Below are 60,948 nucleotides of genomic sequence, written 5' to 3' on the forward strand. Positions count from 1 at the left end.
TGTAAAATTCCATCACATCCATTTATTTACTGTGGGGAGCTGGGCACAGATATGTGGGTGTGTGCCACAGTGCTCCAGTCGTGGTCAGAGGACACTCAATTCAGGAGTCAGATCTTTCCTTCCACAGTGGGATCCAGTCACCAAACTCTAGTTCAGGGCTTCCCCTGGGAGCTAGAAGTACAGTCTCCCGTGATTGAACCATAGGCAGCAAGCGCTCCGGATCGCTGGCGGCTATAAGGAAAGCCTGCCTTAGACCATGGACAGTAGAACTGTGCTGAGAGGGGCAGCCAGGGTGGTGGGTGTTCAGCGGCCTATTGGCCACTAGGGCATGTTTCAAAGTCTGCCCCAGGAGCACGTTGTTCTGACCTTGGTCTTTTCATTCTGCCTAGTGTAGATCTGAGAAAGGAAATCACTCTAGTTTAGGTCTGGAGTGGAACTCAAGATGCCATCTCTATGCTTGATAGAGCAAACAGGGAGTTTTCCTTCAGTTCCAAACATCATTGTTGTCAGTGTCCAACAAGGTGAAATAATGTGTTTTAAAATGTGTAATATGAAGTTATCAAGGGTGGGTTTTTATTGTTTTATTTTATATGTATGTGTATCACATGTCTGGCTGGTACTAAAGAGCTCAGGAGAGGGTGTTGGCTTCCCTGGAACTAGAATTTCAGATGGTTGTAAGACACTGTGTGGGTGCTGAGAAAAGAACATGTGTCCTCTACAAGAGCAACAAGCATGCTTAACCGCTGAACGATCTTTCCAGCTTCCTGCCTGAGGTTTTTTTTTCCTTTAATTAAAATATTTATTTTTCTCTGAGTGCAAAAAAAGGTAATTTTTTTCATTGTGTGCCTTCAGCTTTTTCTGATGAATTTACATAAATTGCATCAGTAAGCACCTCTCCTGAATAGACATTAAACACTGTTATGCTCCTAATAGACTATTTTGACATCAATTTGCATCTAGTCATTTCTTTCCTCATGCCCAGAGTCAAATCTTGCTCATAATGAGGTGATGTTATACTCAGTTTGTCATGGAGGATTGTGTATTGATGTAGGCAATATTAGACACTGAGCAGTAAGTTTCCCAGTTTATATAATATTCTCTTAATGCTTCTTGAAGACTAACTAGCTTTATTAGGTGGCAGTGTGATGATTCTGACATTTCCATTATTAAAATATTGATTACAAAACATCAATTGGAATACTAGCGATGATGCTTGGTGTACAACCATTTCCAAAATCAAACCCAAAAAGCCCTGTGTTTAAACACCCAGATATTCCAAGTTGCCTGGCACATCAGCATTTTTATGTTTCCCTTCACTGACTGTGGTAATGTGCACCTCCTCTTGCGGTGTTCTGAAACACTGACCTTGTGAGCATCAATCCCAAAAAGGGGTTGATTGGAAAGGCCTCAGCTTTACGTAGTTATCAACGTGGAGACCTTTGCTTCTTTCTAACCCTGAACGTGCCACCTGTCAGGGTTCTCCTTTGGTAATGAAGTCAGGTGGAAGTGTAGCCTTCACGTGCTTTGCAGCAACTGGCTCCACAGATGTCACAGCACTCAGGGAGCAAGGTACTCAACTGACAGTGCACCACTACCCGGTCACTTGAGAGGAATCTGCTAGTGCCCTCATTCTTCCGTCCTTCACCTTTTCCTGAAGAAGATGGCAAGAAAACTGGGGCCTACTAATGTGAGACTTTGATTGATATTTAATTAGTTCAGCTAGCATGTATTTATGAATGCCTACTGTATACCAGGTACCATGCTAAGCTCTAGGACAGCAGTTCTCGAAGGAGTTACAACCCCTTTGGAGGGTTGACAAACCCTTTCACAGGGCTCACCTAAGGCCATTGGAAATATCAAACATTTACACCAAAATCGGTAACAGTAGCAAAATTACAGTTATGAAGTAGCAGTGAAGGTAATTTTATGTTTGGGGTCACCACATGAGGGACTGTCATAAAGAGTTGCTGCATTAGGAAAATTGAGAACCACGGATTCTAGTGAGACAGTGGTGAAATACTCATTTTTACAGCACTATCATGTAGATATTATTAATCTACATATTACAAATAAAATGTTTAAGGCTGGGGATATAGCTCTGTCAGTACAGTGCTTGCCTGCTATGCCTCCCCTGTGTACAATCCAGTGCCGCACATAAAACCAGATGTGTGGCATATGCCTTTAGTCCCAGCTCTTGGGAAGTGAAGTCAGAAAAATCAGAAGTTCAAGGTCATCTTTGGCTATACAGTGAGTTCCATGTTACTCTGGGCTACATAAGACCCTATCTCAAGAACAATAAAACAAAACAAAATAGCTCTATGTCAATCAAAAAAATTATTTTTGGTTTTTTGAGACAGGGTCTCTCTGTGTAACTCTGGCTGTCCTGGACTCACTTTGTAGACCAGACTGGCCTCTAACTAAAAAAGATCCACCTGCCTTTTCCTCCCAAAAGCTATGATTAAAGGCATGCACCTCCACAACTGGCTGGTCAAATATTTTTAAAGTCCACATACAATATAAAAAATGTAGCCCTCTAACTATATGTTCAAACATCGGAAGTCTAGTGAGTATGCCCTTTTCTGAGCTGGGAGAAAACTTGAATTTATTGCCCATAAAATTTTGACAGAGTTGCCGGGTGTGGTGGCACACGCCTTTAATCCCAGCATTTGGGAGGCAGAGGCAGGCAGATCGCTGTGAGTTCCAGACCAGCCTGGTTTACAAAGTGAGTCCAGGAAGTGGGTCAGAGGAAAGGAAATCCTATTGAGACTTTAGGTGAGAGTAGCATGGAAGAATGTGGAAGTAGTAGGATCCACAGGGTCCTGGAAACCTACAAGAAGAACTTTATGACAGGAGGATCTGGGTCCTGGGATCCTCCTCAAACTAAGGCACCAGCCAAGAAGAATATAGGCAGTAAATGTCAAACCCCTACCCAGACCTAGCTGATGAACAAGATATTCTCCACCGTTGAGTGGAGAGTGAGATCTGACTCTCACACGAACTCTGATGCCCCTTTTCTGACCACGTCCCCTGGATGGGGAGGTCTGGTGGCACTCAGAGGAAGGATAGCAAGTTACCAAGAAGAGACTCGATACTCTAAGAGCATATATAGGGGGAGGAGGTCTCCCTCAATCACAGACATAGGGGAGGGGAGAAGGGGGGAAGTGGGAGGGAGGGAGGAATAAGAGGATACAAGGGAAGGGCTAATAATTTAGATGTAATATGAATAAATTAATTTTAAAAAATGAAAAAAAAAAACAAAAATAAAAAAAACAAAGTGAGTTCAGGACAGCCAAGACTACCCAGAGAAACCCTTTTTCAAAAAAAAATTTTTTTTGACGGAGTCAGGCTCAGTGGAGCACACCTGTAATCCTAGCACTTGAGAAGCAGAGGCAGGCAGATTTCTGAGTTCTAGGCCATCCTGATCTACAGAGCAAGTCCCAGTGTAGCCAGGGCTACACAGAGAAAGCCTGTCTCAAAAAACAAAAGATAAAACATGCAACAATAATCTGACAATAGTTATCCTTCATTTTTTTATTGTTATTATATGGATTTGGATCTTGACCACCTTGGGGAGGGGGTGGGGGAGTCAAAGATAATAAGTTAAAAAATGATAAAAAGTAAAAAAGAAAAAACTGACAAAGAATTTGGATAGAAACATCCTCAGAGAAGAAACACAAACGGCCACTACACAGCTGAAAAGATGCTGGACATGGCTAGTCAGCAGAGAAGTAAAAATGTCACCATTGTGACATGGTACTTGACATACAGTAGGATTCCTAAAATAAATACAGAGAGGAGCAAGTGTTGGTGTGGAAGGTGAGAGCATGGAGCCTTCTTCATACACTGTTGGCCCCGAGGAAGGCGGCTTAGAAGTCGCAAGGAAGACAAACATGGAATCACTAAAGACCCTCATTCCAGTTGAAGGTATGAGAATAAAAGAACTGAAAACGGGCACTCATGTGTACAGGTGCAGGAGTGTTCACAGAACCAAGTTCACAGAAGGTGGGAACAGCTCTCTAACAGAGGATAGGACCGGCGGGCAGAGACGTGGCGTCCAAGTCTGGTAAGTATGACCTCACTGTTGTTAGGTCTTCACCGCGCATGCTCACTCAGTACCTGTGGCTGCTCCCAGCACTCCTCACCCCACCTCTCTGTGCCAGGGGCAAGGCTTCTGCTTCCCTTCCTCCAGCCTGATCCCATATAACTCAGCCATTTTGACTAAGCTGGTCCCTTGGCCTTTTGGCTGCTGGCTCCATTCTTGCTCCGCCCTCCCCTCTCCTTTATGGTCTGGTTAATCTGCGGGCCATGCTCCGCCTGGACTCTTCCCTCCGCCTGCTTTCTTCCTCGTATCTACAATAAAAATCTTTTTCATACTTGTAGCCGTGCCTCTTCCTTTTATTCCATGTTTTTATTCAGCCATAAGAAAAGAACAAGTCCCTGTATCTACAACACATGGATGAGCCTTGACAATGACGTGCCTAATAGAAGAAGCTGGCCACCGCAGGCCACATAGTGTACAATTCTATTTATCAGAGGTGTTCAGAGTGGACAATTCTGCAGGTACAGGAAGCTGGTCAATGGTTTTGCACCGCAGGGAGGAGGGGGAAATGACTGTTAATAGAATCATGATTTCTTACGGGGGTAGTGAAAATTTCAGTCCAGGGCCTTGTGCGCCAGGCAAGCACTCTGTCATGGAGGTACACCACGAGACCCCCCAGAATGTTTAATAGTAGTAATGGTTGTACAAGCCTGGATATTCTAAAATCTGTTGAATTGCATTTTATTAATCCCTAGTGTGTGAATTATACATCGCATCTTAGGGGGAAAAATACAAGGAGAATTAGGTAGTCATCCAGTAAGAACCGTAAAGACGAACCAAATGGTTTTCTTTTTCCCCCTTTTATTAAAAATAGACTCTTTTTGTGCAGACTAATCTTATGTTTTAAGTCTAAATCACTATGCTTAAAGATCTAGAAAACAGCCTTGGGTGTTCTGGATTCACTTTGTTGACCAGGCTGGCCTAGAACTCCCAGTGATCCGCCTGCCTCTGCCTCCCGAGTTTCTGGGATTAAAGGTGTGTGCCATAACCATCCGGCTGACATATGAGACTTTTAAGTGAGCCATGGAAACAATTCTTCGTGGCTGTGAACCCAAAGGAAGATTCAATTGCCTTTCTTTTCATTTATTAAAAACAAAAGGCAAGAAGAAAATCAATGCTTGAGGTTTTTTTTTTTTTAAATCACATCCATTCCTCTTTTTATTACACACAAGTAATAAATAAATGAATAATTCTATCTTTTAAAAAGTAACCAAGAACCATTGATTAGTGGCATAATCTCTGGTCCCTTCATTTCCCTAATGCTCTACACCACTCAAAAACACTAAACGAAGTAGTGATGCAAATTACTTTTCCCAAAACACAGTGGTGAATGCGTGGGGTGGCGGCCCACCCAGGGGTAAAGCTGTAACATTGTTGCTTGGTTCAGGGATGGTGCTCCACAGGATGCTCACGGTCTCACTGAGGGTGGCATTGAGGCCCAGCTTTGTCTTCAGAATCCTTTTCATCGTGGTGTGGCAGGCTGCCAGTCATTTCCAGTGAATCTGCCTCAAGAGAGGAAGCAGGTTCAGCATGCTCTGTTCAAATGCCAAGGGTTCAGAGATTGGGGGGGGGGGCTGTTTACTAAGGAGGAACAAAGAGGGGCCTGTGAGATGGTAAATGTGCTTGTTGCCAAGATGGCCTTGGGGCCTTGAGGCCTTGAGGCCTTTGTAAGACTGAGACTTCCAGAGAGATCTCTAGTCTATACCCGGAGTCCTATGTAGATGCAATACACACAGGAATTTTATTTTATTTTGTATGTATGTATGTATGTATGTATGTATGTATGTATTTTGGTTTTTCGAGACAGGGTTTCTCTGTGTTAGCCTTGGCTGTCCTGGACTCACTTTGTAGACCAGGCTGGCCTCGAACTCACAGAGATTCACCTGCCTCTGCCTCCCGAGTACTGGGATTAAAGGTGTGTGCCACCACGCCCAGCACACACAGGAATTTTATTGAGCTGACTGTCAGGGTCTGTCTACATCTTTCAAGCTGCAGACCTCGAAAAGCAGGAACAGGTGCTTTTTTTTTTTTTTAAATAACTTTTTGTGGAAGCAGAATTTAGCAGGCTAGCAGGGACGGGTTAGTACGCTTCAGAGGCAGTGGACTATTTTTAGACACAGCTGGTTGTTCTTGAGTCAAGCTGAACCCTGGGCACAGACTGAGACCTTGAGTCAAATTGGGCTTTTTATTATCTTTAAACAAAAGCTAGCTGTCCTTGGGACAAACTGGACTCCACAAGAGGGCCAAGTAGCTTTCGCTCGTGTTGTAGACACACAGTGATCAGTAATTTGATATTGGTTCCTTGGTTCAATATTGATATTGCTTCCTGGACTCTCTACCTTGGGGCCCACGTGATGAAAACAGAGAACTGACGCCTGCAAATTGTCCTTGGTCCTCCACACACATACTCACATGTTACTCTAAATAAATAAATAGGTATAAAATAAAAATTTAAGAAGATAAATAAAGAATTTATCAAATTACAAATGGCTACCCCTGGAGTTGGAGAGATGACTCAGTGGTTAAGAGCACTGAGTGGTCTTCCAGAGGACCCAGAGTTCAATTCCCAGCACCCACATGGCAGCTCACAACTGTCTGTAACTCCAAGATCTGACACCCTCACACAGACCTACATGCAGGCAAAGCATCAATGCATATTTTTTAAAAAATGTCCTATCATAGATATACAAACCAGTAGCACACGTGGCTTGCTGGAGACCGTACGTGTTGAGAACTGGGAAGGGTGGCTCAGTTAGTGAAGCATTTGCCTTGAAAGCACAAGGACCTGAGTCCAGACCCTCGGCACCCTGTTAGAAGCTTGCCATGGGGCATGTACTTGTAATCCTAGTGCTGAGAAGGCAGGTACCAGAGCATCCTTGGAGACTGTGTGCCAGATAGTCTCGATGAGCTGGTCATCTCCAGGTTCAGTGTGAGACTCTATTGCAAAAAATAAGGTGGCGAGTGATAGTGGAAGGTGCCTGATGCCAACTTCTGCCTCCACACACATGCAAACACTGAATTGCTCACATGCAAAAGAAAATAAATGCTGGGTTCTAAGACTGAAACACAGTAGTGGGGTACACATCCACAAGGCTCTGGGTTCAACTCTCTGTGTGTAGTTATGACAAATATTGGGTGCAAATTTTTTTTAGCCTTCCCCTATGGGGGAGAGCTCCAATTAGTTGTTCATTACCAAAGTGGTCAGCCCTGAAATCATGTGCGTGCCATACCAAGTGGACTCAACAAGTTGTGTCTATACATTTGTGTGTGTGTGTGTGTGTGTGTGTGTGTGTGTGTGTGTGTGTGTAACAGTAAAAATTAAGGAAAAAGAGGCCAGGAGTTTGAGAGCAATTGAGATGGAGTATGAGATGTATTGGAGGAAGAAAAGAGGATAGGAGCCGGGCGTGGTGCACGCCTCTAATCCCAGCACTCGGGAGGCAGAGGCAGGCAGATCGCTGTGAGTTCGAGGCTAACCTGGTCTACAAAGTGAGTCCAGGATGGCCAAGGCTACACAGAGAAACCCTGTTTCAAAAAACCAAAAAAAAAAAAAAAGAAGAAGAAAAGAAAAGAAAAGAGGATAGGATAAAGGGAATGATGTAATTATTATATTTTAACAATAAAAAAGAACCAAAAGCGAGCTGGGCAATGGTGGCGCACGCCTTTAATACCAGCACTTGGGAGGCAGAGGCAGGTGAATCTCTGTGAGTTCGAGGCCAGCCTGGTCTACAAAGTGAGTCCAGGACAACCAAGGCTACACAGAGAAACTCTGCCTTGAAAAACAAAAACCAAATCAAACCAAAACCAAAAACTAAAAGCACACACAAAAAGCATTTGCTGCATTTGCTGGGATGCCAAGTTATCCTGAAAAAGGCTATGCTATGCTGAGGAAACCAAGCTTTATCCATTGTGTAAAAGAGTGTCGGAGAGAGCTCTAAATTAGTAGACAGAAAGTGCACAGCAGTATTTCAGACACATGGTTTCCAAAGTCATAGTCAACTGAAGTACAGTAAGTAAAATGATGATATATTCAAATCCAGAAAGTCAGTATTAAAATTCCAAATCATTGGAGACCTAATCTTTTTTGTTTTTGGTTTTTGGTTCGTTGGTTTGTTTGTTTATTTGTTTTGGTTTTTCTAGACAGGGTCTCTCTGTGTAACCTTGGCTGTCTTAGACTTGCTTTGTAGACTAGGCTGGCCTTGAACTCACAGCGATCCACCTGCCTCTACCTCCCGAGTTCTAGGATTAAAGGCATGCGCCACCCTGCCAGGCTAGAGACCTAATCTTTTACAGCCTCAATCAACAAACGATTGGACTAAGAGTGCCAACTGGTTTGTCACATCCTCCTCCTCCCCCCTAATAAAATGCATTGGAAATAGTAAAGGGGTAGTTTATCCGTATTTTTATTTTATCTTTATTTTTAAAATTCAACCATTAGAAAAGCATAAAATGTGAAAAATAAGTCCTAACCCACACCACACCCGCACTAGAGAAAGAACCTAGTGGTTAGGAGTCTATTTCATCCTGGCGGCCTCCATGTGTTTTATCTTGGTCTTTTTGACAAGTGTATCATATTCTTCTCTCTGGATGTCTCAGAGTTTATTTAGCCAATCTCCTATGCATAGAGCTTAGAGTTAAAAATAGTACGTATGATTCTGTCCTGAGCAGTACTGCAGTGACCAGCCGAACATACATGTCTTTGTGTATTTGTACACACCATCCTGTAGAAGTAATCCCTAGAGGCAAAAAGGCAGGACTCCGAAGATGGCCTATGAATTTATGCTCCTGTAAGACTGCATGCTTATATTTTGTTTTAAGGAACATAGAAACAGTGAGGGGAAAAAGTATCATTGGGTTTGAAGAGACCTTCCCCCCAGGGACCCCAGGCCCCCCAAAGACCCCAGTTTGCTTGACTAGACCAACTCCATGACAGGCTTCAGGTTTTCACTCTGCCTAACTAGGCCAAGTTTCTCACAATTCCTAGAAAAACCACAAGTTATGCACAGCTCATGGGCAGCTACTAAGCTTGCTTTGGAAAAGCACCCAGAGTCCAGATATACTTTCTGCTGGTCAAACTGAACACAAATAGTCTGGCACATAACAACCAATCAGGGACTGACATGTCTGTTCAAATGTTATCCAATCATATACTGTAAAACCCATTTCTTTGTTTTAAACCTATAAAAAAAAAAAAAAAAAAAACCCACACATTTTCTAAGCTCTGGGCTTCCATTCTTGATCCACTGCATTGGTGAGGGAGGGAGTCACTGCCCTGGCTTGAATTAAAAACAAAACAAAACAAAAAAACAAAAACAAACTCATGCACTTATACCGGAAGTAACTCCTGAGTAGTCTTTGGGGAACTCAAGATCTGGGCACAGAAGGCTCATCTAGTCTTAGACCTCAGGACTTAATAGACAGAAAAGAAATGCATGTGTTCAAGGGGACAGATGTTCCAGCTGCCACTAGTCAGGCGGCATATCATAACGAACCTTCTTGTACACTGGCTTGATTGCTGAGATTCCCAGAAGGAAAGGAAAGAAGAGGGTGAGGTGCAAGTGCATTGCTATTATTAGTGCTGTTATTGATTATTATTGCTGTTATTATTTGTTATTACCATTATTACCACTTGTTCATCTTCCACATCAACATTTTGCCTCAGGATGAGGAAAGAACATTATTAAGAACAATACAATAGGGGTTGGAGAGACGACTCAGTGGTTAAGAGAACCCCCTGCTTTTACAGAGGTCCCAAGTTCAATTCCCAGCAACCACATATTGGCTCACAACCATCTAATGTGATCTGATGCCCTCTTCTGCAGATAAAGCACTCATATACCATAATCTTAAAAAAAAAAAAAGAATAATACAATATAGAAAACTAGATTCCTACAAGTGACAACCCATTTTCCCCACCAAGTATTAGTGTTAGATAAAGCCAATTAAATAACAAATTTGAATGGAAGTGCATATATGTTTGAAATTCATTTTTCACTAGATTGAATACAGCCTGTGTTTATGGGACACTTGTGTATTAAATAGTGAGCCAGGGTAGCTAAATAGGCAAGACATTAACAGCTAGTACCAAGGCTAACAACCACTAGCATCTTTGAACATTAACCCAGGCACTGCTAAGGTTGACAATCATCATGTCACACTATTAATTATGATGTCTTAAAGTGTGTGTCATTGCTGTCCCTATTTATGGATCCAACATGTGGTTTTTCCTGCTGAAATTCTTTAAGCATAGTTGCGAAGGCAGTTGCTTCAGAGAGCAGTTGATGGAGCTGGGCGGAGCCTTCGCAGTCGCCTGGTTTCAAGTTCACCTGCTTCCTGTGCCTTACTCCTCCCTTGGCAGGGGTGGGGGATCTAGACTGACTGTACTTACTGCTCCAGCACTGGATGTTGTGACAGTTCCACACAGCACACAAGTGAGACTCATCATGGATGTATTTGGTAAAGGAGGAGTTTTAAACCTCATGGTGAATACTTATTTCTAGATAAAACAGGCATCTGTGATCCAGCCTTGGAGGCTGGGATTCTGCTGGTGTCATGTCCTTGGGAGAGCTCAGGATGGCAGAACATGGCTTACTCTTCAAAATAAATATTGTCTAACACAGGACAGGGTCTCCAGCTGCCCCCAAGGAAAGAGAAGGAATAGGTGCTTGGCACTCATGGATCAACCATCATTATCCTTATTGATGAATAACTGTTGGACTATTGATGGATTGCATCATGCTGCTGCCAGAACAAGAGGGAAGAAAGCCCCAACATACAGGAAAAATCCAAATTACATCTGGCGGGGAAGGGAATCATGTAGGAAAAGAAGTGTGCAATCTTAGCAGACACATGCTGGGCACAGCATAAGCAATAACTTTTGAGGTTTGTAGAATAAAAAAAATGACATGGCTGAGACAGAGGAAGAAAAGAGAGAAATAGATCTGGATGCTCTCAAAGGGGGATTAGCTTTGTTCCACTTCAGTACAATGCTATATTGTGTTTGTATTGAAATATAAATTCCAAACAATGCTTTGTCTGCAACCCGGTCTGCCTGCAGTAAAGATGTCCTCCTTGAAACATACACAAGAAGTCTCAGATGGTTAGCCACTGGGCGAAGAGGATAACGAATCAGCCTTGATGCTTGAGCACAAGTAAGGGGAAAGATGGAGAGTTGGTGAGGTTTTGTGAATCAACGCCTTAAGGAAAGGATGACAGCGTCTTCTGGTGTAAACTTTGATATTTAATGCATTCATAAATTATAACTCCATTATGTCTGCTATTCTTCCTCCTTGTGAACACTCATAATTTATTAAACTCAACTCCTGGGGGGAAATGCTGAGAGCCCAACCAAACTTTTATCTGAGAAGTGAGTTCTAGAGAAAAGGGATATTTTGGAGATGAATGTATGATCTGTGGCTACTGCCCCTTTTGTGACCTTTAATTGCTTTCTGTCCAGCTGGGGAACTAATCTGGAATGTTCTCAGGGTGCTTGAGTTCTAGCCAGTCTTTCACCTAAAACAAGGTCAGCTGCATGTGAAGTCACCCTGCTCCCTCACAGCCTGCGTCTTGCTTTAATCTGCCATTTTTCTTTCCTGGAGAGCTTACTCATGCTTGTTATAATTCCTATCACCAGCCATTTCTATTCTGTAATGTACATATTCCTACCAACCAAGGTTGGCAAAGATGAGCCAATATTTTGCCAGTTGTGCTGTTTCTGATGGTAGCAAACCAAAAACAACAATCCGACTGAAGTGGTATGATTCTTTTTTTTTTTTTTTTTTGTGGTATGATTCTTTACATGCTTGTTGGCAGGTGCATTATTATGCTATGGTATTTGTAAGACAGATGGAACCATTGGTGTGAAACTTTAGGCAAAATAAAGATGTGAGAAAAAAATCACATCAATTTCTTAATGAGTTTTCTTTTTACTTTAACAGTACAGGGTTTAGGAAGTTTTGCTTTAAATATTTAAGAAAATTTGATGTGTGTGTAATATTTTCCAAAATATTTACTAACTCTTACATATGAAATAGATATTCAATGTAACGAAGAAAGAAAGGAAATGTAATGAGAGAAAAGAAATGAAAAGAGGGGCCTAGAGAGATGGCTCAGAGGTGAAGAGCATAGACTCCAGAGGTCCTGAGTTCAATTCTCAGCAACGACATGGTGGCTCACAACCATCTATAATGTGATCTGATGCCCCCTTCTGGCCTGAGCATTGTATACATAATAAATAAATAAATAAATCTAAAAAAAAAAGAAAAAGAAATGAAAGGAGAAAAAATTAACAAGGAAAAATAGGGAAAAAAAGGAAAACCAAAAATCAAGAGAAAACAGGAAAGGAGGTAAAGAAGGAAAAAAAGAGAAATGTGACAGGATTGCTTCCTACAAAGCTTGTGGGGTCACTGATGTGTCTGTGTCCATGTCAGTATCGCCGTAGCCATTTTTAAAGATTTTATTTTTAAGTGTGTGTGTGTGTGTGTGTGTGTGTGTGTGTGTGTGTATGAGCTCAGTGCCCAAGAAAAATGAAGAGTGGAGCTAGAGTTGCAGGCAATGGTCAGCCACCTTAGGAACTGAACTTTGGTTTTCTACAAGAAAGCAGCACTTGCTCTTAATCTCTAAGCCGTCTCCCCAGGCCCAATAGCCATTAAACAATTTCTTTTACGCATATGAGTGTTTTGCTTTCATGTATGTCTGTGCCGTTGAAAGCTAGAAGAAGGCATTAGATCCCTCGGAACTGAAATTGCTTATGGCTGTGAGCTGCTTTGTGGGTGGTGGGAATCTCAACCCAGGTCCTCCAGAGGAGCAGCCCGTGCTCTTAACTGCTGAGCCATCTCTAGCCCCATATCTACTACACATATCCATTTCGTTAAGTGCACATGTTTCCCAATTACACATAATATGTAGAAATAGGAATTCTAAATGCTTCTTCTTCCCCATTCATCCCCATTCACTCTTCATCTCCATTTTTAAAGACGGTCTTTACTCTTAATGTTCTTGGATGCAAAAGTAAAAACATAGTTGTGTGTGCGTGTGTGCGTGTGTGTGTGTGTGTGTGTGTGTGTGTGTGTGTGTGTGTGTGTGTATAGTGTATATTTTGTATATGGTAGATTTTCCTATTCTAATGTTTGCTGCTAAGAGATTCACTTTTTTTTTTTAAATTCTAGAAGATAATTGCTTAGCTAGGGAAGCTTTATTTCATGCCAACAAAAGGTACTAACAATGCTGAACTAATTATAGAGCCATGTGTGTAAATGCCATTATGATATCAAAGTCAAATTCTTTGCTGGAAACAGATAGCTAACTCTTCAGAAGACAATGGATGCAGGCCAGGCTCAAATTTGCGGCTCATTGAGAAAGGTCACTTAAGAGTACCTAGCTTGGGTACCAACCTTTTCAAATTTCATTTTAATACTTTGAACTCAGTTTTGCTACCAGAACCACCTTGCAATGAGCACTCAGGCTGCTGTAAGAGCTTAGACTCTGTGGAAGGCTACAAACTTTGAGCACACATGTCTGCTCTAGTGTGTAACAAAAATACTGTGTGTAGCAAGTCTAGAGTGCTTTAAAGCAACTATTAGCACTGGCATTTGCATTGGGGCTTTTCTGGTTTTTTTCCAGATTTCTTCTCTGAGAGATGGCGTCTTAGGGATCTCACCCAGCTCACAGGGTTTCACTCTTGTTGGTTCCTTGCCTGCGTGTGGCTACTTCGTGTTGTGTTCATGTATCAGAAGCAGCTAAGGATCAAGCCAAGTGGCTACGTGGTATGGAGAGCCAACCGCTGTGAAAGACGGAGCCAAGGGACAGCCTTATCTGAACAAAGGGACCGACGTAATTCCAAATGTGTTCCACACCCTTGAGGGAAAAGAGGCCCAAAATGGGAGATTGCTCAGTCTTACAACATGGCTGACACCTACTCGCACACCTAGCTTCCCTTCTCAGAGCAGAAAACGGGATATTTTGAAATGTGCACCACCCATGCTCCTGAGCACAATGGTACTTTTCATCTATTTCTGGTGACTTTTATTTTCTTTTGTTGCTGGATCCCCTACATAATTGTAAGCATCTCACAGGCAACCACAATGGCGAGCGGCGGGTGGACGCTTCCTCTGCAGATGCAGACAAAGTCTGCCTGGCTGGCACTGTTTAATTCGGCCATTAACCCACTTTTATACGCCCTTTTGAGGGGCGGGGGGGAAGATGTAGAAAAGCTCTTAAGAACTTAAACGAGAAGATGCTTTTCAGTTTCATTTCCTGACGCGAGATGTTTCTGAGAAGCAATCTGAAAGCGGTGTGCAAAAGAATCAGAAAGGCCTTCCAAAGAGCCATAAACAACCCCTGGGTCTCATTTAGAGCAAATGATACCAGCCACCTCCCCTGGCGATGAACGACCCTGCGACTCTCAAAGCAACCCAGGAAAAGTATCCTGCAAGCAGTGTTTCTGATGGAGAGGAGGAGAGAGGCATGTGGACTTTGGGACTATGCAAATCACAAGCTACCCTTTCACGCCCTCATTCCTGGGCTGTGGAAAGTCCCAGAACCCGGGAGATTCCCTACTTTGGAAGTTCAAGGTTTGCCTCCTGACCCCTCAGAACCAGTGATTGAAATAGCAATGGACTCTTCGCTGGTTTTCCACTCCCACTGGTCTTCCCATGCAGTCCATCCTTCAAACAGCTTCAGGCTAAGCCCCCTGAGGTTTCATGATTGACCTGTGCCATCTGATTTCAGGGTTCAGAACTTGCTCTTCCCTGGAGAAGGAACACTGGTCAAAAGGCTTGCCAATAGTCCTTTACTTGCAGTGTGCTCTTGCGGAAAGTGGGCAGCACAGTGGACGGAGTGCTGACATTTATTGGCTCTGCCTTGTGCATCCTACTGAAAGCTGCTGTTATTCTTACCTCCTAAGCACTCTCTTCTATTAAAGTCTGGGGACTGCCAACCTGTCAAATCCTCCCAACTGCTCCTCCCACATCAACTCTCTTCCACTGAAGTCTGGGGACCGCCCTCTCTTCCCAGCAATGCTCCTGACTGAGGTCTTTCCACACACCAATATTCTTTTCTACTGAAATCTTACCCACTGTTAGAGTTGAATCACTTCCTTTCCAAACTCGTGTTCAAGCTGTTACCACAGTGTCTGTGGGAAACAGGGTCTTTGCAGATGGTCACGTGGGAGAATGTGGCATGGCTATGCTGTTTTTCCTCCACCTCATATTGTCTGTCTGCCACCTGCATGTGGCACTGAGAGGTGGCTGGCTTTTTACGAGGAGGTGGTGGGACCTTGTGTCAGAGCCTTCAGTCACTGTGAGAGTCCAGCTAGAATCCACCCTTGTCTCCCTGGCCTTCTGGCTTTCCATGTGGTCATTTCCTGGCACTCATCTCTTTGCTGTTATGACCTCAGCAGAGCGTCTAGGGCTGACCCAATGCCAGCACCTTGCTCTTGGATACCCACAATTGTGAACTAATGAACTTTTTTTTTTTTTTTTTGGTAAGTCAGCCTGTTGCAAGCATTTCTTTATCACAACAAAAGTGAGACTAACACTGGCATCAACACACAGAGAGAAGACGATGTGACTGTATCTATGTGATAACAGCAGCAGAGACTGGACTGGTAACCTCTGAACTCTGGATCTCCCAACTCTGGCTAGTTGGGCAAATGGTGACTATTCTTCTTCTATAATGAGAGTCATATAAATTTCCGTTAACCTCTTTGTGGAAAACAATTGTACTATATCAATCTATCCATCTGTCTATCTATCACCTATCTATCACCTATCTTCTATCTATCACCTATCTATCTATCATCTATCTATCTGTCTATCTATCTATCACCTATCTTCTATCTATCACCTATCTATCATCTATCTATCCATCTATCTATCTTCTATCTATCACCTATCTATCTTCTATCTATCACCTATCTATCTATCATCTATCATCTATCTATCTATCTATCTATCTATCTATCTATCTATCTATCTATCATGGGCTGCCATATGCATGTCACAGCATGTGAGTATAGTCTCTAGTGTGGTTACTACTGTTTACTCTTTTTTGTTTTGTTTTTTGAGACAGGGTTTCTCTGTGTAGCTCTGGCTGCCCTAGACTCTCTTTGTAGGCCAGGCTGGCCTTGAACTCACAGCAATCTGCCTGCTTCTGCCTCCTTGAGTGCTGGGGTTAAAGGTGTGTGCCACCACGCCCAGCTTACTGTTTACTCTTATGAAGGAGCAAATTGAGCAAGGAAAAGTACAAAATGTACAGATTGAGGAGAAAAGGGGCACCAAGAAGTGGCATGGAGCTAAGTCTTGTGTTGAAAGATATAAACACATTAAGAAATGGAATGGGGGCGGTGACCTCAAGGGAAGATCCCATCAGGGTAAGCTTCCATCTTGTGAAAAGGGATTAAAAAACAGTTTAGGTCCAGGTCAACACTCAGGAGACCTAGGCATGCAGATCTCTGAATTCAAAGTCAGCCTGGTCTACAAGCTGCTCCAAAACAGCCAAGCTTAGGTGGGGGAAGGAAGCCATTGAAAACAGAAAGCTCATCTAAGCAACTTCCTCTCAAGTTCTGCTTAATTCATTTGCCCTCTTGGAAAATATAGAAGTCACAATATAAACCAGGCTGGCCTCAAACTCAGAAATCCACCTGCCTCTCCTGGGATTAAAGGTGTGCACCACCACCAACCAGCCTGACACTGAGGCTCTTTAACAAAGGCCTTTATGGACATTGAACAGAGGTAAGTTTTAAGGGTCTCTCAAAATGAAAGAAGTCAGCATGGTTTTCTACACAGGTCACATAAGCCACTCTCGCAACACTAGTTAAGTTGCTACAGTTATGGGCTGTGGATTTAGCTCAGCTGGCAAAGCACTTGCCTAGCATGCATACAGCCTGGGATTCTATCCCTAGCATGGCATAAATGAGAGACAGTGGCACACACCAGTAATGTTCGCAGGACAGAAGCAGGAGGGTCATGTGCTCAAGGTCATCCTTAACAGTAACTCAGATGCAAGTCCAGCCTGGGACTTACATGTGTGTGTGCGTGTCTGCTGCTAATTTCCCCTTTCTACATGTAACAGGAGTCTTGCCTGTAACGCATACTCTTATGTCAGGACCTTAACACCCTTTAGAGATTCCCAGGATTGTCATGTAGAAGAGAAATGCATAAAGCTTATCTTGAGTCAGACACTGCTACATTCATTTTCTGACTGATTTAAATTTCATACCTTTTCATGATGGGTTTTCACCATTAGAGCTGATTATTCAGATATGGAAAATAAGGCACAGAGGGGGTGAAGAACTAGGCACCAAAGGTAGAAACTGAGGATCCAAACTCCACACACACACACAAAGTTCTATGTTGCTACATACTTGGACATTGAATCTTTTTCTTTTTTTTCTGACACAGGGTTTCTCTGTGTAGCCTTGGCTGTCCTGGACTCACTTTGTAGACCAGGCTGGCCTCAAACTTACAGCAATCTGCCTGCCTCTGCCTCCCAAGTCCTGAGATTAAAGGTGTGTGCCACTACCCCAAGTGCCCGGCTCGATATTGAATCTTATGGTTTTCTTCTGTCAACATTATCAGAAAAACGCCTGCTTATACTTACCTCCCCGTGCTGTTTGCCACAGAAACTCCAGATCTGTTTGGAGTGGGACACAGGACACTGGCACTGCACCTGCAAATAACATCTAGAATGGCCTTTGTATGCTCAAGCATGTCATTAACTTAACATCTCTTCACGACATTCATTTCCAGAGCATTTTACTTATGTGTCAGAAGACTCTCAGGAAGTGACTGAAAGAGCGTACACTCTTCTTGACTTAATCACTGTGATTCTTTCGTGATTTATTCATTTATTCAATTAAAAAATAGCCTTGGACTAGAAAGATGCTTTTAGTGGTTAAGAACCTAGACTGCCCCTCCAAAGGATCTGAGTTCAGTTCCCAGCACCCAAGTGCCAGCTCTCAACCACCCTTAACTCTAGCTGCAGGACTCCCTTCAGCTGTGGGCTGTGGGCACCTGCACTTGTGTGCACATACCCTTTACCCAGGTGTAAAATTAAAACAACAAAATGAATAAAAGAAAAAAAAAGGCTCCCAGCACTTGGAAGGCCAGCTTAGTCTACAAAGAAAGTCCAGGACAGTCATGGCTACACAGATAAACCCTGTCTCTGAGGTGGGGGGGCAGGGAGGAAGGGGAAAGGCTTATTGGCATGATAGGACAGTTCTGTAGTCCCTGAATTCAGGAGATGAGTTAAGAGAGCAGTCTACACAACATCATGATACCTGCCACAAAAATAAAACAGAGAGGGCTGGAGAGATGGCTCAGAGGTTAAGAGCACTGACTGTTCTTCCAAAGGTCCTGAGTTCAATTCCCAGCAACCACATGGTGGCTCACAACCCTCTATAATGAGATCTGGTGCCCTCTTCTGGCGTGCAGGCAGAATACTGTATAAAGTAAATAAATCTTAAAAAATAAATAAATAAAATAAAATAAAACAGAAACAACAGAGAGAGAGAGAGAGAGAGAAAGAAAGAGAGAGAGAGACAGAGACAGAGAGAGACTCATTTTATGTGTGTATGTGATATCTATATCAAGTCCTACAGAAAAGAACGGTTCTGTGCCCCTTATATACCATATCCATCTCCTTGCTTTGCTAGATGTTGAAGCCAACATATACAGCAGTCAAATAAAAAGTAGATTCTTTTTTTTTTCTTTTAGAATTTAAAAACAAGATCAGCACAATTCTAATCCAGAAGTCATTAGATGGACATTGATGCTAAATTTTCTTACAAACTTACTCTTCTATAAGTTACTAACAAGACAGTACATATTAAGAAGACTGTAAGCATCTTCTATTGAAAAGCTCACGGTTGGTTAGAAACATTGACTTATTTTTTCATCTTATGCAAACATTTTATTGCTGCACAGGATTGCCCTCTTGTGTTCTCTCTAGCTAAATTGTTATCACTTTTGTTGACTTATTATTCTTTCTAAATTTTCTAACTAAAATTGACTTGCTATTTTAAAACTAAATAATGAAAGATCAGTGTTTTGACTTGTTAAATGGGGTTAAAGCCCTAACATTGTTTGTAAATACTGTGGCCTAATATTAAGGAGAGCCAGAAACAAGTAGAAATAATCACATGCCTTTTTATCCTCCAAGTAATTTTCTTTTCAATGTTTTCTAATTAAAGCAGGTACTCATGTGTTGCCAGTAAAAATGTAAATGAGGTGCGCTGCAAACTTGCACGCGCACCTAATTCACACACATGTAAGCACAGTTGTTCATACACATGCACACACACATGTGCACGTACATACATGTGCATACACACACTTATTTTTGTGGGATGGGCATCCAACCTCTGGCTGAATTACAGCCCCAGCTCTAGTTTTCGAGGCAGGTTCTCACTGTGTAGCCAAGGCTGGGCTCAAACTTCCCATTTCGCTCTCTATCCCCCAAATGCTGGGCTTATTGTCTGGTGCATCTGCTCTTTGCAAATCAATCAACACTTTGCATTATGAGCCTAGACCTGCTTCTAGGAATTATCTTAGCAGCACAACCCTAAGCAGCTCCCCCCACCCCCCAATTTTATGTCCAAATTGTTCTTGATAGTTTTATCTACAATACAAATACTGGTAGTAACTTATACATTGTTCTGTGTTTAACTAGGCTGCAATACAATCACACGGTGAGGTGAGTTATAATTGTTAATATTTATCATAAGTGCTTGAGAGCACTTGCTGCTTTTGAAGAGGATCTCACCATACTGCCCCCTGGTGGTCAATTGGGTAAAACAGATGTTCCTTTTCTCTGTCTCATCACTTACTTACCTAACCACCCTTTAATTGTTGATTCCTTGGGAAGCCTCAGTGGTCCCTGCTATGTACACCCTTCCAGGAGCGACTCTCACTAGTGAACATCCATTGATCATTTACGGATGTTGTTGAGGTCTCTGTGGTTGGTGCTGGGAATAGAATAGAGCGTCTCTTGCATTCTGGGGTAGCAGTGAACTAAGTTGCACCTCCAGCTTCCTGCCCTTAACCCTCTGTTTTATTAGTCCTTCTCTTCCTCCAGATCATGGGCTCTGTGAGGGCATAGCTAACTATTCCATTTCCCCCTTGGCACAGATAATGCTTAGCAGGAAAACAACAGTTCTCTATAAGATGTAAACAAGTGGGTGAATAAATGAAATAACCTGATCATTTTTTTAAACCTATGCGCACCTCCACCAAAGCATTTCCAGGCACCAATGCATATTGAAATATATCTGAGTATCTTGTGATGATTGTGGTCCAGGGGATTCTGGGAATATTGCATCCAGTGTCAAACTCTTAGTTTTGTCCTGTGTATCTGTTTATGTCTCTTCTCCCTCGCTCCCACAATCTGTACATTAAAGTTGTTTTTCAAATATTTTATGGGGTGGAACAATTTTGATACATTGACTGCCCTCTAATACTTTAAAGACACCTCTAATAGTGAGGGAGTGAATAAAATAGGATTCATGAATGATTACAAATAATTTTTAAAGACACAAGTTTATATCATTTTAATGAATATTAAATACTTATTAATTGATGTCCAGCATATAATTAATTAAGGAATGAAAAATATACACAGATTTTGAACTTTGGAATATGTTTTTTATGTACACAATTTTTTTTAAAACAAGATTTCTCTCTGTAGCCCTGACTGTTCTGGAACTTGCTCTGTAGACAAGCTGGCTGTGAACTCAGCTCTGGCTGCTTCAGCCTCCTGAGTGCTGGGACTAAAAATGTGTGCTATCCCTGCCTGGGGATGTACACAATTTTATTTTCTGTGAATAAAGCTGGTTTCAGGTTCTCCTTTCTAAGAATATTTTTTAAGTATACAAGCTGCATGATTGAAATGAACTGCATCTTTCATGCAAAAATACATTATGTATTTATTTAATTAAGATATAGAAAGTAGCTGGATGTGGTGGCTCACCCTTTTAATTCCGGCACTCTGGAGGCAAAGCAGGTGGATCTCTGTGAGTTTGAGACCATCCTGGTCTACATGGTGTCTACATAATTCCAGTACATACATACATACATACATACATACATACATACATTCATACATACATGCATTCATTCATACATACATACATGCATGCATGCATACATACATGCATTCATACAGCCCACATACATGCATTCATACAGCCTACATACATACATGCATTCATACAGCCTGCATACATGCATTCATACAGCCTACATACATACATACATGCATACATGCATTCATACAGCCTACATACGTACATACATACATACATGCATTCATACAGCCTACATACATACATACATGCATACATGCATTCATACAGCCTACATACATACATACATACATACATGCATTCATACAGCCTACATACATACATACATACATGCATGCATTCATACAGCCTACATACATACATACATACATACATACATGAGACCCATTCTCTCTAAAATACTTTTTTTATTTAGTGCTTTTTAGTGTTTTCTCTGAATGAGCATGTATCACTTTTGCTAAAGGACCATGAATTTAAAAATCTTTGTAGTAGAATGAATTTGATGGCAATTAACCAATTTGCAGTTATTCCAAGTGAGTTAGAGCCTAGCAAAAGTGATGCTCTGTGTAGCAGCTCCCACAGCTGGCCAGGAAAAGCCCTCACCTGCTCCACTTACCTCAACAAATCTAGGAAGTTGCTTTTCTTTTGCTTAACAATAGGTCCAGTGATAAGAAAAGCACTCTCCCGCAAAGCTCCTTGAAGTGCACGAAGACCAAGAGGATCAAAGGGACCATCAGCCACTCCCGGAACTTCAAAGGCTTCTCTAGTGGGACCGCGGAGAAGCGGCTGTCCCTTTATACTTCGGCAGCGACTTCCATTACTGTGCGGAAACACAACACTACCTACGAAGGTTACTGCGCTGCTCTATTTCCTCACTACTAAAATGAGTAGCAAATCAGAGTACATACCCATCGGCTCCCACGAGCGTTGTAGTACTGGCTTATCATTTTGTGTTTATGTTACTTCCTAAAGTTAAAAAATAAAATAAAATAAAGCCTTGGTTGTTTTCTGAATTTTCTCACATACAAAACCAATGAAACAAGAATTTTTACTTCAGGTGACTTGTATTGTAATGCAACATTCAAGTTGACAAAGTGTGCTTACCGTTTTCACAGCCTTGGTCCCACCCTTAACGTTTCCTCTAACTAAGACACTTCTTGCAGGCTACGGTGACCTGAAGCCAGAATAATAAAGTCAGCCATAAAATCTGTTGTTTTATTGCAAACATTGCCTCCAAATATTCGTCTTAATGATAAAATTGCATCTGTAAGTGATGATTTTAAGAAATGTTACCTTAAAAGCCAAGTACATCATTTATGTGATAAAAGAAGGTCCTCTGTAATTAAATGTGGTAGAGAGCTACATTCTTAACACACATAAAAAACAACTCAATATTGCATCCATAACTTTAGCATAAATGCATTGCACAAAGACAGAATTTCTACCTATAATAAAAAAAATCTTCCATAGGGACCAGAAACACAGCTCTGCAGGAGAACACTTGCTGTCCTTGTAGACCCCTGCAGCCATGTGGCGTCTTATATTGGTCTCTAGGCCCAATTTCTTTTTTCTTTTCTTTTCTTTTCTTTTTAAGGGGTTAGTTTATTTTATGTATGACTGCTCTATTTGTATGTACACCTGCATGCCAAAAGAGGGCATCAGATCATATTATAGATGGTTATAAGCCATCATGTGGTTGCTGGGAATTGAACTAAGGACCTCTGGAAGAACAGCCAGTGCTCTTAACCACTGAAGCATCTCTCCAGCCCCTCTAGGCCCAATTTCAAGGGCTTTGGCCTCCTCACATGGCCTCCACAGGCACTGCGCACTCACCATGCACAGACACCCATAGAAATGTTTTGTTTTTTTAAATTCTTTTCTAGAAGCCACAGACAGACAGATAAAAGCATATTTCAAAGAAGCGCAGGCAAGGATGTCCAAAGTGGAGAGGTTGGTTGATCACGGGGAAGTGTGCATGCCTGTGTAAAACCAGAAGGAGTGGCCTACAGGTTAGAGTGATGTCCCAGTCACTCGTGGGTACCAGAAGCGCAGTCACAGGGGCTAGAGAGAACTTGGCTTATGTAGGGAACTCCAAACAATTCATCTCTAAATACATTTATTCATATTAAAAAATCACCATTAATTGAATATTCTGAGTTGAATTTGTTACTGGAAGAAAATGATGGAAAATGGACTCACACCAACAGGGAGAAAAAATTCCTGAAGGGCAGGCAGGAAGAAATACCACACAGGGACAAAGTGATGGGGCAGTCAGGAGGTGAAAAGTCCAGTTTTGGGAACACAGCAGGTGACTATTGTTAGGTCCTGGGGCAGGGCGTGGCTGGCATGACCAGCCCTCTACGTAGGGGCGGGGCTTTGCTTCTCCCAGAGATTCACTATTTAAACCAGACATTTTGGTTTTCTCGTGCACTCTCTCTTCCCCTCCCACCCCCTACCCTTTCTCTCCTTCCCTCCCCCACCCCAGCGCAGGCTCCCCCTTCCTTCCCCCCTCCAGTGCCGCTTCTAATAAACTTTCATTTATGTTATAGCTTCCTCGCCAATTAGCTCACTCTGTTTATTTAATCAATCATCTTAAAAAGAAAGTGATTTAAGGTACATAAAAAACTCTTCCATGACTATGCTACTGTTGTATTTATACTGGTCAGAGCTTTAACATTAGTCAGATTTTTAAATTGTCTAACTTAAAAAGATTCTTGTAAGCTTCAGGAGATCCACTGGAATCCACAGGTCACAGGCCGGGCAAGTATTTTCTACTTCAGAGGGTGGGATTCCTCCCCCATCCCCCAGTTTTGGGAGTCCCCTCCCCCAACTACCAAGACCATAGGCCTAAAAGTTTCGAATGTAAAATCCTTAACTTTATCTTCTGCTCCTAACATATATGTGTTCCGGCGTCCTGCCGGGTGCCTCATCCAGAACGTAGGTGCTTGGGCCTCAGCCTCACAGACCGCACCAGCTAGACCTGCGGTTTGTTAGCCGCAGATGGTCTCACAGATCCTCAACAGCAAATACAACAGCCTGCTCTTCCTGGACTTGGGCAACATTCCAGCCTTTTGACCCACCCTCTGGCCTAGGGGAAGCGGGGAAGGGGAGTTCAGATATGGATGAGTTTATTGGATAGGGTGGCAAGCACAGTTAAGAAACAGTTCACTTTCTAAGTGAAATGGCAGCATTTGCCTGCTAGGAGCGTGAAAAGCCTGCAGTGATTCTGCCGTGGTTGGTTGGTTTGAGACTGGTCCCAGAGACTGTCTGAAGTTCCAATAGCTACGGGCACACAGCTAAATTGGAGACCAATAATTTTCACCAGCTTTCAAATGAAGGAAGGATAATTCTCCCCAAGGCCTCTCACCAACTCGGTAGTACCTACAGGGTCAGTCCATTCAGGTCTGCCAGCTGAGTAAGAGGTAGAAAGCAAAGGGGAAAACGCTGTTTGACCCTAACCCGGTGTATGTCTGAGGCTTCAGTTCTGTCCCTGCAGGTGAGACTGCCAATTACGGTTCCAGTTCCCGAAGGAAGGCTAAGGGTTAAAGAACAGACCACCCGCCCTCCCCAAGCCTTCAATTTGAAGAGAAGAATCAAAGTTAATTAAGGCACTTTAAACTGGGAATCTCAGTGTCCCAGGGTAAGGAGTAAAACTACTGTTTTCTAATATGTATCCTTTGGCTAAATTATACGGCGCCCCATTCCCAACCGCGGATTTGAGATATGCCCTTTCTTTCCTCTACAATGAAAAAAGTTAAGGACACACACACATCCAGTTCTTTATGTATAATAGATAGGATTAGTAGGATTTAGAACCACATGACATGTAAAATAAAACTACACAAATACTTAAATTATTCAGTGTTTGTGCCTATGGCACATGGTGTCATCCTGCTGAGTTAAGGGAACTCAAAGCATCTTTTCATTATTCATGTCTTCATTTGCACAGTCACCATGCAGGTAGGCACACAGCTCAGCATCTCCCCAAGACCTGGGCCACAAGACAAGACTGTCTTGCTGATAGAGAGACTTGGGAAAGAATTGTTCTTCTTCAGGGAGATTCCAAGAAGTTACTTGAAGATGCTGCTTTGGAATTGCTGTTGGTCATTTTAACTGGTTTAATGAGGAGAGTGTTTTTCTTCTAAAATTTAAGACGTGTCCTTTTTTTTTTTTTCCCCAAAAGAGAACAACAGCAGTTTTGTTTGTTTGTTGTTGTTTTTTAAGTGACTATCACATCATAGGATATCACAACACAATGAAAATACCAACTACCCAGATAAAGAATTAGGTGCGCCACTCCCCTGCTCCGGGCCATGTCTTTTGCTCTGAAGCCTCTGCTCACAGAGGTAGCATTCTTTTTAGAATTTCACAGCAGGCAAATATGCCTGTAGCATTGTAGTGAATTAGTTCTATTTCCACACTCCAACAATGTTACCACCATACCAAGTGAATGTTAAAAAAAAAAAGGAAACTTTTTATTTCCTAAGTAGAAAAGCACACTTCGCAGCAATGACCCAGAAAGTCCTTACTGAGATTTCAATACTGGATTACAAAGAGAACTCATTGGCTCCCAGATGTCAGAGACATTTCCGCCTAATTATAAAGGAAGCTAGAATTCACTTTGTTACTGTAAGAATTGTAAATTGCTGAACGATGGTGTCAAAAAAGCTTAAGACTCCTTTATCTGTTAGCTGGGGAAATACAAAATGACAGTCCTTGGCTGTAAGAGGTCCTCACAATTATGAGTAGTAACAATAAAAAGCACGTTTAAAAACAGTTTATTAAAAAAAAAAAAAAGAAAGAAAGAAAGAAAGGAAGGAAGAAAAAGCTGGGTGTGGTGGTGCACGTCTTTAATCCCAGCACTCTGGAGGCAGAGGCAGGTGGATCTTTGTGAGTTCAGGGCCACCTTGGTCTAACAAGTGAGTCCAGGACAGCCAAGGCTACACAGAGAAACCCTGTCTCGAAAACCCCCCCCCCAAAAAAAAAAAACAAACCAAACCAAACCAAACCAAACCCCCCAAAAAACCCAAAAACCAGTTTATTTAGTGTGTGTGTGTGGGTGAATGTGAGAAGGTATTCCTGTCACAGCTCATGTGTAGACGTGAGAGGACAGCTGACCGGAGTTGTTTCTCTCCTCCCACTATGTGTGTCTCTGGGATCAGGATCAGGCCATTAGGCTTGGTGGCAAACTTCGTTACTAGGAACCATCTCCCTGTCCCATAATTCTCAATTTTTTTGAAAATAACTTTTCAAGAGACAATGCCCAATCAGTCTTTCAGTGTGACCAAATTTATTATCAATTCACAACAGAGGAAAAACCTTGAAGACTAGTTTGCCCTTTTTTATTACGCTGGGGTCCTTTTTAGGATATAGCTGTATTCCAGAGTGACTAAGACGCACTAATCTAAATAAGACGTTCCCTAAAACATTTCTTTGAGGATTCTGTGAGGCCATTTGGCCACTGTCCCTTCATCATATGACCAGATCATGTTTCTTTGGCCAAACCTCGTGTAATGCTTAGAAACTATGTATTTTGAAATATACATATATATGCACATATGTATGCATATACATTATATTTACTTAACACTTTATGTTTATTTATGTGTGTGGGTGTTTTGCCTGCACATAGGTACATATGTGCATCATGTGCACACCTGGTACCTATGCAGGTCAGAAGAAGGCATCAGATTCCACTGAGCAAGTCATGGATTGTTGGGAGCCATCATATGAGTGCTGGGCACCAAACTGGCTCCTCTGCAAGAGCAACAAGTGTTCTTAACTACTGAGCCATCTCTCCAGCCCCCTATATGTAAAAGGAACTTCAATTCTCCTGCTTAATTGTTGTCTCAGAGGCTTACTGCCTCCTTCTGCTAACCTAGGCCTAGTTCTGGAAGCTTCTAGCCTGTGTGCAATCTAACCTAGGCCTAGAATGTTTTCAGCCTCCGAGGCTTACTGTTTAATAAGCTCACCCTTACTTGCTCTTTCTGAGCTCTGGGCTGGCTGGTTCAACTCAGCTGTTTTTGCTCAAACTCTTCTCTCAGCTGACTTATTTAGTCTGGCTTTTCTCTCGGCCCAAAATTGCTCTGTTTGGCCTCAAACTAACTCAGAAATCTGCTCTAATCTTCTGGTTTCTTCTCATTTTCTGGCTCATTCCATCTCTACCTGAGTTCTCTCTCTGCAACCCATCTCTCTACTACTGTCCTGGTAATGCTGCCTCTTCTCTCTGTAAAACTGCCTCTTACATAGCTTCCCTTTCTTCTCTCCTCTCATGAGAGTTGGGCATATCCTATTCTGTCAAATCTTCTCTGATTCGTCACCTTTTCTGCCACTCAATGAGACATCACTTTCGAACATGGGTGCTTCCCTCTAAAAACCAGCTTTGCCTTCATTGGGATTAAAGGTACGTACCACCACAGCTGGACCTAAACTTTTCTTTGCTTGATACTTGCTCTATACCAGGATGGGCTTGAACTCAGATCTGTTGACATCTGTCTCCTGGATTAAAGGCATGTTTGTATTCCAGCCAGATTACACAGACCTAGAAGGTCTTTGGATATGATCTCCCCCCCTCCCCCCCCCTCTCTCTATATATATTCTTTTGTGTGATAGACTCTCACCGTGTAGGCCAGGGTGGCCTCAAACTCAGATTTTCTCTGCTCAGCCTTTTGAATGCTGGGATTATAGGTAGTCACCACTATATCTGGCCTGAAAAATCTATGTTTTTAAACAATGCGTTCATATGTTTGAAAATATGATTGCATTGTGTTTTTTAGAGACCAGGTCTTACCACGCAGCCCAGGCTTAATTTGAACTCACTGTGTAGTAAAGGCTGGCTTTGAACTTACAATCTTCCTACCTCAGCCTCTCAAACGCTAAGATTACATGTGTATGCCAACAGGCCAGTGCTACTCTGTTTCTGATTCTCCCCCGGGGTATTCAGGCCTGCTATGAACTGGCACTAGACTAGGGGGAGTGAAACTTGTTTGGGGCAGGTGGGTGCAGACAGGATTCGTGGTGCAGTGAGTGCTCAGGCAAAGAACACATTCCCAGAAACTGTTTCCGGAGAACTGGTTAGTTTATTGGTGGGGCGGGTATTTATGTCCTTAGGGAGGTGACCAGCATCTCTGGTGTGTGCCTGTGTATAACTGGACAGAGCAGGGGTGTTGGAAGGTATTTCATCTGCATACTCAGGGGCTGTAGCATCTGGGAAGAAAAACCTTATAAGGTCCGACACCAGGGGAAACCCGATAACTGTCAAGGTAATCAATTCTTACTAGGGTTGGGGGGCGGGCAGCTGACTGACCTCATGCTGCCAGGTTGGGAGGAGGGAAAAATGCCAACTCCTTCCATCCTCATCTGAGGTATCTGTGGTTGAAGCTCTCTTCAACCCTTCCTCTACAATCCTGCGCCATTATGGTCCCACGGGTCCGAGTTTGAAAATTAATTTTGTTTTGTGTTTTTTTTTTTTTTTTTTTTTTTTTTTGACAAGGACAAATGGAATTACGTGTTACTCATGCATCTTATTTCCCTTCCCCATAAGGTACTGTGGCAGGGTATGCTTTTGTGTTCAAGACAGGGGCTCATTATGCAGTGTTGCCCAGCATGGACCTCCACATACACACTCAGTTGGTCTTGAACTCGTGGTAATTCTCCTGCTTCTGTTTTCCAAGTGCTGAGGTTTCAGGTGTAGTTCACCAGCTTGGCTTTAGGATTTGCATCCATGTAGATGCCTAATGAAGCTGAAAATTTCCAAAATGGCCTGTTTTAGTTAGGGTTCCTATTGCCGCAATGAAACACTGTGACTAAAAAGCAAGTTGGTGAGGAAAGAGTTTATCTGGCGTATAGTTTCATATCATTGTTCATCATCAAAGGAAGTTAAGACAGGTACTCAAACAGGGCAGGAAACTAGAGGCAGGAATGTAGATGAATTTTAATTTAGAACATGGCTGCTCGGGCAAGAGATCACATCCAAATATCTTCTAGATCTATGTGATCCGGCTAGAATACAAACAACCGTCCAGCCAGAAGACAGAGGCAAGACGATCTGAGTTCAAGGCCAGTCTGACATAGAGCAAGTTTTAGGTAAAGAAAAGCTTAGGTCCAGGCGTGGTGGTATACGCCTTTAATTTCCAAACAATAAAGATAAAGTTAGTTTACAGAAGCACCCATGTTTGAAAGTGATGTCTAATTGAGTGTCAGAAAAGGTGACGAATCAGAGAAGATTTGACAGAATAGGATATGCCCAACTCTCATGAGAAGAGAGAGGAAAGGGAAGCTACTTAAAAGGCAACGCAGAGACAGAGAGAGAGAGAGAGAGACAGAGACACAGAGAGACAGAGACAGAGAGAGACAGAGGAAGAGGAGAGAGTTTTACTGGGAGAGAGTTATGAGTGAATGAGAGAGAATAAGCTAAGACTCAGGTGAAGACAGAAGGAGCCAGAGAATGAGAAGAAGCCAGAAGATTAGAGCAGAAGATTGCTGGAGATAGTTTGAGGCCAAGCAGAGCAATTCTAGGTAAAGAGAGAAGCCAGATTGAATAAGTCAGCTGGGAGAGTTTGAGCCAGAACAGCTGAGTTAATCCATCCAGTATCAAGTCTCTTCTTGGTAACCTGCTATCCTTCCTCTGAGTGCCACCAGGCCTCCTCATCAAGAGGACATGGTCAAATACGGGTCATCAGAGTTTGTGTGAAAGTCAGTCCCCACCTCTTTCCATTCTCAAAAACAATAGCATACTTTAACAGTAATAGTCTTAATTTAGGGCAGGGAGATGCCTAGGTTACTATGACACCAAGAGGATACTACTGAGATCAGTTCCCCAGAACCTAAGTCAGTGGGTGGGTGTGGTGGCACTCCTGTAAGCCCTGCATGCGAGGGTAGAGAAGAGGGAGCTCTGGAGCAAGCTGCTTTGCTCTGTTGGTGAACTTTGGGTTCAACTGAGAGATCCTGCCTCAAAGAAAAAGGCAGAAGAGCAATGGAGGCAGATTGCTAACATCAGTACTAAGTGTCCACATGTGTCTGTGTCACACACATGCGTGCACTCAGGCATGCACACCACACACAGAAAAAGAGCAAAAAGCTTACTTAGTCATTCTTTAATTTATAGCTACTTAGCTGGAGCCACCACTACCCCCCCCCCCCATTTTGGAGAAGACGGAAACATACAAGTGTTTTCATGCCAGCTTGTACAGGAATGTACTTCTGCAGGATACAAATTTATAAAAGTCACAATGTACAGAGGACAGTTTTCACAATACCTGATAGATAACTATAAATTTTATTATCTTTAGGCAACGAATCTCTCCACTAGAGCTTATAGTGTCCTTTAATAGCCTTAGTGAAAAGGATTGTAACCCTTGTGTCTAAAACCATGCCACAGTCAGGTCAATCTCACTTGAAAACTTATTTTTATCTTACTTAGTATTTATTTTTAGAAATGGTTTTGCTATGCAGACCAGACTTACTTTGAATTTCCAAGCCTTTTGCTTTTGCCTCATGTGAACTAGGATTGTAGACATGTGCTGACTACTGCAGTTCACTTTTTAAAGATTATGGCACAAAGTTGCAAACACCTTCTGCCATAGAAGCCTACCCCTGCAAACATTAATCTTGGGCACACGTGACTAGCTCTATAAGCGATCTTAAAGAAAACCATTTTAATATATTTTATTTATTTATTTAGATTTTCGAGACAGGGTTTCTTTGTGTAGCCTTGGCTGTCCCGGACTCGCTTTGTAAACCAGACAGGCTTCGAACTCACTGAGATCTGCCTGAGTCTGCCTCCCGAGTGCTGTGATGCCCTTGGACCTGGGATTAAGGACAGTTGTGAACTGCCATACGGGTGCTGGGAATGCAACCAAGGGGCAGGTGTTCCTAACTGCCAACTCACCTCTCCAGCTCCTACAAACAACTTAAAACAAATAACTTGATGGATGTGAGTTATTTACGCAACTCTCAGCTCAGATGTGCAGAAAACCTCCAGCTGTGGACTAGAGACAGAGGTAAGCCACATGCTGAGGTTCTAGTCTACACCTGCTTAACATGTCACTCGGGGAGCACGCAGAGAACGCTTTCCAGGATTACAGTCACAAATTAGGAACGTGCTTCTTAGCTGCCACCACTTCTGTCACTTTCCCCGGCTGTGCCTGTGATTGTCCGGCACCTGTTAGTCACATTTCTGCCTTCAATTTTCCGGGATGGAGGAATGGAAGACGACAAGCAGTTCTTTTGTCCCAACCGGGAAATGAGGTTCTTTCGTCCTGCAAAATGCTATCTCCACAGCTCATTGCTTTACATCGTCTCTATTTCGCCGTCCACTCCGGGGCTTGCTGCCCCCGTGGCCACTGCTCGCTGCTCCCTAGCCCACGCGCGAGAACAAAAGTTGTAACAGCGCAGCTGAGAAAAGGCACCAGACACGCGTGGTCAACAGCCTGCAGCACTTAGAAGTACCTCGCCCTGGCCGCCCCAGGGGGCTGCCGGCCGACTTCCGCTCGCTGGGACCCTCAGGAGCCCCGCCCCCGGGCGCGCGGCCTCCCGGAAGCCCTCCGGAGACACCTCGGGCCCCGCCCCTGCACAGGTCACCTCCCTCCACGCCCCCTTTTCTGTCCCGGCAGCCGGCAGGCAGGGAAGTGTCGTAAAGCTTGGCCCAGGAAACTTTACCCGGGGTAACAGGCGAGGCGCTTTACGGCGGCGGCGGCGGCGGCGGCGGCGGCCCGGTGAGAGGCTCGGCGGCGGCGGAGCGGCCGCAGCGGCGGGGCGGCGGCGGCTGCGGCGGTGGCCGAGGGAGAGGAGCGGCGGCAACGGCGGCGGGGAGCAGCGGCGCGGGGTGAGCCGCGAGGAGGGGCGGGTGGGAGGCGGTGACACGGCCGGCGGCGGGGCTCGGGCGGCCGGGGACGGTGGCCGGCACGGCGGCGCGGCGGGCGTGGGGGCGGCGCGGCGTTGGGGGACACTCGGCGAGGGACGGTTTCTGCCTTTGTTCCCCCCCAACCCCCGCCCGGGCCGCCCCCCGGCCCGCCAGTCCGCACTGCCTGGCGCCGGTCGGCCGCCTCTCATGGCCTCCTCTCTCGGCTGTGTCGCTTCTAGGATGGCGGAGGTACCGCCTGGGCCTAGCAGCCTCCTCCCACCACCAGCGCCTGCGGCCCCAGCGGCGGCCGAGCCCCGCTGTCCGTTCCCGGCGGGGGCCGCGCTCGCTTGCTGCAGCGAGGACGAGGAGGACGACGAGGAGCACGAAGGCGGCTGCGGGAGCCCAGCGGGCAGCGAGGCGGCGACCACGGCCAAAGCGCGTTCTTGCCTTCGCTGCCCGCAGCTGCCTCCAGAGCAGCAGCAGCAGCAGCAGCAGCAGCAGCAGCTCAACGGATTGATCGGCCCAGAACTGCGACACCTCCGGGCCGCGGCGACCCTCAAGAGTAAGGTTCTGTGTGCAGCGGAGGCGGCTGCCCTCGACGGGGCCCCCAAAGTGACTGCCACAAAAGGAGCCGCCGGGGGACACCCCGAGGAGAGACCTCCCCACTCGGTCCCCAACAATGCTAGAACTGCACTCCCCGGCCGGCCAGAGGCAGCAGCGGCAGCGGCGGCGAGCGACCCCGCGGCGGCCCGCAATGGACTGGTGGAGGGCAACGAGCAGGATGGGGAGGACGAGCAGGTGCGGCTGCTGTCTTCGTCTCTGACCGCCAGCTGCAGTTTAAGGAGCTCCCTGGTCAGGGAGACCGAGCCCGGGGAGGATCGGACGATACGATACGTCCGATATGAATCCGAGCTCCAAATGCCTGATATCATGAGACTGATCACCAAAGATCTGTCTGAACCCTACTCCATTTATACGTATAGATATTTTATCCACAACTGGCCACAGCTGTGTTTCTTGGTAAGTGGATGGAGTGAGAACAGGGTGAGCCCAGCCGAGATCCAGGCCACTTGGGGCAGGGAGTGTGTGAGGGCCCGGTGTGTGGCGGTGGATGTTACCCTTCATTTTCATAGTGCCTTACAGATGGGAAACGCGAAAGGGCGCCCTTTGCTAGTTAATTAATGGAACTGTGTGGAAGGTAAGAGCTCATGATCTGGGTTGACTTGGTACTGTTGTAACAAGCAGCCACCCTTGTGCAAAGTGTGTTTCACCTGGGGGAGTGGCTTATGTACTGTTTACATTAGCTTCTAATCGAGTTTAACCCTCCTCATCCTCAGAGCACCAAGCAGCGATTTAATTGGAACATGGTTCTGTTCCCACCCAGGCCTTGGTAATAACTAAGTTACAGCCATCGTCAGGGAAGACTGACTGTGTGTGGGGAAACATGTTCGGTGAAGATGGTTGTCAGTAAACTTGCCGCAGGCCACATTGGAGAAGGAAGTTCATCGATTTTGGACATTGTTTCCTTCAGTAGGGCGGCTAATAGTTGTAGTCAGCCTGCTTTCAGGTGTGCCATTGCAGATGGTGTCACTAACACTTCCTGTGGCCGAGAAGCCCGTGAAACTTGAACAGAAGGCCCTTTTCTGGGACGTAGGAAACTTAAGTATGAAACTATTCAAAAAGCCTAAAACACGGGTACCATTGGTTTGTGTGGCCTGTAGCCGACAGAAGTGTTTTTGTTTCCTGTTACTTTGTTTCTTTTTTAATTGTTATTACCTATTTGTAAACCGAACAGATTTGTCTGTTGACTAAGATGAATACTTCAGATACTGTTAGACTTGAGGTGTAAGCTCTGTGCCATGAACACAGACAGCACAATGCTTTCACTAATACTAAACGCAGCATACTTTTTAAGAAGGTGAAGCTCCCACTATTACTTAGTGTTTTAACCTTGGCTTCACTCAGTATTCCTTGCAGTGTGTTGTGACAGGACTCCAAAGACTTGTGGTTGCTTCCACAGTTTGGTGGTAATCCAGAAATACTCCTGGATATTATAGATATTGGTAGTTTGCTAGTTTCCATGCTTATTATACTTAAACTTCATTTTAGAGCATTTGCTTAAGTTTTAGGTGCTATTATGTATTTTGTATTCCAGAATATGTGTGTGTGTGTGTGTGTGTGTGTGTGTGTGTGTGTATGTGTGTATGTGTGTGTGGTCGTTCCCCCCTCAGGGTTTTTAGCATTGTATTAGAATAGTTCTGCTGGACATGGTGGCACATACCTTTAACCCCAGCACTTGGGAAGAGGATCTCTGAGTTCAAGGTCAGCCTGGTCCACTTAGTGAGTTCCAGGACAGCCAGGGGTGTGTAGAGACCCTGACTCAAAAAACAAAAATAATACTTCTAAGACATGTTAGTGCCAGTGAGTATGGGGCAATTCTTAGAACACTTAGAAATGTCATCAAATGCCATTCCTCAGAATTGTGGGTTGATTTAATTGTAAGGTAAGCCACAAAAGTGTGTAATGGAGCCACATTTTAAATTGAAATGGAGCTGAGGATGTGCCTCTGTGGTAGTGGGCTTGAGTCATGTTTTATCTAGGCCTCTGTTTTTCTGGCATTTTAGACTATGGTAAACTTAAGTCTTTTATGTAGACCCCTCTTAATTAACCAGTTAATTTGTACTTCAGCCTTTACTAGCCAAAGTTCAACATTAAATTATGAATATCTAGAAGTTGAAGTGTGTACAGTTAGCTTGCTTCTAAGGTTTCTCATAGGAAAGTGTGGAATAGGAGTCTGGAGACAGAGAACAACAAGACTAGTTATAAAGAAGGCATTACAGCCAGGCCCTTCACATTGGCATGCTTTCCACATTGAGTTTTTATAAATAACATGCTCTTTTCAAAAAACTATCTGAAAGGGCAACCCTAGAGATAATATAGACCCACCTTATTCTTTTTTTGAAAGGAAATAAAGACCATGGTGATGTATAATGTTGAGATCTCTAGCTGTTAGTAGCAGAGAGGGAAAAGGTAGAATCCAGGTCTCCTGACCTCTCATGATGACAAACAAGAGGAGGAGCCATGACATACTCTTGAGGTATGTATGTTATGAGACTTATCATAGCACAGAGTTGTCTCCACAAGGGACAGCTGTCCTTATATGCATCCGTCTCAGGATTAGAATGTTCAGAATGCCCCCAGGTTCCAGGGATAATATGTAGTAGACCAGAGTATGTGAGGTTGAACCTTAAAAATTGCTTATACTTGATTGACTCAAAAACAAGTTTCTTAAAATTCTTCCTACTATTTGTAACAGTTTGGAAAATAGAAGCCAGTACAAATATGAGTCACTGACAGTTACCATAAACTTTACCCCTTTATAGTTAATAGAATTTTCAGTGTCAAAGTCTTTAGAAGTTCTTAAATTTACAACTAGCAATGTACTAGTATTTCCATTTATTTGTTCTTAATTTAACTTTTCTGGTGTCCTCCAGTGTTCTCTTTGTAGTGTTCTGGAATTTGGGAATCTGTATTTTGCACATACACATTTTTCATAATTTTATAGACTTGACAGGCTTTTAGCCTTGTAAAGTTAAAACAGGCCACTTCCTGAGTTTAGAAAACACACCTAGTAATATGCTTCAAAATGTGTGCAGCAGCTTTTGTTTGTAAAAAGCAACAAGTAATTTAGTGATTATTGTAAATGTTGATAAGTAGTTTATTAGGAAAAATTGTAATATTGATTTTCATAATGAGCAAGTCATATTAGATTTTTATTTTTAGATAATATGTACAACTTGATTTAAATATCCCATGTTTTTAAATTAAGGAAACAATGCAGTCTCAAGAATGAATTAACATTTTGTTTGTAAGTTAATTATAACAATAAATTAATAATAACATAATGTTTTGTTTGATAAGTTACGTGGTCAGAGGACAAATATTTGAAATTCCGGGGCAGTTTGAAAGTATTGTCTACCTATACTTAGTCATTTTAGCTTTTTTATTGAATGTTTTTTATTAATTGTAAGATTTACGTGTTTGCATTTCACATGAGGCTAGCGTATTAGGTCAGGGCAGTTGTTTTTTTCTGGCTATATGTACACACATACACACACACACACACAGATATGTGTATGTATGTATGTGTGTATATATATGTGTGTGTGTATATATATATACACATACATACACACACACACATATATCTGACAGTCCAAATCAGAAAATGATAATGGCATGGCTGGGCATGTAGCTTAGTGATGAGTACATGCATGTTATTGGCCCTTCCTGGACTTAGTCCTCAGCTGTCAAAATTGTTAGTTTAGATAACATTTGTCTCTATTTCAGGTCTTAATACAAAAAGAAGTTAAATTGATTTTTTTGTGAATTAAATTGATATGAGTGAGGGAAAAAAATGGAAATAATAATTGTAAGGTGTTTTTGGCACAGAATAATTATGGAATATGACACAATGGGGTGAACTGTTATTGGTTAATGAGTTTAATATTCTTTCAAAAGAATTTTTTTAACCTAGTTCAGGTTTATGTGAAATGGATTAAAATTATCTTGCGTACAAAGATTTTTCCAGAGTTCATGTAAAAAGGAATTTGAGAAAATTTATTAAGTAATAGACTACAAAATGTTAGAACAAATCCAAATTAAAATAGATATTAAGTGTATGCTAGACTTTGCTTACTAATTTTTTGACCAGTTCCTGGTGGTGTTGAAATAGGTATTTCTGGAAAGTTAATTTACAAGACAAATATTGCTTGCTGCGATATTATCTTATTTATATTTCTCAGAATACACTATTAGGACTTTTTAGCAGTTTTGAAATATTTGAAAACATTTGCATTGGTAACACTGTTATATCAAACACTGTTGTTGGCATTATTTAACATTTAGCCTTTAACACTCTGATAACCTGATAGTTTCATTAAAATATAAAAAAGCCATAGTATTCTATTACAGTAATGTAAAGATTGGAAGTATGTGTACGTGTGTGTGTGTGTACATGTGTGTACTTGAGACAGGATCTTGCTGTGTAGAGCAAGCTGGCCTTGAACGTAGGATCCTTCTGACTCAGATGCTTCCACTATAGCCTACTGAGTGGACGCTATTGAATTTCTGGAACCTTTATGATTATGCCTCAGACTTTCTGGAATATCCTGAAAATGAGACCATACTGTGTTTAGTGACTGTAGAGCTAAAGCACCATTTGAGTGGGATCTAAGTAATACTTTCTAAACTGCTTTTTCTGGGGGGAAAAAAAAATAATTGGTACTTTTTTCTTGATCAAAGTTGACTGTCAGGTGTATTATATTTCTCTTTCATTAAATATTATAAAGTGTTGTGATGATCTGCTGATGGTTATCTTGTACACTATTTTATTGTATGCTAATAAGTAGACTTTTCTTTAAAATAATTTGTTCACTTACTCCTTCTTTCCAAAATGTAAACAGGTTTTTATTGCAAATTATTTTAATTATAAGCACTTTATGTGTAGTCTGTAAAAGTTCTTGAGTGTTTACCTTATAGAAATCTTGTCTCCCTGGCCTGAAGGATTAATAAGCATTAAAAGAAAAATCATGTTCTGAAGAAAGTTTGAATTTTAGAAGCAGTAATATTTGAAGAGTTTGAGATTCAGCTTTCTGAAACTTTCTGTGATTGCTGTCTTGTTGTGGAGTTTTCCTGATCTCTCAAAAATGCTGACCAAGGGTCAGTTGCTGTTTTTCCCTTGGTAATTTTGCAGTACCTGATGGCAATGTGTGCTTCATAACTGTTTGTTTATTTTCAAGGCCATGGTAGGGGAGGAGTGTGTAGGTGCCATCGTTTGCAAGTTGGATATGCACAAAAAGATGTTCCGCAGAGGTTATATAGCCATGTTAGCCGTGGATTCCAAATACAGGAGAAATGGCATTGGTAAGGAAAATGTTATTTCACAAAGGCTGAATAAATTATTTTCATTTTTGTGTTTTGAAACAAAAAATTTAAATGTCAATATGCAGGACCAAACTTAAAGGTAAGGGAAGAAAAGTGTTATTGTGTAAAAATTATCACTGTGTGTCTGTGTGTGCACACATGGTTACACAGGCGGCTGAGGACAGTGTTGGGAGTCGGGTCTCCTCTCACACGGGTCCTAGTGCTGAAACACAGATTATCAGGCCTTAGAGGCAAGTGCTTGTGCCTACTTGGTTATCTCTGTCCTTTAGTTTGCTTTTGTTTTTTCAACATATTTTTAAAACATCCTTGAGAAAGGTTTTATAAGTTAATGTTTTTGAGAGATTGTCTTTTTAACAAGTAGCAGGCGATTAGTTTTTATCGTCAGGGTTTTTAAAGAATCACATTCAGAATTCTTTGTATTATACTTTAGTACTGGAGGAAGTAGTCCTGTTTTTATAGAGTTATGAGGGCATTTTATACCAGCGACTAGTGTCAAGTTCAGTGGACTTTAACCAAGCTAAATTTATGGAGTAATTGTTACCATTACCTAATGCTAATCATCAAGCCTGTGGTAATTTGAGGGCCTCGAAGAAGGTAATTATCTCTTCCTACTCTGAGATTTGAGATTCGTGTTCCTAACCTTTCTTAAAAGTTGCATTCCTTAGGTTTTTTGGTTTTGTTTTGTTTTATTTGTTTTGTTTTAAATGTTTCTGTGTCTGTGTGCATGTGGTAAAGTGTAGGAGTGGAGGTCAGAGAACAGCTTTTGGAGTCTTCTACTTTGTGGGTCCCACGGCCCTGAGTTTGATCCCCTGCCGAGCCATCTCTGGGTCAACTGTATAATATGTTTTTTATCTGTCATCTGAATCACTCAGATGGTTTGAAAGCTGGTTGTTAGAGCCCTCCTTGAGAATCGGCCTCGCCTGGTAGGGCTGAAGCTCTCCCTGCCGACTGTTTCCTAAGCCTGCGTAGAACTGCTGGGCTAGTGTCGAGGACCTGCTGGTTCTTGTTTTCACAGTGGAGAACCAGATGGAGAAGTGCTTTTGGGGACGGGTCAGTTCCGGGATGCGTTTGAGTTAAGTCAGTGTTTGTGAAGTAATAATTGGTGCTGCTCCTAGTACTGTTAGCAGTTTTAAAAGAGTATGGATGTGACTGTCTAATACTCATATTTATGACTTTGAAAGTCAAGATCGTGTCATGAGAAATCCCTGTAAATATGTTAGGGTTTTATTTATTTGACACTGGGTTATAGTGCCCAATCTTTCATTAAACTACCGGGTTCAAACAGATATTCCTTCTAAGTGCCACTTGTTGCACTAATTTAAGAGTTAACAGACTTTGTTTTCAGATACTGTTAACAGTTATCTACTAAAAAATTTGTAATTAATTTTGTTTTAGAGACAACTTTCAAACTTCGCTGCTTTTACAAGAGTTAAGGACGCAGGAGAAACAGTAGTATTCTTGATCAGCAAGTTCCAGTGGTAGAAACCATTGTTTTAAGGTCACATCCTAGCTTAGCCTTGTTATGAGATGTGTACACACTCACATGCCTGGTTTGAAAAGGAAGAGATTGTAAAAATAAACTTTGTCTTCTTTTGAGACAGGTTCTCACTATGTAGCCTTGGCTGGCCAAGAACTCTGTGTAGACTAAGTAGGCCTTTAACTCACAGAGGCCCATCTATCTACCTTGCCTCCCGTAATTTGTCCTTCTTAATATCAGATTTGGCAGTAATTATTTCTTTTTAATATGTCAGATATATATGACTGAAGTATGACAAACCTTTCTAGACATTTACAGACATACCACCCACATCAATGAGAGTGCCTGGCTTTGTTTTGCCAGGCTCACTAAATTTTACTGCAGCTGCTTTTGTCTTGGCCCCCTGTGGGCTAAGCGGTTTTTGTTATGTTGTCTAGTGCCTTGTTTCCAGAGATTTGGATAACATTCAGCTAAATCATCTCAGGTCATTCAGTAACTTCTTGCTAGCTAATAAAATTCTGGGTTACTCTTATCTTCCCTTTTCCTTCTTACTTTTTCTAATATTTTGTAACAATAAAACACATTCGTGCTTGGAGCTAATAATTACACCTGAGAAAAAGGGATGTATCAGGAGGTAGGTCTTCCCAGGGCAGCCTTACTGCTATGTGCAGGTTCCCTGGGCGTCTCCCAGCTGAGATGTGGTTTATTTGTCATTCTACCTACATTCAAGATAAAACCTAATATTTGACATTTCTTTGCAGTTATGATTATCATAATTTAGATTCTTTAAGAAATTAATTATATTTTTCCTTCATTAATACTCAGATCTATATTCTAGGTACTAACTTGGTAAAGAAAGCTATATATGCCATGGTTGAAGGAGACTGTGATGAGGTGAGTCTTTAAAAGTGTTTAATCCTGTTATCCTGGGCCGGATTCTACTGGATGGATTTTACAACTTCCTATAGTAATAATACCAAAAGTTTAAATGCAGATGTGGAGAAAATGCTATTTTGTTTAGAAGCAACAAATTGTGATCTAGAGTAAATTTTAAGATAATGGACTTGAATTTATTTAGAATACAGAGTGAAATCTAAACACATTTAGTAAGATTCAAAAGTCATTTAAGTTTTTTTTCTTTTTAAGTGAAAACTGAACCTGTATGGAGGACTTTTCACTCTAGGAAACTGTCTCTAATTGTTAAGTAACGAACAGCTTATTTGCATATTAACGTAAGAACACATCTCTCTTCATCTTGCCATCTGTAAATTCTTTATTCCTAAAGCACTTATGTGAAATAAACACGGGATAACTGACGTGTTAGCATTGTACAGTGAGTGGGGACATATATATATATATATATATATATATATTGTTGTTGTTGTTGTTGTTGTTGTTGTCTTTTGAAACAGGGCTTCTCTGTGTAGCCCTGGCTGTCCTGGACTCGCTTTGTAGACCAGGTTGGCCTCGAACTCACAGTGATCCGCCTGCCTCTGCCTCCCGAGTGCTGGGATTAAAGGTGTGCGCTACCACCTGAGTGGTACAATTTTCCCTGAGTGGGGACAATTTTAACCTAGAGGGTAGATGTCTGTCTTACAGCATGACAACTAAAAATTGTTATTGTATTAATTTAGGAACAACACAAATGACAATTATCTTTTGAAAAAAGTTACCTTTTTAGTCTTTTGAGACAGTCTTAGTATGTAGCCCTGGCTGGCCTGGAAATCAACTATGCTGCCCAAGCTTGTTCTTGCCTCAACCTCTCAAATGCTGGGATTAGAGGCTTGTACCACAGTTGTCAGATACGCCAAATTCAGTGATTTGTTTTCTTTGACTTTAATAAGTGTTTTGAAACTTTGTTTTGTTTTTTATTTTTGAGACAGGGTTTCTCTGTGTAGCCTTGGCTGTCCTAGATTCCTTTTGTATATCAGGCTGGCCTAGAACTCACAGAGATCCTCCTGCCTCTGCCTCCCAGAGTGCTGGGATTACAGGTGTGTGCCAACCCGCCCAGTTTGATAACTTTTTAAAGTGGAGGATTTTTGTTTTATTTTGTTGTATGAGACATGGTCTCTATTTCAAGCTGGCCTTAAACTTGCTATTCTCTTGCCTCAGTTTCCAAAATATCAGGCTTATAGAAGTGTGTCCTAACAAAGGTAAAATTTATAGTAAGTTAAAATAAGAGCGCGCACACGCACACATACCCTGTGTTTACATAGCTCCTCCTACCGTCTTGTTCCTCAACTATGTCCTATCTACTTTCAAATTTTTATTTTCATGCAGATACAATAACTTTGTAGGTTTTACAAAGTCACTTAGCAGTTTGGAAAAATCTTTGAGTTGATAGATTATATTTTGATCTGCTACTGAGAATTATTTCTTGTGAACAGAGATGCTTAGGGCCAAGAACTACATTGTTTCTGGGATTAAGCTTTTCATGAGTTAATATTAGTCCTTGCCTCTGAGGCAAGATATGTACCTGCTGATTAAGTGTTGAAGTAATACTAGCTTTTCTTCAAAGCTTCTAAGATAGGATTTGGAGATTTTGGAAATACGGTGTTACTCTATGGTTAAACCTTAATTTTATAATATATTTTAGCATTGAATGCTGTTTGTTTATCTATTTAATGTGTGTGTGTGTGTGTGTGTGTGTGTATTTATGTATATGTGTGTGTGTGCGCGTGTGTGTGCGTGCGTGCGTGCATGTAAAGGCCAGAGGCTGACATTGGTTGTCTTCCTTAATCATTTTCCACCTTGAATTTTGAGATAGGGTTCAGCTGACCTTAGTCGCAGGCGCCTTCCTTATTTCACTAAGCCATCTCACTGCTCCATACTATAAGTATCCTGAGTGAATGAATGGTTTGGCTCTTTTAAAGAATTCAGTATGAGAAACCTTAATTTCTTATGCCTCTTCTGTGGCTGTCACTTTGTGTGGAGCTATGTTAATTCTGCTTTTGACTCTTGTTGTCAGGAACAATAGTTACTCTTTTCATTCATCAGCTACCTAGTCAAGGTCCAAACGGAGCCAGATAACAGTGGGCACAGCCTGTTCTCCATGGGCTTCCAGACTACAGGATTGCTAGGAGAATTCACTGTAATTGTATTTCTCTGTTAAAGAGAATCAAACTCATTAAACTTCCTTTAAAAAATTATTTGTGTGTGTGTTGTGTGCATGCGTGCGTGCAGTGTCTGCCTGCCTGCCTCCTGGCTGGTCAGCCAGCCAACTAGCCAACTAACTGACTGTGTACAGGTGCTGAGGAAGCCAAAACAGCAGGCCCCTTAGAACTTGAATTACACACAGTTGTGAGCTGTTTGATACTGGTTCTGGGAACTGAATTGGGGTCCTCTGTGAGAGCAGAGCAGTACATGCTCTTAATCCCGGAGCCATTTCTCTAGCCCCTAATAGTTTCTTTAGGCTCAAAAAGCCCAGAATTAATTTTTGGTTTCTTATGTCATGCTTCTGCGTAAAGTAAAAGAGAAGCTTTGTAGTAAATTTCCAGTGTGAACCTAGATTAAAAAAAATATGTTTATAAGAGTTGAAGTGTTCGGGAGGCAGAGGCAGGCGGATCGCTGTGAGTTCAAAGCCAGCCTGGTCTACAAAGTGAGTCCAGGATGGCCAAGGCTACACAGAGAAACCCTGTCTCGAAAAACCAAAAAAAAAAAAAAAAAAAAAAAAAAAAAAAACCAAAAAAAAAAAGAGTTGAAGTGATAAAATGCTGCAAAACAGTTACTTTTTTCTTAGCATATTCTACTATATGCTAAAGAAGTAATTGAGTGTAGTAAGAAAATCTTTACATTTTAATTAGAGTAGCCATTGTGTAATTTTTTTCCTGTATAAATGGGCTTAATTAATTTATTAGGATGGTAACAAGCCAGAATTCAGATCTGTTTTTTTGAAGATTTTATTTTGTTTTTTGTGTATGTATGTGGTTATGCCATGTGTGTCTTAGGAAGCCAGAAGAGTGACTCTGGGTCCTCTAGAGAGCAGCAAGTGTTGCTAACTGCTGAGCCATCCCTCCTGCCCTAGAATTCATTTGTTAACCACACTTAAGTTGTATATGTATAGCTGTAGCTACCCTTACAAGCATTTAGAACAGCGGTCCTTAACCTATGGGTTGCGACCCTTTTGGAGTTGAATGACCATTTCACAGGAGTCCTATATCGGATATCCTGCATATCAGAAGTTTACATTATGATTTATAACAGCAACGTTACAGTTACGAAGGAGCATTGGAAACAGTTTTATGGTTGGGGGTTACCACAGCATGCGAACTGTATTAAAGGGCCATAGCATTAGGAAGGTTGAGAACCACTGGTTTAGGATATATTACGTTGCTAGTGATTAATGAAACTGGACTTAGATCATCTTGCCCAAGTGATTAGAACTTCGTTCACTGCTTTATCTTCCTTTGAAAATAATGGGGAGGACTGGAGCTTGGGTACTGTGAAGTTCCAGCTTATACTTGAACTCCAATTTGTCCTTGCTTTCTTAAAGATATATAAGCCTTTTGTTTTTATGTACATCTGCACACCAGAAGAGGGCATTGGCCTGGGACTACAGCTGTAGATGGTTGTGAGCCGCCAAGTGGATACTGGGAATTGAATTTAGAACCTTTGGAAGAGTAGCCAGTGCTCTCAGCCAATGATCTCTCCATCCCCATGACTGGTTTTCTTTCTTCTTTTTCTTTCTTCCTTCCTTCCTTCCTTTCTTCCTTTCTTTCTTTCTTCCTTCCTTTCTTTCTGTGTATACAGTGCTCTGCCTGCATGTACACCTGCAGGCCAAAAGAGGCCATTAGATCACATTATATATGGTTGTGAGCCACCATGTGATTGTTGGGAATTGGACTCAGGACTCTGGAAGAGCAGCCAGTGCTCTTAACCTTTGAGCCATCTCTCCAGCCCCCTGATAACTGGTTCTCTTGAGTTTCATTAATCTGTCAAGTATGGATCAAGGTTCTCAACCTTCCAATTGCTGCAACCTTTTACTATAGTTCCTTGTGTTTGGTGACCCCTCCAACCATAAATTATTTTCATTGCTACTTCATAATTAATTTTGCTACTGTTCTGGATCATTATTAAATATTGTTGGAGATAAGAGGTTGTCAAAGAAGTGTGACCCTCAGATTGAGAACCACTGATATAGATAACCATGTCTGTTTCTTGAGGTTGCTGTTTAAATATAGGTATCCTTTAAATTTTTTTCACTATTACTGTGAAATACGTTAGTAATTTTGCATTGTGGCAACATTAGATTTTTTTCAAGTTAAATTGCCCTTTATTAATAGTTGTAATTAGATGTTCACCTAATAACAAGAATTTTCCAAGAGAATTATTCAGATTTGAAAACTTGCTCTAGTATAGCATTTGTTATTAAAACTTAAATTTTGTTTGTTTGTTCATGGCAAGTTTTCACTATGTAGTTTTGGCTAGCTCAATGCTTGTAGAGATAGATCTCTTTCTTCTGCTAGGGTTAAAGGTGTATCTCACCATACTTGTGTATAGCTTCTGGTTTCTTTTTTTAAATCAATTTATTTTCTTCATGATTTGTATATAAGTCTCCCTAGAAACATTTCCACTTGATACTAAAGTAATTGATTTTGGAATTTTAAAACTTTGGGTTTAGCATGTGATTTAATTTTATTAGTTACTTGCATAGGCCTTTGGATGCTGCTTTCTCTTCAAGTTCTCTGGTCGTCTGCAAACGAGTTAATACTTTCAGTGCATATGCAATGTATGTCATATAACGAAAGGTACTAAGGACTCTTTTAACAAATGGGAGAGCTTTCTGTGTTTTTGGGCAGGTGTTAGGTGCAGAGGAGGCAGCTGGAAGGTATACAGTGAGCCCTACCTTTGCTTAGCTCGCTGACTAGAGTGATGTAGTTACCAGGCGTTGGAGTGTGCCATAGGAGCAGCACAAAAGGAGAACGCAGTACACTGCCTCTGTTAGCAACCAGGCCAGAATCCAGGAGGGCAGGGAGACTGTTCTTCAGACCTAACCTGGAAAATGTATCTAGCTTGTGTGTGGGCCACATGTTTCAGAACAGCTGTGAGTTTGGCCAAACATGTTTGTAGATGGTGTCATATTGCAGTGTTAAAAGCTTGGGTGTCTAAAGAAGGTAGAATAGGTTGTGGTTAGTTCCACTGACAGTTTAATGCTGGACATGAAGAAGAAGAAGGAGACTTAGAGTGAAACTGGCGATGCACATGGAAGCCGTATCTTGATGGGCCTTTTGTGTCTTTTTAGATAATTTTTAGATCATTAAGTTTATTTTAAGGACAGAGTTAGAAAGTTATTTTAGTTACGAAATTAATGAAGGATCGCTTGTAGAAAATGGGAGATTTTTTGAACTGTTGGCATTTTAGGGTACTGTCTGTGTGGAATAAAAATAAGAGGACCACTTTGTGGGAGAATTTACGAGGGAGAATTGACAGTGCTCAGTGCTTGGATGGGTATAGGAGAGTGGAGAGCGAAGAGTTCAAGACTCCTGCGCTTCAGGGTGAGGAACTGAGTGGTAGGATGGAGAGACTCTTCACTGAGATGCAGAATTGTGCAGGTCCTAGTGGTTTGGGATATAGCAAATTAAGGTGCTATCTTTTTTCTCTGTCTTCCTCAGCATAGAACAGGAAGATCCTCGTGTGCTTTATAGGCGCTTTGTTATGATTTTGTTTAGTTTTACTTTGCCAACACCCTACCAGGAACTGTGGCTCAGTGTGTTGATAGTTCTCAGTGACACAGGTGAGAATCAGTAGAAAAGACAAATAGAGCAGCACTTAGAAAAGTTGAGAAGGAGGAGAATGTTTAGGTAGAGGAGGTAGAAATAAGGAGGGCACATAATTTCCAAAGTATCAGCTCTATATTGTTCAGTGATACTCCAAAACACTCAAATGGAACCTAACGCTCTGTGATCCTCTGGTAAGTTTTGGTCTGAGAAATATCTAGACTGCTGGTTCTCAGTGATATCCATTTCACCTGGTAGTTTGTTTAAAATTCAAAATCTTGGGTCCTGTGCTAAGTGCGCACGCGCGCGCGCGCGTGTCTGTGTGTGTGTGTGTGTGTGTGAGAGAGAGAGAGAGAGAGAGAGAGAGAGAGAGAGAGAGAGAGAGAGAAAATTATAGGCATACAAGTTGGAGAGAGAGAGAGAGAGAGAGAGAGAGAGAGAGAATTATAGGCATACAAGTTGGAAGTCTGAGATGAACAGAAGAAGATATTCTTCACTTGTTTTCGTCATTTTTTCCACCCCCTTATTTTTCCTAATTACTACTGTGTGTGTGTGTGTATTTATGTAGTGTGAGTACGTATACCATTGCATCCATGTAGAGCTCAGATAGCTTTGTAGACTCAGTTCTAAAACCATTATGTGGCATCTCCAGTGAAGCTCAGGCTGCCAGGTTTGCTCTGCTACACCTTCACCTGCTTAGCCAGCCCCAACTCTTATTTTTTTGGAGCAGGGTCTCCTCATCTAACCTGTAGCTTGCTGATATGGCTAGACTGACCAGTAACCTCTGTGGATCTGCTTGTCTCCACTCAACCTCACATCTGACTTTAAATGGGTTAGAGAGGCCTGAACGTAGGTCCTCATGTTTGTGCAGCATGTTGTTTACCCTTCCCAGCCCCCAGCAATCTTGTTGTAACCATCCCCGAGGAGACTGATGTTTAAATTCTCTTGGTCTAAGTTTAACGAATTTTTTTCTGCAAAAGGCCAGATACTAAATATTTGAAGCTTTGCAAACCATGGGTCTTGTGACAACTGCTTATCTTTGCTCTATGTCAAGAAAGGAAGCCATAGGCATGTGCACATATAGGCAGAGCCATCTTCCAATAAAACTTAGCTTTTTCTTTCCTTCCCTCCTCCTTTTCCTTTCTGACCCCTCTTCTTCCTCCTCTTTTCCTTTTTCTTATTCCTCCTCCTTTTCCTTCTTTTTCTTCTGTCTTTCTTCTTTCCTCCCCCACCCCTGCTTTTGATGCTTTGCTGAAGATTGAATCCAAGCTCTCATGTGTGCCAGACAAGCACTCTACACTAAGCTGTACCTTAACCCATGAGGAAAACGTTACCTGTGGAAATGGACAACCTTAGAATACTTGGTTCAGTTCTGTAGTTTGCAGACTAGGCTCGACTCTAGACCTGTGGTTCTCAGCTTGTGGGTTGCAACCCTTTTGGAGGGCACAGGGGTGAGGTGTGTACCTTTCACAGGGGCTGCCTAAGTCCATCTGCTTATCAGATATTGATGGATCCTAACAGCAGCAAAATTATAATTATGAAGTAGCAATGAAAATAAATACTTTTATGATCTGCTGTCACCACAATGTGAAAAACTAAATTAAGGGGTTATAGTATTAAGGCTGAGAACCATTGTGCTAGATCAATATGGTAGTTGCTACCAGGATAAATAATGACAGGCTAATATAACAGGAGTTAGCGGTCAGTCTTAAGTAATTTCAAGTATTGGATGACTTTCAAAATTTTTGATTGTTGATTTTTTTCCCCCTCTTTCTTTATATGTCTTTATGTGTCACCTTAGATTTTACCACAGGAAAATAGTTTTGTTTTGCAGGCCAAGTCCTAAAATTTGAAACATCACAAAAACTAGGAGAAATGTTCTCAGTGGTTTTCATGTGTCTTGACTCAAAAATAATTACTGTTACCATTTTGATATCTTTTTCTGTATACCGGTATTGTTTTATCATAATTTTTTAACAAATCAAATTTAATTTTAAAAATGTTTGATCTGATCATATACTTTGTCAGTTTTAAATTATGAAATTATAACTTAAGCTTTTCCTTTTTTGAAGGTTGTTTTGGAAACAGAAATAACAAATAAGTCTGCTTTGAAACTTTATGAAAACCTTGGTTTTGTTCGAGATAAGAGGCTGTTCAGATACTATTTAAATGGAGTTGATGCACTGCGACTTAAACTGTGGCTGCGCTGAGAGACTGACAGCAAGGAGCGGCTCCACCACATGGAAGGGACTTTTGCATGCAATGCAATTTGTGAAGAATTGCTTTGCAGGTGGATTTAGAGATTCCCGTGCAGCTGTTATCTGTCAGTGTCCATTGAGTGTCGCACAATATTTGTTGCACTTTGGCATGGCGCATTTGTTCTGAATTAAATGAGATTGTTTTAAACTTCAAGAGTTCTTTTGGTACCAACAGGATGTGCCAGTTAATAGCCAAGATTTGTTCATTTGCAAAGTCTGCTGACAGTGCTATTTACATAGTGACCATTTTATCACAGAACCAGTAAGTGGGACATGGTTTTTGTCCTTAAAGAAGCCAACGTAGATTGTAAAAGTCTCTTAAGTATGCTAACATTTCACACAAAACCTGCCATAGTTTTCTGAAGGGGGTGAGGGAAAAGCTTCAATTTAGGTTTTATTTTTTCAATATAAAAATTTCCATTCTTGAATATTAGTACCTCAGTGATTAGTGGATGAAGTGTAGAGTGGAATTTGTCTTACAATGAGTAAAGATGACAATTACATTGCGTCTGCCAGTGCCTGTGTAGATAAGTATTCTTGTCTTCATCTCTAGTTTTGAATGCATGCTGCCTTTTCTTTTTCTTTAATACCTTTGCAAGCAATCTTGTTTTTATTTAAATTCTAAATTTGATAATAAATTATTTCAGATTTTTTTATAATTTGGACAGTTTTTCCAGGTGAATGACAATGGTTTGCTTTAGATGTCCTTTTTTCCTTACAGTAAGAAGCTGACTCCTTGGGAAACAGAAATGGCTTACTGGGATGGAGCTGAGAATTGCAGGATTTGGATGCACTTTTTTGTTTTTGTTTTTTGAGAATGGGGACTTTTTGAAAAAGAATAGAAAATTAATGTAAATTGATATGATTTTATTTAATCAAAATGATTGCTAAGCTGTGAAGAACAGCTTCTGTAAAGTAGCTCGGGGTTTTTTGTTTTGTTTTTTTACTTAATTTGAATTCACATTGCTTCCATTTCTGAAAACACTTCACTTTTGGTTCTTGATATTAGAAATGAATTTCAAGGAGCATTGTATCTGTTTTAAACTGCATTTACTTTCTTTTCACCTGAGCAGATTCTTGGGGGAACCTTTGCTTTGTTCCTCCAGAAAAAAAGGGAGGGATGGAAAAAAAAACTTAATGAGTTCTTTGGGTTTTCTGAGCAGTCAGGTGTTTATTAGTTAAAATGAATTTTGGCTAATCAGTGTAATGTTAACAAATTTTAGCTCTTTGTTTTGAGTTGAGTCAGTAAATCTGTGATGCATAATTTATTTAACTAGAAAACCTAAGCACTCGTAAGGAAATAGATTCATTTTCTGAGAAATGTCTTATAGGAATCTGGCATTCATGTTGTTATTTTCAGTTGAAGATGCTTTTCTTCTGCTCTAGTACTTGGTTTGAATTTTATTTTATGGCTGTAATTACTGTACTTTAAAAAAAAACCCTACCTCCGTTAACAGTTGGTAAAGGCCCCTTTTCAGGAAAGTTTGTTGCTTTTTTTTCCCCCCGTTTTTTTGTTTGTTTGTTTTGTTTTGTTTTGTTTTTAAAGGAAAGCTGCTCTTTGCTCAGTATAGTATTTTGAAAGTGAACATGGTAACAAGTACTTTTAAAATAAAGATGCACAGTTTATATTTGAAAATAAAAACTTCCTGCTGGTGGGATCATTTATAGTTCCTTATTTTTAAGAAAATGTGTCTTTCCATTTTATATTGCTCTTTAAAATTTAATGCAGAATACTGGTAATATTAAAAATGTGATGACCACATAGTACTCAGCTTTTCTGCTGAACATTTTGAGTTTGTTTTGATCAAACTTCATGTGGCTCCAGCATTGAGAAGAATGCCAGTCATCATGATGCCCCGTTTTTGCTTTCAGTGTGGAGGAAAGTAGCTAAACAGTATACTCAACATCATTCAATTTTGTTTTGATTTGCTGGTGCATAGGTATGAATTGCTGATGAACATACATTTTCTTGAATCACTCTAGTGGGTGTATTTGTAAAGTAGATACATGCTAGATTTATCAATTCAAAAGTTTTGTTCTTGCTAGGTTGTCAATGAAAGTATCACTACTACCCTTAACTTCAGAATTGCTGAATTAACTGAACTGATTGTCTGATGATTTGTTAACATGACCCTAACTATGTGACTGAAATATTTGATCATGACAGTACTGCTCAATAGATGGATATATGTTGAGTATCAGTGTATACTTTGATGTTTTTAATTACTTGACCTTTTTTTCCCTACAATTTTAACCTCTAGTTTGATAACCTAGTAACAAAATTAAAACTTTCCAAGTTGAAATAATTTCAAACCTTAATTTGATATTAGGCTTTCATTTTTCTTATGTCAACTTAAAGTGGTTCCATTTATAATTGACAGTGGGTTCACTTGGCTAAAACTGAGCAAAATTGGTGCAACTTTCTTTTAGTAGGGTGCTGCCTCTTTAAGACTGACTGTACTATCCACTGACACTGGTTTAGCAGTTGATACTGCTGAACATTTAATACATGCTATCGTGAAGCTATATATGTTAGTATTGAAGAAAGCTAACAGGTATGCTACCAGTCTTGATGTATGAGCTGATTATAATTTCCCGTACATTGACATGAAACTACTTAATAATCAGAGTCCACAGATCATAAAACACATTAGTGTTTGACATTGAAGCCAGCAACATAAGAAAATTAGTAGTAAAATTGATTTTTAACATTTTCTGCCTCTTCTCCAAATTACCTTAAACACACATGAGACAGATCTTTGTAAAGGAGTTTGTCTTGTTTGAACTCTTACCGTGCCCTGTGTTAAGGTATTGACTGGGTGTGTATATTTATTATGGTGTCTAAAAATTTTCAGGTTTATCACTTCCCAGGAGCATAGAGGAAATCAGGTTGGTAGTATACCAGTTACTTTTCAGTACACTTCTACATCACTAGGATGAGTGCTGTAATGTCCAGGGCTTTCAGGTTTGTAAAAACATAACCATAAGTTATATTGCCATCACATTTGATTTGAGTATCTATGAACTATCATGTGTATCTCAAAAATATTGGACTGCTGTTTAATGACTGGGCATATTGCTGCATAATCTTCTCCTGTTGACCCCTATCCTTTTGGAGAGAGAGATTTAATGGGATTTGAAATGTGCAAGCTGTCTGAAAAAGATACAGTCAAATAAAGTATGGTTAAGTTGTGTTTGCATTTTTCTTTAAGATACAGCTGTGTGCACTCTATAGTTTGGTTTCAGATAATCAAAAAGCAAACAAACAACAAAAACAATCAAGGGTTATTTGGAAGGAATAGTATAGTTGTTATCTCTGTACTTTGTATTCTGACAAAGTAGATTTGAAAATAAAATTACAAACTTGATTGCTAAATGTACTCAAGTTAGTCAGCTGAGAGACCAGTACCAGGGAGAACATTCTTAAGCATTCATTAACTGAAAGTAGTTTACTTTTTGTCCTTGCTCCTAGCAACTGATTCCTAAGACAGTTTACCTTTACTGTTTGTATAGTGCCTCCTTTATAAGTAATATTTTGTCCTTTTGTAAACACTAAAGTGGAGCAGGATTGAATGGGCTTTTTGACCAGTTCTTGTAAGAAACTTAAATCGGTAGTTACCCATGTTTTTATATTTGAGGAACTGATGTCAGTGGGAGGATGAGATGAGCTGTGTGGAGTGTGGCTGCTAAGTTCTGTCACCCTCCTAGATGTCCTGTTCTTCACAATGTGAAGCTTGTGACCGGGCTTTGTTCCTTGTTGCAGTGTGGGGTGTCTGACTGAGTTCATGTTGTACCTGGGTCTGAATGCTTCATAAGCTCAGTGTAAATGAGAACCAGAAATGTGATGCAGTTGGTGTCCAGACCTTGACGATATATTTTATAAACAACATTTTAAAAATACGATTTAAAAAAATCTCAGCATATAGCACAAATATAAAAGCATAAATAACTACCAATTTAATTTTCTCACAAGAATTGGTCGAAAGTCAGTTTGATCCTGCTCCGCTTCAGTGTTTACAAAAGGAAACAAACAAACCCAACAAAGTAAAACAAACAACATCTATAAGGATAAGTGCCAGAGACTGGATTCTGAGACAGTTAACACCCTGTAAGCGTTAACAACACCTGTAGCATTAGGTTCAACAGTTTTAGATTAATTTGAAATAATTTCCCTTCGAAATTAAAAAGCAGATGAGGCTAAAGGCAAATGGTAATTCGACAACGTAGCTTATCTATCTTCATGGACCGTCGCTCCATCCTCGCTGGTCATTGGTTAGCTGTGCTGCATTAAAAGGCGGCCATGAAGAGGCTGCCGCCCAGAAGAGCATTTGGCGTGCTACAACCTTTTGTGAGCTTTCAGCAAGTTCAATTGGCAGCAACTTGGTGTTTAATTTTTGTGTGACAAAAGTAGAAGCACCGAGATGTATTTTCTACTACCTTAAAATTTTATACAGTATAGGGGTTATGGTAAAATAAATAATTACCAATATATTAAAAAAATTTTTTTAATGCTAAGAAGAGGTGTACTTCGAGTTATGGTGGATTTTCATAGCTAGTACTTTGCTGTACAAATGCATCTTAATACTTCAGTCTCCTGAGAATAGACTTTTTCATAAATATAGCCTAGTGAAAGGGCTACTGGGTATGTTACATAGTGAAACAACTTGAAGCTTCTTAAGACTGCTTTAAGAGACTTGACTGAGAGTAGTACATGCACTCTAGTAATATTTGCCTTCTATGAAATGTGTGCCCTTATTTGGTCACATATAACTGCAAAGTTTGCATATATTTGATACTTCATTTCATAGACATGTTTTATAAAGTCAGGTTGTATGAACTAATCCACCCCCCACCCCGCCCCAGAAGTTCCTGCTAAACCCAACATTTTCCTTTCTTTTCTTTTTTTTTTTTCTTTTTTGGTTTGGTTTTTCGAGACAGGGTTTCTCTGTGTAGCCTTGACTGTCCTGGACTCACTTTGTAGACCAGGCTGGCCTCGAACTCACAGCGATCCGCCTGCCTCTGCCTCCCGAGTGCTGGGATTAAAGGCGTGCGCCACCACGCCCGGCCTCCAACATTTTCCTTTCAAGTAGGCATTCATAAGTCTTACTTTTTGGGATTTAAATGATTTCACAGTTAAAGTGAGAGGTGGTAAAAATGCAGGTTATTCTAGTTCATAACTGCATTAAGAAAGTACTGACGGCCGAGTGTTGCGGCACATGCCTTTAGTCCCAGCACTCAGAGGCAGAGGCAGGCGGGTTGCTGTGAGTTTGAGGCCATCCTGGCCTAAAAAGCAAGTCCAGGCAGCCAAAGCCAATACAGAGAAACCCTATCTTGAGAAACCAAAAAGAAAAGAGGAAAAAGAAAGTACTGACATCTTAAGGAAACTCTTGTATTTGTTAAGTTCTGTGGATGCATGAAGTCTCCCAGGTTGATTTAAGATAAAATGTAATTAACTAAAGTTTGTTTATACTTGCAATTTAGTGCCCTAATATGTAATGAATTGGTCACTGTCATCTTGAGGGCCAGGTTTCTTGTGATTGCTAATAGTTTAGAACATTTTTAAGAGAGCTGAACCTATTGCCTTAAATTTAAACTTGCTGCCTTAGATCCTGCTCTGCTCCAGACTGGCTATAACCTGTGATTGCATAGTCGTCATGAATACCTGCTTTTACTATGAATGCAATTACAAAACTTAAACCCATCAAGTATTGACTTAACTAGAAAATGTAAACAGATTTTAAATTTGTCTTTAGCTAAGTCTACTCTATAGCTTATAAATGGGAAATGAAATACATGGATATGAATGTGAGCATTATGTTTTGAATTGTGTGATAATTATTTTTCTTCATATTAGGAACTAAAGGTGAACATTGAAAGTTTATCTTCATGATTCCAGGCAAAGTCCATAATGGTTCTGAACTTTGGTGAAAACTGTGATAAAGTTACGGAGAATAAATGGCATAATGGGGGCTGGAGAGATGGCTCAGAGGGTAAGAGCACGGACTGCTCTTCCAAAGGTCATGAGTTCAATTCCCAGCAACCACATGTTGGCTCACAACCGTTTATAATAAGGTCTTTAAAAAGAAAAACTAAAACAAAATAAATGGCATAATGTTTATTGGTCACCTAATACATAGTAACTAAGTGTTAGCTATTAGTAATATAGAACGACTTCCATAGAAAAGTGGTACTGCACCATTTGAATGGGAATAGACAATAGAGCTTTAAATTTTAAAAGTGTGTGTGTGTGTGTGTGTGTGTGTGTGTGTGTGTGTGTGTAAAATATTTGCTAGCATCAAAACACCAACCAGAAGAGCACCCAAGTGTGCCAGATATTTGTGGCTGGCACTGCAGAAGAAAACGGACTTTGCCGTAGCATCAAAACTAATATAAATTCATAGAAGCCAAAGGAAGGAGAAAGAGTTGGAAGGTTTGCAGGATACCTGTATTCTTTGAGCACATGGCAATCTTCAAGTCCTGAAGGAGGCTTGAGAACATAGAAATAGTTAAGGGGTAGTGAGTAGTTAGACCTATAGAAGGCACGTTTGCCCTGGTGGGATGCATGAAAAAGGGCCTATCCCCAGAAAGCCTTTTATACATAGGTAATAAAAGCAATTTAAATGGAATTTATCTCAGCATCTCTTTAAATAAAATTCTTAAAAACATTGGTGTTAGAGCTTTTAGACTCATGTGTATGTGCTTATGTTAGGGACAAAAGCTCACACAAACAGCAAAAGAAAGGATTTTTTCCTTCTCCATGAATGTGGGCTTAGTGCTGCCCTGATGAGAGCTGGGAGTGCTCTTGGCACTTAGTGAGCAGCTCCTTAGGATGTGCGGGCACCTGGAAGAACTGGTTTGCACAGGGTTACACTTTCTCCCAGGGCGGCGCAGACTCAAAGCCTGCTTGGTATGGAAGTAAAGGCCTGGCTGCACTTTCCCCAGTCTCGTAAGACCAGAAGTCCTCATGGGTTGGCTGAACCTTCGTTGGCACTACATCTTACCGCAGCTTCTCTCATCATAGCCCAACTCCCGAAGAACATTTCCTAATCAGCCTCCAAAGTGCTGATCTCCATCTCAGATCATCCTGTTTCCCACGGTACCCTCTGGGAACACAGTATGCCTAGGAGGGTCAGAGGTGATCGGAGGCAAAGTCATCATGGCTAGCTTTAATAATAGACAGCTGGGTGTTTTTTTCAGTCGGCTGATGGGACATAGAACTGTGGCAAGAAATTCAGAGCCACTGCAATCTAGGCTTAAGGAATGAGTAGTGAAACAGCCCAGCCCTATGAAAATTGTATCTTAGGGTTAAAAGCATTACTTAATCAGGTTAAAATCATGTGTGATTAGCTAAGTTATCTACATATTTTGAACTTAAGGCTTCTTACCTAGGAAACAGGAGTAAGTCGTTTTTGTGTTTGTGGTGATGATTAGGTAGCAGTTGCTGGATGTGGTTTTAAGTACTTACGTTTATCTTTAGCATCTTCATTTTACAGCTTAATTCTGGCTCCAACCAAACAGGAACCGAGGACGGCTTGGAAATGGCATCAACTTGTCCATCTCATTAGTTGCAGGTAACACAAGGGCAGATCCTAAATAAAGAGTGCATAGTAGCTGTCTTGCAAGTGGATGAGGTCACTGTGATCTTTGACGTTCAGGTGGTCTGAAGGATAACGCTCCACACTTGCAAAGAGTCCGTCCATGGGAATGAGGCTCTGGGCAAGAGGCCTGTCCTAGGTTGAGAGCCAGTTTTTCAGTTGCTGTCTTGAGCAAGAGCAGGGCCTTGGTTGAGTCTCAATGGTGTCTTAAAAGTATAGTAAATAATCATAAGATACAGCTGGATTTCTGTTATCCCCAGATCTAAAAGGTGGGCAGAGGGGGTTACAGTCTTTGTTAGTGCTAAAGACTGAGGAAAAGCATGTGTCAGAAGAGTGAAGGACCAAAGGTGAAGGGGCAGCTGATTTCCACCAAGTGTTGTCTTGTGCTTCTCAGACTTGTATTAAGATGCGCTCATGACCCACAGAGGACAGGAAACTACAGGTGTCGATCATTATCTGTCTAATATACTAAACAGTTATCACTTGTGTGTGTCATAGTTGCCATTCAAATAAACTCATCTTGCTTTCAAGTGAGTAGAAGGTTCTCACACCTCCTACCCCTACCCCCACGTAGCTCATGACTTCTCCCCAGTATATCACTGAGTCACTGAAGCAATGATAGTCCAGCTTGAAGTGCGTACAGATGTAGGATACACTCCTCACTCTAGGATGAGCTCTGCTGGGTCGCTGTCTGGGACAGTAAGTGGGACTGAGGACTCAAGAGTTTTTGACCATTTCCTACTTAGGGCATGAAGGCCTGGAGACCAGTAACCTTGATGTGATGTGTGTGAAATGTACTGCTGCACATCAGCTTGAGGGGTTCTAAATCACAGGATGAAGCAGCAGAAATTAGAGACAGTAACACAAAACTCTGGAATTCTGTCCTAGTTCCCGAGGAGCACCGTAATTCAGAAAAGTTTCAGAGCTTGGATGTCATTCTGTAGAGGAGATGAGCCACAGACAACTGTAATAGTGACCTTGTACTTCTTCTCTCCCCATGATGTGTGAACAGATTACTTGCTCTCTGTTTCAGTGGGACCGTGAAGAGTATCATTTTTGTAGTTACAAAGCCAATTCAGGATGAAAGCTGGCCACTAGGAGCTAGCTGTGTGTTCTTAGGCCCACTGTGCACACAGCAATTAAACATGAGAGATCAATGTACTGTTGTGGTTTCTGTTTGCTGTGTGGAGGATTCTAGAAGCAGAGAACAGATCTTTTGGGGGGTAGGGCAGAATGGGACTCAGAGAGAAAAGGTCTTCAACACTGGCAACCCCAGCTGTTTCCTAGAGTAGTTAGCCCCCTTGCAGGTGAGGAGGAAAAGGCCCACTTTGTAAGTGGGATGAGGGAGAGTGCCTTCTAACACAATTCTTTGCCTCCACTACCTGTCTCAGTTTCCTGTGGTATGGATCTAGGTAAAATACAAAGAGCTAAAACTTTAAGAGGAGAAAGGAAGTACAATAACCCTAAAAGGACGCACCAATCAAATTTAACTTAGTATATGCACAAATAGTGTATCTATTGCTACTTATGATGATTAGTAATAACAGTTGACACAGTTGCAAATTGCAAATGTAATGCTTTTTCATAATTTGAAGTCAATGGCATGCCTATAGCAATGTCTCTGGATCTTACTGTGTACTGATAGTATATCCTTTGTGAGAGGTGAGTGCAGTTGCAGCAGCTCCTGCAGGGCGTATGCATGAGGGCATGTTGCTCCATAGTCATGTGCACCCATAGGAAGAAGCCTCAAACTCCTAGGCCAGAGTTTGAGATTATGATTTCTTTTAGTTTGATCCTGGCTCTTGGGCAATCCTGTTTTATTTTTGCAGATATTATTCAGGAGTAGTTATCTGATTTTTTTCTCAAGATTTTTTATTTTTGTGTGTGTGTGTATCAATGTTTTGCCTACATGTATGTATACCACATATGTGCTAGGTGCCCTCAGAGGTTCTGGGTGCTGGTGTGCAAAACAGAACATAGCCTAGGTCCTTTGCAAAAACAAGTGCTCTTGTGCCAGATGTGGTGGTGCATGCCTTTCAAACCAGCAATGGGTTTTAGGGGTGGGGTTGGGACAGGAGGGGCAGCAGAGGCAAGCAGAGTTATATGAGTTCAAGGCCAGCCTGATCTACATAATAAGTTCCAGACACCAGGGCTATGTAGAGAGACCCTGTCTTAAAACCAAAAGAGTGAGCAATCAAGTGCTCTTGGACCATCTCTCCAGTCCTATATTTGTCTCTTGGAAGTTCAACTTAGGACAAAATATAATTGAGCCTAGAAACCCTAATTAAGAACATGAAGCAGTTGAGTATTTTTTTTTAGATTCTTTCCAAGCAACCCATTTCACCTTTCCTTTAACCAAAATTTCAGAAGTTTTCCCCAGCAGTGAGCATTTGAGGGTGTTTGGCAGTATGGTGACAAATATGACCCAAGGCGTCTGACTTGCAGAGAAGTTTTTATTTTCCTTTCTTTTGTTTGGAAATAGCTACTTTACGTTGTTTTGCAATTGGGAAAGACGGCAGGACTAAGGATGATAGGACTTTGGTCCTAAATTATTACCATAACCAGAGTATGCCAGTAGAATTTGGAGCATGGCACAGAATCTTGTATAGTGGGTAATTCCATGGATTCATCACTAAAAAGCCAGGGCTCAGCCATGATCCTGGAGTTTATAGTGCACAGAATAACAGGTTATCTGGGAAATTAAGAATAAGCATCTTAACAGGAAGATAGAGATAATTAGGAATAGTGCAAGTAATATATTTAGGAGAGAGAATGTTTAGGCTCAGAATGTTAAATGTGTATGAGTGTGAAAGATTAGGCTTGAGGCAAGCTCTCAGTTATATTTGTGGCCCTGGGGTGCTTTTAAAACTTATTATTGAAAAGTTTTAGTGCCAATATTTTGTAAAATAAAATATCTTAACTTGATAATCTAAATATGGTAATTTCAAAGAAAGGAGTCAGGCGAGAGAAACTGGACATAAGGTCACATTTGTAATGGCTTATACCTTAGTGTGCTGGCTAGTTTTGTGTCAAGTTAACACAAGCTAAAGGTATCTGAGAAGAGGGAACTTCGATTAAAAAAATGTCTCCAGGTTAACAGCAGTGAGCTACAGGCGTCCATATCTTTGATCCTTTGCCTTCTTCCAAGACTGCCTGAAAATGTCACATGCCAGCTGGGACATTTATGATAAGAACTACTATGAGGAAGAATTCATTGAGGAGTGTGCTTTTTTTCCCCCCTCCTTTTACTTTATTGCTTATTTAATTTTTTCTTTTGTTTTTGTTTTTCGAGACAGTGTTTCTCTATAGCCTTGGCTGTCCTAGACTCACTTTGTAGACCAGGCTGCCTCGAACTGACAGCAATCCACCTGCCTCTGCCTTCCATGTGCTGGGATTAAAGGCGTGTGCCACCACGCCCAGCTTTTAATTTTTAAAAATACATTTATTTTATTACACACATATAAAACAAGCTACATACAGCAGAACTGTGGTTTTAATGCTGGTCCCAGTTACCTGTCACAGAACATCCTATGAAATCAAATGTTTCTTCTACCATAGTCCTCATAGCACCAAGCTCCCCTCTGCCAACTTCTAAGGAAATCGAATCCTCTAGAAAACCCAGCTCAGAGGCCCCTCTGACAGCCCGCTTGCCTCCTATTAATGATGTATCCCAAATATGCTTCAAGACTGGTGTCATTAACATAACAAGTGCAGTGGGAAGAAAGTTGAGGTTTATTTGAGACTCCAGAGACAGTCATATTCTAAACAAAAATGTCATATTCCTATGACACATCTTTTGAGGACAGAATGAAGCTGGTTCCCAAGAAACCCAAGGTAGGTACCAGAAGACCCAGGTCTCAAGAAAGCTGCAAGAGTAGGAAGCAAAAGGAGAGTGGTATAGTGGAAGTTATAAGTTCAGCTCAGGAGTCCATGTTTGCAGCCTGGGGAAGAATTGTGATGAGAGCTGTTCAGTCTAAGGCTGTGAATCGCCATCCTCTTCCCCCTTCCCGCTTCTGTAGCGGCCTTTCTGCCTCAAGACTTTGGCTGCAGAGGGCGTATTGTCCAAGGCACACACCTTCCTGCAGACAGGAAGGGCTGGGGTTGCCTGCAATTTCATGCTGGTCATACCTGGGTTCCAGACACTCCCCAAAGGATGATTTCTCTCCTCCTGTTACTAGCCTGTGTTTTCCCATCCCCAGGAGTGGAAGATAATATGCTACGCCTTCAATGCATTCAAAGCAGTAAGAAGATGATGGCAAAGTTTACAAGAACAAGAAAGAGAAACTGTGCAAAGAACTACAATACGTTACCCCTAAATTTGCCACCTTTGACAATGTCAAGGTTTTGTTTTGATCTGAGGGGTCTGAGGGGAATGGAAGAAGCAAAGAGAAACATTCTGTGCTCCCTATAATGCCAAGAAACTCCAAACAAACAAAAACAACAAAAACCCAACCTGGACATTAGTCTTACGAAGTCCTTCTTCCTGTCTCTACCCAGTGGAGAGTCTATATACAAAGCAATACCCATCTGTCCCACCCTGCCAAATCCTAACATTTTCAGCATCTCCTCATGGACTTGTTAAATGCTTTGCTATCTAGGAAGTAGTTTGTTTTAACGGATTTGTATTATTGTACTTTTAAAGATTTATTTTATTTATTGCATATGAGTGCTTTACAGAAGAGGGCAGCAGATCTCATTATAGATGGTTGTGAGCCATCATGTGGTTGCTGGGAATTGAACTCAGAACCTCTTAAAGAGCAGGTGGCGCTCTTAACCACTGAGCCGTCTCTCCAGGCCCTACCGTACTTTTTTTTTTCATAGTTTTTTTGTTTGTTTTGATTTTTGGTGGGTGAGCAGTTTCAAATTAGGAAAGCAGAAAGTAATCTTTCTTTTCTTAAGTAAGGCTTAACATGTAGTAACTGTAGCTGGCCTAGGAT

The 60,948-nt window shown here is 41.4% G+C and overlaps 1 protein-coding gene and 1 pseudogene across 2 annotated transcripts; both read left to right on the top strand.

Moving 5' to 3' along the window:
• The first annotated feature begins 31,946 nt into the window (after window positions 1–31,946).
• Naa30 (N-alpha-acetyltransferase 30, NatC catalytic subunit) lies at window positions 31,947–49,904 on the top strand. 2 transcript variants are annotated; one of them, XM_051142972.1, is made up of 5 exons: window positions 31,947–32,001; window positions 32,259–33,039; window positions 37,821–37,944; window positions 40,281–40,336; window positions 48,231–49,904. In XM_051142972.1, the coding sequence occupies exons 2-5, from the start codon at window positions 32,260–32,262 to the stop codon at window positions 48,366–48,368; spliced, it is 1,098 nt and encodes a 365-aa protein (XP_050998929.1). In that variant the 5' UTR covers window positions 31,947–32,001; window position 32,259; the 3' UTR covers window positions 48,369–49,904. The 2 variants fall into 2 exon arrangements, with proteins under 2 accessions (XP_050998929.1, XP_050998928.1); XM_051142971.1 differs by lacking the exon at window positions 31,947–32,001 and having other exon boundaries at window positions 32,164–33,039.
• Window positions 49,905–59,498: 9,594 nt separating this feature from the next.
• LOC127187212 (developmental pluripotency-associated protein 2-like) lies at window positions 59,499–60,578 on the top strand (annotated as a pseudogene).
• The last annotated feature ends 370 nt before the right edge of the window (window positions 60,579–60,948 follow it).

Source organism: Acomys russatus, chromosome 3 (genome assembly GCF_903995435.1).
Source record: "Acomys russatus chromosome 3, mAcoRus1.1, whole genome shotgun sequence".
Lineage (NCBI taxonomy): Eukaryota > Metazoa > Chordata > Mammalia > Rodentia > Muridae > Acomys > Acomys russatus.

Excerpts from the sequence above, each read along its gene's own strand:
- Naa30 (XM_051142971.1), top strand. The coding sequence starts at position 32,227 with ATGGCCTCCTCTCTCGGCTGTGTCGCTTCTAGGATGGCGGAGGTACCG. Across the intron at positions 37,945-40,280 it reads ATACAGGAGAAATGGCATTG|GTACTAACTTGGTAAAGAAA; the intron begins GTAAGGAAAATG and ends TCTATATTCTAG. Across the intron at positions 40,337-48,230 it reads TTGAAGGAGACTGTGATGAG|GTTGTTTTGGAAACAGAAAT; the intron begins GTGAGTCTTTAA and ends CCTTTTTTGAAG.